At 51.3% G+C, this 60,606-nt stretch overlaps 2 protein-coding genes across 3 annotated transcripts; one reads left to right on the forward strand and one right to left on the reverse strand.

The window, feature by feature from the left end:
- Nucleotides 1–24,747: 24,747 nt before the first annotated feature.
- Nucleotides 24,748–40,803, forward strand: ROBO3 (roundabout guidance receptor 3). Its single transcript, XM_047752182.1, has 28 exons — nt 24,748–25,101; nt 28,111–28,437; nt 28,742–28,899; nt 29,344–29,464; nt 29,554–29,692; nt 29,982–30,109; nt 30,433–30,557; nt 32,247–32,418; nt 32,746–32,951; nt 33,167–33,248; nt 33,551–33,716; nt 33,899–34,065; nt 34,578–34,699; nt 34,890–35,115; nt 35,327–35,448; nt 35,715–35,886; nt 35,974–36,159; nt 36,839–36,862; nt 36,949–36,991; nt 37,200–37,339; nt 37,613–37,807; nt 37,975–38,113; nt 38,285–38,497; nt 38,883–39,034; nt 39,142–39,252; nt 39,435–39,602; nt 40,074–40,261; nt 40,547–40,803. The coding sequence occupies exons 1-28, from the start codon at nt 24,942–24,944 to the stop codon at nt 40,556–40,558; spliced, it is 4,164 nt and encodes a 1,387-aa protein (XP_047608138.1). The 5' UTR covers nt 24,748–24,941; the 3' UTR covers nt 40,559–40,803.
- A 2,098-nt stretch (nt 40,804–42,901) lies between these two features.
- On the reverse strand, nt 42,902–56,766 carry ROBO4 (roundabout guidance receptor 4). 2 transcript variants are annotated; one of them, XM_047752183.1, is made up of 18 exons: nt 56,623–56,766; nt 55,985–56,314; nt 55,627–55,784; nt 55,327–55,447; nt 54,933–55,060; nt 54,356–54,584; nt 54,014–54,126; nt 52,905–53,073; nt 52,574–52,759; nt 52,403–52,445; nt 50,103–50,239; nt 49,721–49,984; nt 45,982–46,089; nt 45,654–45,807; nt 45,257–45,502; nt 44,766–45,124; nt 43,700–43,906; nt 42,902–43,560 (listed from the first exon to the last, which is right to left on the reverse strand). In XM_047752183.1, exons 1-18 carry the CDS (start codon nt 56,690–56,692, stop codon nt 43,550–43,552), a joined length of 3,033 nt encoding a protein of 1,010 aa, XP_047608139.1. In that variant the 5' UTR covers nt 56,693–56,766; the 3' UTR covers nt 42,902–43,549. The 2 variants fall into 2 exon arrangements, with proteins under 2 accessions (XP_047608139.1, XP_047608140.1); XM_047752184.1 differs by lacking the exons at nt 42,902–43,560; nt 43,700–43,906 and having other exon boundaries at nt 44,851–45,124; nt 45,273–45,502.
- Nucleotides 56,767–60,606: the final 3,840 nt, after the last annotated feature.

A 60,606-nucleotide genomic window follows, 5' to 3' on the forward strand; every position in this document is an offset into this window, starting at 1 on the left:
AGGGGCTACAGCTCCGATTCGACCCCTAGCCTGGGAACCTCCATATGCCGCGAGAGCGGCCCAAGAAATAGCAAAAAAAAAAAAGGCAAAAAAAAGTGGGGGTGGGCAGGGATGGACTGGGGGTTTGGGATCAGCATATGCACACTCTGGTATATGGAATGACTGGCCAGTGGGGGACTGCTGTAATAGCACAGGGAATTCTACCCCATATTCCCAATACTCTGTGATAATCTATATGGGAAAAGAATCTAAAAAAGAATGGAGGAGTTCCCGTCGTGGCGCAGTGGTTAACGAATCCGACTAGGAACCATGAGGTTGCGGGTTCGGTCCCTGCCCTTGCTCAGTGGGTTAACGATCTGGCGTTGCCGTGAGCTGTGGTGTAGGTTGCAGACGCGGCTCGGATCCCGCGTTGCTGTGGCTCTGGCGTAGGCCGGTGGCTACAGCTCCAATTGGACCCCTAGCCTGGGAACCTCCAAATGCTGCGGGAGCGGCCCAAGAAATAGCAACAATAACAACAACAAAAGACAAAAAAAAAAAAAAGAACGGAGGTGTGTATATGTATAACTGAATCATTTGTTGTACAGCAGAAATTATCACAACACTGTGAATCAATTATACTTCAATAAACACTTTTAAAAAAGAAAAAAAAGTGTTGGGGGGGTATTTGAGCCTAGTTTCTTCACATGAGAGTCAAGACACTATGACATTCCATAAGTGTTATAGATGGGAACACAGTTCTATTTATTGATGGTCATTAATGGCCTATAACCAGGGCACAACCTTCCAGGTAAACATTTAACTTTGCAGCATTAGTAGATGATGATTCACTAACTTTTAAAATGATTTTTCCCTTATATCACTTTCCCATTAGGTTTGTAGCTTTTAAGACCACATACTCAGACATAGGCATGAATAAATTCTCATACATTATTTGAAGTATGTGACAGTTTACATAAGGGCTTCTTGGTACGAAGAGGGTTGGTTGTTAGTTTTGCACCTCAAATTAGTTCTTCCTAACCCAGCAACTAAAGCAAATTCCTTTGTGAAAAAAGTTTCCAAGCATGACCTGGTAATTGTTTTAATGGATTTTCAATGAAGGGTGAAGTACCATGCTATGTGCCCTGTGGGCATTCCATAAATATGGTTTGGCTGACTCTGTTAACGATCCACATAGAAAACCCCCTTAAATATGTACTATTTAAATTATCTTATTTTTTTCCCTATGGCCTTTAGCACAGATATCTATGAATATTCAAGGCGACCAAGGGAGGAGCTGCAGTTGCAGAGAACTGCCCAGTGAAGCCATCCGGCCTGTGAGTTTTACTTAGTCTAAGATGGTCAGTATTGCCTGGGATCCGCCCACCCTCAAATGAGGGAGGAGGCCCCAAGCTGATCAGCTGAGGGTAAAATATCCTGCCTGTGTCAGAAAATGTGACAATGGTATAGATAGTTTCCTGTTTTCCATGTAAGGCGTAGATCTGCTCTGACCCCAGCGCTGTGGTGAATATTACTCTATTCTCAGTATCTGTTGTACATACAACTGAGATAAGAAAGGTGCAGAAAGGAATTCCCTGGTGGCCCAGTGGTTAAGGATCTGGCAGTTGTCACTCCTGTGGCACAGGTTCGATCCCTGGCCCAGGAAATTCTGCATGCGGTGAGTGTGGCCAAAAAATTTGAATAAATAACAATTTAAAAAGCAAAAGGTGTATATAACAGAGTCTTCACCTGTTCTCTCACCTCACAAAACATTCAATGAGCCCTCCTGTAAGATATTATATATATATATATATATATTTTTTTTTTTTTCGCCCCACACACACCTGTATGTTCTTGCTGTGAGTCTGTAACTCTTGTTAAAGGTACTATATGGTTCTTTTTGAGTATCATCTGAGGGAGAGGCAGGACCATGTGAGGTGTATTAGAGACCATCTATGTGTCCACTAGATTGCAAACTAAAATTTAGTAAGAAGACCCCGGAGTGGACTCTAGTGTTAAAGCTTTCATTCTTAGTTTGGGGAAAATTCAGTATGAGCAACAGAACAAAGAAGTCTTGGGTGGTAGGAAAGAGAGGGTGACCGTCAGACTGGGGCTGGAAGAAAGAAGCCAAGTACTGGGCTTTAAAATGGGTCAGGGGTGCCACATGTGTCTGTGGCACCAGAAACCTCTGGTGTTAAGTTACATTCTTTGCATTTTTCTTAGTTAAGTAGCCCATTTTCTTACATCTACTTCTTTCCCAGAAGGAAAAGCTAGAATGTTTCAGGGAGCCCTTGAAGAAACTCAAGGGATCACTCAAGTACCTTGACAGCAGTTACAAAGGTATTTTTCAAATAATTTTTCTCTTTGCCTCTATTCCCAAGGCATTTAAGTAGAGAAACAGCCTTTTGTCTTGGCTCTGATTTGAAAAAAGTAGAGTTTAGGCCAGACCTCACATCCAGGGTTAATTCTCTTTAATGGGGTAAGGCCTGCCACCTGGTGGTAAGAAATAAAATGCCACCTGCTTTTCTAATCTGATCTCTCGCCATACAATTTTTATTATTTACTTATTTATTTATTATTTTTTTTGGTCTTTTGTAGGGCCGCACCTATGGCATATGGAGGTTCCCAGGCTAGGGGTCGAATCAGAGCCATAGCTGCTGGCCTACACCAGAACCATAGCAACGCCAGATCCGAGCCGCATCTGCGAGCTACATCACAGCTCCCCGCAACTCCGGGTCCTTAACCCACTCAGTAAGGCCAGGGATTGAACCTGCAACCTCACCGTTCCTGGTCGGATTCGTTTCCACTGCGCCATGAAGGGAACTCCTATTTTTATTTTTTTAAATGAAATTTTTACAAACACATCCTCAGCCTCTGACTTGGGCTTGCTTGCTTGTCACCAACCAAAGTCTCCTAACTGGTTATAATGATGCTTAACTTGTATTAAGGAGAATTTTTCAGCAAATGTCTGGACTTTAAATCACCTTCGAGTGTTTTCAAACAGCTAAGAGAAACAAAGATGAGGAGGAGGGAACTGGTAGGTTAGGGTTCTCCCAAAGAAGAAAGAAGGCATTCACTCATTCATTCACACATAATCCCTCATGGAGTCTGTACTGAGTATCAAAACCTATGCTATTCAATTTGCAAACAGAAATGTGTAAGAAAACATCCCTATGCTTTAGTGACAAAGAGATAAATGGATGATCAGGTTAGGTTGGAAAAATAGATGAGGGTAATCTTTGTTTCCATTAGAAGAGTGAGGGGAGTGTAGAATCATTTGAGTCCATTGGGGGGAGTGCTAGGTCTCCAGAAAAGAAACACACAGACACTGGGCCAACTCTGGAATATGCCCACGATTCCTTGGGGTTTAGAGAGTGAAGACAGCCCAGTACCCTGGGGAGCTTGAACTTGCAATAACCTTCTCCAGCACTGCACACACATCAGTCCTTTTTCTTTCAGCAGGCCTTACTTTTCCTTCCATTTAGGCCAGCGCTCTCAAATTGTGGTCCCAGGCATCAGCACCTCCATCATCTGGGAAACTTTTAGAAATGCAAATTCTCAGGCCCCAAGACTTCCCAATTGAAATGAATCAGAAATTCTGGAAGTGTTTTTAACAATCCCTCCAGGTGATTTTTGATGCATGCCAAAGTTTGAGAACCACGTCTAGAAAAACATGTAGGTATGGACTAAGGAGACTGGGGTGAGTGCAGGGTGAGGGAAGAAGAAATAGATCCTTCAAGCTAATCCGGTTAGCCCCACGGAGTGTTAGAGGAAGCAGAGACAGCTGTAACTGACACTGCACTGCAGGTTTTTTTTTGTTTTTTTTTTTTCCAACTCAGCTTGGAAACACTAACCCGCAAATTCACCCTAGGTCAGATCAGTGATAGTATCAAGATCTTCAGACTGGGAACATGGACTCATCTTCAACTTATGCCACTGCAGAGAAGTAGTCACCCAATGTCCAGATCAAGTAAAATAAATCAGGGCTGTGTCAACTACTACCGAAAATCAGTTCCAATTCACTACACTCCCTTCCAGATCCATGACAGACCCACCTCACCTCCTTGGCGGATGTACTGGAAAGCCCCCTCCAGCATCCTCCCACCCCTGGCCTCCCCCCACTTATGGTTGGGATACCTGGATTGAACACGAACTTCATCAAACACTTGGCGGCCCTCAGTACCTTGCCCCCTCCTCTTTTGGATGGAAAGAATATTTAACTGGGCCCTTGGAGTCCATGGGTTCTGTAACCACAGATTCCACCAGCTGTGCGTGGAATATTCAGAAAAAATATTTTAAAATATTTTAAAAATATTCAGAAAAAAATTTCCTAAAAGCAAAACTTGATTTAGCTGCAGGAAGGCAGCTGTGTACTTACATAGCATTTACGGTGTGTGGGGGTCTATAAGTAATCTAGAGATTATTTAAAGTATATGAGAGGATGTGCATAGGTTATATACAAATACTAGGACATTTTACATAAGGGACTTGAGTGTTCAATTTTTGGTATGGGGGTCCTGGAACCAGAGGATACCCAGGGAGGACTGACTTACTAAAGGGAAATGCTATTTAAATGTACAGTATCACAGAATCTATAATACCTACAGACATTATTCCTTAGTATTTTTCTACCACCCATTTTTCACTCTCCCCCCCACTTCATCTGCCTGTGCCTCCCTACCTTGCTTTTTTTTTTTTTTGTCTTTTTGCTATTTTTTGGGCCGCTCCATGGAGGTTCCCAGGCTAGGGGTCCAATCGGAGCTGTAGCCACTGGCCTACGCCAGAGCCACAGCAACGCGGAATCCGAGCCGCGTCTGCAACCTACACCACAGCTCACGGCAACGCCGGATCGTTAACCCACTGAGCAAGGGCAGGGACCGAACCCGCCACCTCATGGTTCCTAGTCGGATTCGTTAACCACTGCGCCACGACGGGAACTCCCCTACCTTGCATTTTGAGCACAAAATGGGCATTTGAATGGTGCAGAACAGACAACACAAGCATGCTTCTGTTATCTCCCAATTTTTTTCTCTAGCTGCTGCCAAAGAGAGTGGGCCCAGGCCAGGGGCTCAGATTTAGTCCCTTATAAAGTAACCACTCTTTAGTGGGGGGAAGCAATAAGCTTATTCAGGCACCTTTCTGCTTTCCATTCCTCTACCCCACACGTGGGCACACAAAGAACTGAAGCGGAGGTGGCAGTGGGGGGGATAGGCTCCGTATGTCCAAAGTCCCGGGTCACCTCGGCCTGGCGTCGGTCTAACTCAGCTGCAGATGAGAAGATGGGCGGGGAGCAGAGCCCTCCCCCAACATCCCTGGGCTGGGTGCCTGTCAGGCCGCATCTGCTCCAAATTTATAGCTCCTCCTCGGGCCGCCGCCGGCCTCTCCACGGCCTCTTTACCAAGTGCAGCCCCAGCTGAGACCCCTCCCGCGGGGAGAGGGAGGACACACCCGCGCCGGCCCCGGGCTGGGGGCGGGGAGCAGGTGTGAAGCGGGGGTCGCAGCAGCGCGCGCTGTCACCCTCCATCGCACCGCGGAGACCCAGCTTCACCCCAAGGTTCACACAAAGGGGCTGAGGCTAGGCCGAGGGCGGCTCATTACCCCGATTGGCCGGGGAGCGGGTGATGAAAGAGGGGCAGCGGGGGAGGGCCACTCGCCAAATCGCGGTGCGCAGACCCCCGGCAGGAGCGCGCGAGGGTGGAGGCGCGAGGCCTGCACAGTGGAGAGTGGTCCAGTTGCAGCCAAGATCCGAGCTTCTCCAAATCACCCAACCCGTTGCCAATCTGGGACCCCTTGGCCGGGCGGGAGGAGGAGCCAGGAAACAACAAGAGGCCCTTGGGGCCTGGGGAGGGGAAGCCGTGCCGGGGGAGCACACGCCCCGCGGGTGGGTTGATTGCCTATTGTCCGTGTCCCGCCCCCGCGCCCCGCGCCCGGCGCCGCGTTGCCGCCCCTAGCGCTCTGATGGCTGTACGCTTTCCTCCCGCCGGCATTGTCGGTTCGCGGTGAAAAGCTAGAGCCGCGGACGCTTGCGGGGGAAAGGGTCTTTCACAGAGGGAGAGGAGAGAAGAAAAGAGGCTGCACAGAAAAGCACTAGCCTGTCTCCAGCGTGGTCCCTCACTCGTGCCCGCGGTTCAGAGAACTTTCACGCACTCCCCTCCCAGGCCCCAAATGCTCCGTCTTCTCAGACTGACGACTCTCTTCTCTAGCCCGAACTGTTCCGAGAGAGATGCCCTGTTTTAATTTAATTTTATTTTCCTGGTCAGTGGATGCCTTTGTCTAGGCTCCGGAATGCCGAAGTAAAAGAACTGGCTAGAGAAGGGCGAAGGCAGGGAACTAAACGATGGCCCCTTAACACGCATCCACCTGCTCCCTAAGCCTGGGGTGTTTTCAGTCCCAGGAAATTCGCGCCGCTTTTTAGGGCTTTGTTTCATGCTCCTCTTTGTCATACTATCACATTCCCGGGGAGATGGGCACCCCTGGGAAAGGACCTGAAGAGGGACAAGAAAAAGTTTGGGCCAGCGAGGTCTAGTGATAAAGGGCCCCACCACTGAAAGTTGGGACCAAGGGAGGTTTAGAGGTGAGTGGAATCTGAAGCTCTTCAGGTCCAAAGGGCACAGTCTGGCAGCTCATGGACCAAATCGAGGCGACAGACACATTTTGGCCCATTAAGTATTTCTTAAACATTCTGTTATGGATAATAGCATATTTTGGATGATAAACATATATAAAATAGAATAAGCCCCCATGTACTCATCATCCAGCTTCAGCATTCGTTCATTCAAAGACCGTCTTCCTTTATCTATCCTCTCCTTTTTGCCCTCACGATTTTGAGGCAAGTGTCAGAAATCATATTTCTGATGTAAATACTTCAGTGTAGTCCTAAAAGATAAGGTCTCATTAAATAGCATAGTAACAGTAATAAAGCTGTCATGCCTAAAATACATCAAGTATATAATCAGTATTTTCAAACTTATCCAATTGTTTCAATTATTTTTCTTCATTGTTGTTCAAATTAGGATCCAAATGAATCTCTACAGTGCAATTCTCTTTTGACTGGATGTTCCCCTCCGTCTTTTTTTTCTTTGCAATTTATTTGTGGAAAAAACTGGGTCATTTGTTATGCAGAATTTGCCACAGTCTGAATTTTGTTGAATGTATCCCCATGGTGTCATTTAACATGTTCTTCTGCCCCTATATTTCCTGTAAATTGGTTGTTAGATATAGAGGCTTGATCGATTAATCCTTGATACTTTTTTTTGCAAGAATACTTCATAGGGGATATTATATAATTGTGTCAGGAGTAATGTCTGTTTATCTGTTTTGTTGTTGTTGTTATATTGGTATCTAGTAAAGGTCATTGCCCTGATCCACTATTTTGTTAGGGATTGCCAAATTGTGGCATTCTAATTCTGTGATTCCATCTTCATTTATTAGCTGGAATACTTCTCCATACTACCTGCCATCAACTGTGTGGTTATACTGAGATTTCTTTCCAAATAGAAAACGTACGTTAGTGCTTGATTATTTTCCTTTAGCTGTTATTTCTCAAAAACAATGAGCTAATTCCTTAGCATCCTCTAATGGTGAGCAATGATTTTTTGAAAAACCATTATAAACTCATGGATTTAAATATATTTGATATGTTTCACACCATGTTTATTTTAAAATTAGGAGATACTCCATTAAAAATACTGACCATGGCTTCTCCTATGGATCATCTGGCAATTCTGAGCCCTTTACCCTTTTCTAGACATGGTTAGAGCAGTCTGTGGGTGAAGTACACAGCCCTCTTTAGTGGGCATTTATTCTTGTCCTGGTCTGTTCAGATCTTTTCTGAAAACTTACACTGCAGGTGTGAGTTTCTAAACCAGATTCAATTCTCTTATTCATCTTATGGATAAGAGAATTGGTGAAGTAACTGACCTACCCGGGACTAGTAGGCAAGTCTCCTGGTTGCCTCTTCTGAGAGAACCAGTTGGACTCTGCCTTACCTTTATTTATTTATTTATTTTTCCATCTTTTGTCCTTTTAGGGCCACACCCGAGGCATATGGAGGTTCCCAGGCTAGGGGTCGAATTGGAGCTGTAGCTGCTGGCCTACACCAGAGCCACAGCAATGCCAGATCCGAGCTGTGTCTGCAACTTATACTACAGCTCACGACAACGCTGGATCCTTAACCCACTGATCGAGGCCATGGATCGAACCCGCAACCTCATGGTTCCTAGTTGGATTTGTTTCCGCTGCGCCACGATGGGAACTCCCAAGACTCTGCCTTTCCTTTAATTGGAGCTGAGTCAGAGGCCCTGAAACACCTCAGGACAACCTTCCTCCCAATTCCCAAAACACACTTTGCAGAGGAAACTTGGGACTATTCCAGACTCCTCTCTCTCTCTTGCCTCCCATGCCCAGTCACCTCACCTGCTAATTAGCCTCCCTGCCTCCATTCCTGTCCCCCTCCAATTCATTCTCCTCATCCAGAAGAGGTATTCTAAAACATAAGTCTAATCATGTCATTCTCTGGCTTAAAAATCTCTTGGTAACTTCTCATTACCTTTAGGTTAGATCGGGGAGTTCCCATTGTGGCTCAGCGGTAACGAACCCCACCAGTATCCATGAGGACGAGGACACAGGTTCTATCTCTGGCCTTGCTCAGTGGGTTAAGGATCCTACAGCTCTGATTCGATCCCAAGCCTGGGAACTTCCATATGCCATGGGTGCGGCCCTAAAAAAAAAAAGACACCCCCCAGAAAAACCCCCTTTAGGTTAGATCTAAGTCAGCCTTCTTTGCATATCATCCAAGGCTCCCTATGACCTGTATCTTACCTCATGCTGTCCCCTTGTCATGACCCCTTCCTCCAGCCAGACTGAATAACCCATAGGACTCTGCGCAGTGCTGTCCACATTTTGTCCTCTGCATTTTCTATTTGCTTCTTTAAGCACCCACTCCTTCCCCAGCTCACTGTCACTCACAGGCCCACTTCAAGCTTTGGTCTTCTTAGGAAGCCTGGTTTTGGCAGACTGGGGATGCATTTGCTGTCCTTCTCTGCACTTCTTCTGCCTCCTGTGTGGGATTTTGTTTTTGTATGAACTTTTTCAAGCTAAGTTGGTATTTTTATCTTTTTTTCACTCGTTTTCCACCTGGAGATGTGTGAGCTTCCTGAGGCCTGACAGGCTCTGTGGTGTGTCTCCAACACCTAGAGCCACAGTGTGCAGGAGGCTGGTCAGTGAGGATTTTGGTTAGTAAATGAAATTAGACCACAGAGATGAAGCTTTGTGGACTTTTTTGGACAGAAGTTCCCCCCTTCTCCTGCAGGGAGGGGACTCGATGCAAATGACACCACCACAGTAAACTCACTTGACAGAAGCCAAGTAAAAGCTAGGGCTGCCTGGGGCTGGGGCTGCATCCTGGGGACCCAGCAGCTGTCTGCTGCCCTGGCTGAGCCACAACCCCAGCCGGCTGGGGCTTGTCCATCTGAGAACCTGGTGTGTGTATGTGTGTGTGTACAAGTGTACACGCGTAGAGGCGCACACTTCGCCCACCCCGCATCCTCCCGCTGGGAGGATAATTAAAGCGCCAAACGGCGGAGCGGGCGGGCAGTGTTCCCGGGGGCGCATTTCATCGGGGCTGATTAATGAGGCCGGGGAGTTAATGAGGAGAAAGCTAAACGGATCGAGCTGAGCAGCGGAAGCCCTCTCGGGCGCTGGGGGCGGGGGGAGTAGGGGGTAGGGGGACCTCCGAAGGCATCTCCCGCCCCTTCTTTTCAGGAACGGCCCAGAGCGAGCCACGTGGTGCCCGGGCTCCTTTGGCTGCCTCCGGCGTGGGGAGTGGAGGGTCGCCGCAGCCTCACACTCGCTACGGCGGGGAACTGCCTGCTGCTTCTTCCGATTGTGCCTCAACTCGCTAAACAGAAAAAGAACGTGCCCCTCCCTTCCACAACCCAACAAAGAACCTCAGGAGACCGCCCTCTTCATTGGCTTTAAGGAACGTTGGGCAGGAGTCCTAGGCCACCTGCAGATTTCATTCCCGATCCAAATTAAGAACCAGCTCTGTCGTTACCAATCTAGTAACCTTAGGCAAGTTACTTAGTCCCTTGAGCCTCAGTTTCTGATTCTGTAAAATGGGGGTCATACTCCTTATCCCCCACCTCAAAATAGCTAAGGTTGATTGAGAACTTTGTGTGTATCAGACACTCCTGTAAGCATGTGGTGTGCAGTATATCCTTTATCGCTCCCCACAACTCCAGGAGGCAGGCTCTATTACTACCATCTTTAGTCCATAAAGAAGGACATTGGACCTGTGACACAACTTGCCGAAGGCCACCCAGCTACAAACTGGAGCTGGGAAGTGAACCTGCCCAATCACTCTGGAGCCTGTGTCCTTAGTATCAAGCGATGATGCTTGTTTGTGAGGTGGTTGTGAGCATCTAATCATCTAACAGGAGAAAAGGACTTTGCAAACTGTAAAATGCTAGGCAAATATGAGAAGAAGCCACTGATGTTATTATTTTCATTCTCACTTTTGAACCCAGGGTAGAGACAAAGCAGTGAGGGATAGGGCCTCTGAACAGTGAGGGAACAGACTTCTCCAAGAATCTGTAGCCCTGTGTCCTAACCATAAGTAGGGCAGAAAATGACCTGAGTCCCCATGCCCACCCCCTGGTCAGACTACAGACACGACAAATGGTCTCCGTGTTCTCACAAGCGGCATAGAGGTAATAGCCTCAATTTTAAAGGATAGAGGCATGGCATAAAGGGATGGGGCTGAGTTTGGACTCAGAAGAACCATGTTCCACTGTGAATCTGCCATTGACCAGCCACGTGGACTTGGATGAGCTGCTTGATGACTTGGAGCATCCTCTGCAGGTTGGGAATGATAAAGGTCATCATACCTGCTTCACAGGACTGCTGTAAATGGACAAGCATGATGCTCTGTGTGTGAAAAGCCATTGTAACTTTATGTCATGCTTTGTATCTGGAAATGGCTGGCTTGGGGGTCCGGTCACTGCCCTGGGGTATGTGAGAGGTTTCTAGCAGTGGGAACAGGGCCAGGTGCCCTAGCTGCCCATTCTAGTAATGGAAGTGATTACTAGATCTCCAGTCTAGATTGATTTGCGACCAGAAGCCTATCAGCTCCAACAAAGTCTTGATGAGTCGGAAATAAGCCAGTTTCCTCTGGATGCATTTCTTCTGCTGAACTAGGGAAATGGATGCTGCCCAGGCCAACTGAAAACAAATCAGTCTGCCTCTTCTTGTCAGACACGTTCACCCTCCCTGCCAACCGGACTCTGAAGCCCCCAGCCCTCACTAATGATTCACGCCACCTCCCTCACTGTGGGAGTCAGCCAGCACTGGCAAAAGAGGGAGCATCAATAATTTTCTCCAAAGGAGCTTGTGTCTAGAGAAACCAATATTTAACATCCCCATTTACATTGAAAGCGTGATTCTGATTATGAGATGGTAATGAAGGGATTAGCCAGAGGAGAGAGCCCCCCTGCCTGCCGTCCCCTCCCCTTCTTTCCTCCTTCACCCTGCAGGGTGGGCTTATTCCTAGAGGAGAGGTGTGGGGGAGGGTGCACTGCATTCCCACTGGGAGAGCATCAGAGATGCCAGAGCAGGGCAGGGGTCCACCAGGACCCCATCTGAGCACCCCTTATTCATGTGTGGAATCAATTAGCCTCCGGAGGGATGATGGGTGAGATGTGAGACACCCCACACTGAGAGTCCTTCCATGTCTTTCCTCTAGACTTGGCTGAGGCCCTCTGCTCTCGGAATCTGTCTGATATTTCAGATGGGCACGTACTGAAGTAAAAGTATCTGTTGGGAGAACTTTTGCTTGCCTCTGGCTTAACCCCAAACCCAGCCTCCCTCCTCTAAATCCCCTGCCTCTCTGGAATGGCATCCTTGCTCTCTCCAGGTCTCAGACTCTACCTTTTAACCAGGCAGCAGTTTATCTTTGCCTCTTCCTGTGGGGCGAAGGATGGGGGATGGAGAGAACCCAAGGGGGTCACCCATCCTGAGGCCCCGTTTGTTGGTGGACAATTGCGCTCAGACTGGATAATTCAGTGTGTGATTGTGGTCACGCCCCCCCTTTTGTGCCCCTTTCAGAGCCAATCTCCCAGGCCCAGATGGGTTAATCCATAATGCAGAAGAGCAAGTAATTGGCTGTCAGCCCGGCCCCCTGCACCCCCTCCCCTATTAGTGCCACTGCCCTAATGAAGCCCAGCTTGGAGAGCCCCCTTCTCAATGAGGCGCCAGCCCCAACCCAGCCAGGCACACATGTGTCTCCACTGCTCTGCCTGAAGCCTGGCTCCCTTTAGGGACCCTCAGCCCAGCCTCCCCGGGGTGACCCAGCTGCCAGGGCTGCGGCGGGCCCGGGGGGAGGCTGTGATGGATGGGAGGGAGTTAGTTAATAGAGCCCCAAACACATGGGCCCTGTCCCCACACTGACCCTCCCCCTTAAACACACACACACACACACATACACACATTTTTACAGCTTTGACAGCAGCCCCCTGGCCTTTCGAAATAGTCCCATGGAATATTCCCCACTTCCACCTAAACTGTGCTGAAATGGGTGCTATAAAGCTGCTTCTTTAGATGCTGGCACAAGTCATTGCTGCCTAGCTCATCCCCAACCTCTGCCAACCTAAGTCCCCATGTGGGTTTTGGGCATAGATGGCTCAAGGCAGCATTAAAGGATGAGCTTGACTCTCAGTCACCAGTGTCTCAACTAGTATTGAAATCCCACCAAGAGATTTTCTTTTTCTTAGTCCTTGGACTCCATCTCTGTTTTTTGATCCCACTTCTCTTCCTACCCAACCCATTCTTTAGCTAGAGGCAAAACAAGAACCAAGCCCTACAGATAAAGAGCTATCTACAGAGCACAGCTCTTTTCTCTGTTAGAGCCACCCCATCTTGTCTAGGCTCCCCATCAGGCTTTGAGCTCCCTGTCTCTGGAAGGATGAGAAGAAAAGTTTGGGGAGGATATTTGCAAAGGGACTTACCCTTCTCTCATTCCCTGCACTTGATTCTTATTTCTGCATCTCTCTTCCCTTCAATATAAAGAGCTGTGGCTTTGCTGAGTCTTTTTCCAAACCAGTGGAGGAAAGGAGAGGTTTCCTGCTGCCTGGTTTGGGTGCCCATTGAGGCAGGAACTCCTTTTTTTCTTTTTTGTCTTTTGTTGTTGTTATTGTTGTTGTTGTTGCTATTTCTTGGGCCGCTCCCACAGCATATGGAGGTTCCCAGGCTAGGGGTTGAATCGGAGCTGTAGCCACCGGCCTACACCAGAGCCACAGCAACGCGGGATCTGAGCCGCGTCTGCAACCTACACCACAGCTCACGGCAACGCCGGATCGTTAACCCACTGAGCAAGGGCAGGGACCGAACCCGCAACCTCATGGTTCCTAGTCGGATTCGTTAACCACTGCGCCACAACGGGAACTCCAGGAACTCTATTCTTGACGAGAGTCCTAGACCCATAAGCTACCTGCCCTCTTTTCTCTACATAAACCTTTAAAATGATAATTTTATATTTTCCATTGTTAATTAACAACATATTTTTAAAAGGAGGAAAGATGAAAAAATTTTCACATTCCCTCATACCTAACCAACCTTTGCTTATAAATTTTAGTTTGTTTTTCTTTCCATTTTTTCATATGCATAGAAATCACTCAGCACAACTCAGATATTTACTGTCTCCTATGTGCCGGGCACAGTGCTTATCATTCTTCTACCTGGATTTCACCTCCAGACCTGTTCCTATCTTTCCTTCTTCTCTTAATGCAAGGGTTATTGCCTAGGATAAGCAAAACTTCACATCATGGACTATTTGGAAATTCTCATGTTTAGAGATGGGGGTCTCAGTGCCTGTCCAAGGATGGACTGTGTAAGGGGCTCCAGGGACACAGTGGGCCATCCCTTTATGATTAAGACCTTGAAGAGGAATATAAGGCCCCCATGATGATAGTGTAAGGCTCAAGGGATGGAGGCAAGTGACCCTGAGTAAAGTCGAGCTCCATTTCTGATTAGATGGGGTAACAACACTGAGTAGTGAACTATCATTCAGAGGTTGCTTCCAGGAAATGTTGAATATTTATGAGCCTTGCAATCAGGACCTAAGAGGTAAGGCTTTAAAAATAAACAGGCAGTAGGATGGGGGTAGGGAAGACGGAAGGCAAGAGACAAACATGGCAGAAAAGCCATGGGAAAAGGAGAGGGCACATGAAAACAAGGAAACAGAGGAATAATAGGTTTCCATGACTTGTCAGACTAGTGACTTCTCTGAATGTATAGATGGGGAATGGAGTCACAATGATGTTGGCTTTTCCAGGTTGGACCATGGAAGCCCAGAAAGATCTTGGAGTCATCTTCACTCATAGGAACTGAGCTCTAGGATATGTTGGTGAAACAGAGCCCCTTATGGTATAGAAAACCAGCGATCAGTGTTGAGGGAGTGGAAGGAAAGACTCCAGGGCAGAGGGAATCCCTGAAGATGCTGGAGAAAGGCAGTATTCAAAGTGAATACCAATCAATCTGTGAACACACAGCAACCCAAGAAACACAGAGAATAAAGACTCAGGGATTTAAGGTGGAGAACCTTTCACACATGTATTTAATGCAAAAATATTTCCTCTGAGTGTAAATCATGAGACAAGGGAATATTCCTCTTTAATTGAAAAATGAGACATCCTCTCTTGGATGAAGGGGATTTGAAGATCTTAATTGGTCTCTTCCTTTGTGAATTTTATGCTCACATACAGAAAGCGGGTGGTGTGGGGGAGAGATTGAAATCGGGACAGACAGTGATAAAGAATAGAGTCCATTTCTGACTTCCCTGAAACTATAAAAGTTCCAGGAATTGTAGAAAGGAATACAAAAAGCAGCAGATTTAATACTGATAGGTACCAGGGACTAAGGGATTTGGGAACTAAAAACAAAATGGTAGAAAAAGATCTGGAGGTCATAGTGGATTATACTCAGCAATGTGATTGTAGAAGTCATTCTGTTACTGGAATTATACATAAGAGTAGAATGGTGGGGATGGGGAGCAGGGGAGTCTTCCTTCTGCTATCCTCAGACGCAGGTCTTTCATGGAGAGGTGGTATACCAAGCACACAGGTATTAGAATCAGCCTGAGTTTAAATCCTGGATCCTCCATTTAGTAACCAAGTAACTTTTGTCAAGTTATTTAACCATTCTGTGCCTACCTCTCTTTGTCTGTAAAATGAGGGTAATAGTACCTATTCACTGAGTTATTAGGAGAGTTAAATGAGTAAAGCACCTAGAACAGCAATAGTTAAATTCATAATAAGTGTTATGCTACGCATTATGTTAGGCACTCAAGGTACTAAGATGAGTAAGATATAGTTCCAGTTCTCTAACGGGAAGATAATCAGGTAAGCAAATAAACATCACGTGTTAAGTTACACAGTAGGGGGATATACCAAGTGGTCTGGGAGAATCAGGGAAGGCTTCACTAATCAGGTGACTAAAGCTGGATTGCCAGCATGAAGGGAATCCAGCAGATGGAGAATGGAGGCATTTTCGGAAGAGGAAATAGGGAATGGCAAGAGCAAAGGCATAGAAATAGAGAGATCAGGAGATCCCGTTGTGGCTCAGTGGTTAACGAATCTGACTAAGAATCATGAGGTGTCGGGTTCGATCCCTGGCCTTGCTCAGTGGGTTAAGGATCCGGCATTGCCGTGAGCTGTGGTGTAGGTTGCAGATGCAGCTTGGATCCCAAGTTGCTGTGGCTCTGGCGTTAGGCCAACAGCTACAGCTCCGATTCAACCCCTAGCCTGGGAACCTCCATATGCCGCGGAAGTGGCCCAAGAAACGGCAAAAAGACAAAAAGACAAAGAAAGGAAGGAAGGAAGGAAGGAAGAGAAATAGAGAGATCGGCATACATGAAAGAAAAAAGGTAGCTTGGTGGTGGGATGTAGATGGCCAGGCGGATGGGGTAATGGAGAAGATTTTGGAAGGCAGGCATTATCTGGACCACGGCAATACTTGTATGCCACTTTCTCTAGGAACTGAGAAGCCTCTATAATTTTTAAGTAGGCCAGTGACACGATCAGATTTGAACATCAGGGCCAAGCATGTAGCTCAGTGTCTGGCACTTGGCAGTTGCTTACTAAATGGGGGTTGAACAAATATATGACTGCTCCCCAAAGCAGCGGTGTTTGAGGATGGAGTCTCAGTGGGAGACTAAACTCAGAGAGTTAGTTTACAATAGAATGAAAAATGGAGAGAACCTAAGTTAAAGGCAGTGGTGCTGGAGAAGGGCAGGAGGAACACAGCTGATGAAACACCTCTCAGAGAGACGGGACTGGCAGCCTCAGGGTCTGGGTTTAAGGTGGGTAGAAGGAAATTAGAAAGAGTCTATTTTTTTTTTTCTTTTTAGGGTTGAACTTGAGGCATATGGAGGCTCCCAGGCTAGGGGTCGAATCCGAGCTGTAGCCACCAGCCTGTACCACAGCCGCAGCAACGTCAGATGTAAGTTGCATCTGCGACCTACACCACAGCTCACAGCAACGCTGGATCCTTTAACCCCTGAGCAAGGCCAGGGATCGAATCTGCATCCCCATGAATGCTAGATTCGTTTCTGCTGAGCCACGATGGGAACTCCTTTTTTTTCTGAATGTTAACATTGTTAAGGATGTAGACATGAAGCAGTTTCCCACCACAAACATGTATCATTGGCCCTAAAGGGGGACAGCAGTCTCCTTGCTCCTCACTGTTGAAAACTCCTCATCTTTGAGTCTAATATCATGAGACCCTATTACAGACCATCTCAGTACTACTCACTACCAATTCCTGGGTCATTCCACCCCTCTCCTTGCAGATCTGAGCTCCCAGCTCACTGTCTCTCACCTACTCTTCCCCTGCCCCAATTCTTAATGGTTCTAATGACCTCTCAGATGATCCATCCAATTTCCTTATTGCTCAATGTCTTGACCTCTCAATGTCTTCACCCAAAATCTTGTTGTCTTGGCCATTAATTTTTGTAGTCATACCCTAGCAGATCTTGTCATAGCCAGTAACTGAACTACTCCCTGATCTTAATTTCAAACATTCTTATTTCCAATCATCATCTCCTATTTGCTCCCACTTACTTCTGATAACTGCAATCCCAAGAAACCTTAGACCCCATCAGGATAATCCATTGATCTATTTTTTCCCATTGATCTCAATTCCTTTTCTTTTTCTTCTTTCTTTTTTTTTTTTTTTTTGCTTTTAGGGCCATACCCGAGGCATATGGAGATTCCCAGGCCAGGGTTAGTATCAGAGCTACAGCTGCTGGCCTATGCCACAGACACAGCAACATCAGATCCAAGCCATGTTTGCATCCTACACCACAGCTCACAGCCACGCCAGATCCTTAACCCACTGAGCAAGGCCAGGGATTGAACCTGAAACCTCATGGTTCCTAGTCGGAACCATTCCTGCTGTGCCACAATGGGAATTCCCTCAATTCCTTTTCACTGCTACTCCCTTAGTCTATAAATTCTTGACCCCACTTCCCTCCTTACTCAGATTAAATTCCCATGGTCAATCACTGGAATGAATTTCTTGCACACATTCTCAGTTTCCCTATCTGACCCTCACGTCTTTGAGCATGTTTGACTAGCCCACAAAATTGGACAGATCCATCTCTCCATCTCTTCTACAGTTGCACCCAAGCCACTGAAGGTACCTGGAGAGACATATAAACCCATGCACAGTGGTCTCACTTTTAATTCATGATCCACTAACCACAAGCTGGCCTCTAACACTGCCTGGCGATTACATTGCCATTTCTACAGTTGTTAACTATCTCCTATATGACTATGTCATACACACACCTCCCTCCTCAAACCGTCAACACCTCTTCCTTTATCCTAACTCTTAGGTGATAACTTTGCTTCCTGCTCCATGGAGAATAGAGAATAGAGAAGCAGCAGCAGAGCCAACTCCCATTGGCTCATACCACATCTTCCCACCTACTTGTATCTGTGTCCAGACACCTTATCCCTTGTCCTGTTATTGTGTCCTAAGTGAACCTGTTCACTTACACACCAGACCCCATCCTTTCTCCTACTCAAGGGCATTGCTCCAGTGACTCTCCCCTTCCTTCTCTGTATCCTGGATGTCCCTTCCCTATTAGATAGTTTCAGTCACAGAAGTGTGAGGTTCTTCCTCCCATTTTATTAAAAAGAGATGTCTGATCCCACTTCTCCCTATGAATCTTCCCATTTCAGCAAAACTCTTTCCTTTCTATTTTCTTATGAATCCACACCAGGCAAAATTTGCCTCCACTAGACCACTAAACTGCCTTTAACAAGGTCACAGTGACATCCACATGACTAAATTTGATGGTTAATCTCAGCTTTCATCCTGCTTGATCTCATTCCACTTACTATAGTTCCCTTCCTCCTCCTTCACTTGGTTTCCAGGATAACACACTCTCCCAGACTTCTTTTCATCTCTCTGCTCCCCACTCCTTTATGGCCATGCCCATGGCATGTAAACCTGGGCCAGGGATTGAACCCGAGCGGTGGATGTAACCAGAGCCACAGTGGTGACAAAATGCCAGATCCTTAACCCACTGAGGCACGAGGGAACTCACCCTTCTTAGTATTCTTTTTGCTTCCTCAACTCCCTAAATTCTAAATATTAAAGCAACTAAAGCTCCAGTCCTTGGACCTGTTTATTTCTTTTTCTTCCTTCGATATCTTATCTAGTTTTGTGGCTCTCAATAGCATTTATATACTGAAGACTCTCAAATGTATATCTCTAGTCTAGGCTGCTCCTCTGAACTTCAAGACTAGTTCATCCAAATGTCCATGTGATGACACCACCGAGATTTCCAACAGGCATCTCAAACTTAACATGCCCCAAACTAATTTCCTAAAATTACCCAGAAAATCTACATACCTTTAGTTTTCCCCATCCTCAGTAAAATCTTGTCAGATTTCTTTCCTTTTCTTTCTTTCTTTTTTTTTTTTTGTCTTTTCTAGGGCTGCACCCTCGATATATGGAGTTTCCCAGGCTAGGGGTCTAATTGGAGCTGTAGCCATCGGCCTTCGCCAGAGCCACAGCAACACGGGATCCCAGCCGCTTCTGCAACCTACACCACAGCTCATAGCAACGCCGGATCCTTAACCCACTGAGCAAGGCTAGGGATCGAACCCACAACCTCATGGTTCCTAGTCGGATTTAACCACTGAGCCACGATGGGAACTCCATTAGCTTTATTTTCAAAATATATCCAGCATCCGGCTCCTCATCATTATTGATACCACCCAAATCCTAATTGTTGTCATCATTTGCCTGTGTTATTGCAAAAGCTTTCTCTCTTTTCTTTTTAAGGATCCACCTGTGGTATTTGGAAATTCCCAAGCTAGGGGTCGAACTGGAGCTGGAAAAATAGAGCCCCTAGGAGAGTATCAGGAATAACAGAGGGGGGAAGGGAAGGAAGAAAAACAGAAAAAGGTGTATTGGGTTAAATGGCATCCCTCTGATTCACCTCCGCCCAGAATTTCAGAATGTAACCTTATTTGGAAATAAGATCTTTGCAGGTATAATTAGTTAAGAAGAGGTCATGCTGGGGGTTCAAATGTGTCTCAATGGGTTAAGGATCCGGCATTGTCACTGTTGTGACTCTGGTGGTTGCTGCTGTGACTCAGCTTCAATCCAAGCCCAGGAACTTCTGCATGTCATGGGTGTAGCCAAAAAAAAAAAAAAAAAGTTGGGCCCTAATACAATGACTAGTATCCTGATAAGACATACACACACAGAGGAGAAGGCCACATAAAGATATGTGATGAATGTGATGTATCTACAAGCCAAAGAATGCCAAGGACTGCAAGCAACCACCCAAGCTGGAAGAGACAAGAAAGAAATCTTCCTGGAGTTCCCGTCATGGCTCAGCGCTGAACGAATCCAACTGGGAACCATGAGGTTGCAGGTTCGATCCCTGGCCTCGCTCAGTGGGTTAGGGATCCGGCATTGCTGTGAGCTGTGGTGTAGGTTACAGACCTGGCTTGGATCCCGAATTGCTGTGGCTGTGGTGTGGGCCAGCAGCTACAGCTCTGATTGGATCCCTAGCCTGGGAACCTCCATATGCTGTGGGTGTGGCCCTATTTAAAAAAAGACAAAAAACAAAGAACAAAAAACCAACAAAAAACAAAAAGAAAGAAATCTTCCTGAGAGCCTTCAGAAAGAGCGTAGCTCTTGATTTCAGAGTTGCAGCCTGCAGAAGTGTGGGAAAGGCAATTTGTGTTGTTTTAGTCCCCTAGTTAGTGTTTTTTGTTATAGCAGCCCTAGGAAAATAATACGGAAGAGAGAGGGGGCATGAGAATGAAGGGGAGGCAGAGAGGCAGAGGAGGCTAGTGGGCTCTGAGGGGCAGTTGTTGTGAGGACTAACCATTAATTAGATATATTCACTAAAAGTCAATATTTATGGAGTGCTTGCTCTATACCAAATTTAATAAAAGGAACCAAGAAAGTTTTTGTTCTCCCTAGCCTTTATTTGGTTTGTACTTGGATGTGGACTTCTGCCCAGTTGCATCCAAATTTCTGGACTTGGTGATGTGTGTTGCAGAGTATCTCCCTTTAGCTGCTCCACTGGAACCTGGGGTGGGGGGCCATGAGGGGACACGCTTGTACAGGGAGCCTTGGTTTATTATTTCAGCAGCTACAGGGGTTGAGCCAACAGATCCTGGTTCCTGCCGGGGTGGGGGGACAGGCTCCTGCTGTCTGCTTTCCAGCTGGGGGCCTGTTCTTTGCTCTCTGATCCCCACCTCCTGTTTGGCCCTCTGGCCCCTGCTGGCTGGGTCACTGCCCCCTGGCATCATTGCTCTGAAGCCAGCAACCCTGCTGGCCTATTCAGAGGCATAACCTAGTAGGGGTAGGGGACAGATGTTAGTTCCTTGCTCCACCCCCTCCCAAGCAAAACACACGCATATGCTCAATGTGTATCAGTGTCCTGGGAAGGGGTCCAGGCAGAGAGAGTAATAGTAAGCTGCAGACTCTGGGGGGATGTAAATGAACTGTGTGAGTGTGTGTGTGTGTGTGTGTGTGTGTGTACTGGGGAGAGGCAGTGGCAGTAATCAGTGTCAGATAGGAGGGTTGTCTTCAGACTGCCCTCCTGGGCAATCACATGCCAGCAGCTTCATCCACTACCAGCTGGCATGCAGGCTTTGAACCACCAAGAAGCTTCCCATACAGCCCTCAGCTTGGTCACTGAAAATTCCTGCTACATTCTCTGGCCTACATGATGGCATTAGGCCAAGGAAGTTGGCCTGGACAGCTATTCTCTCCATAAAAACCCACAACCACACCCATCCACCCCCCAGACACACAATTCTTCCCACCAGATGTCGTAATTCTATTAGAAGAGACTTACCCTTTAGCTCCCAGACTCAACTCTCCCCATCTTCCCTGCCTCTTGCTAATCTGCCTTATTTTTGCCAACTCCCATCCCAAACCTCCTTTTCTCTTTCTTACTCTTTCTAGATGGCAGACTGTTTGCAGACTGTTATTGATAAAATCCTGAAAAGAAGTAGTCTCCTGAGGCAGGAGAAGGGAGGGGCCCAGAACCCAACTCATTTTCTCTCCAGCATATGGTGGAGACTTAGATGAGGACCCTCCAATTACAGTGCACATGCTGAGAGTGTTTTAGGTGCTGTTTCGGTGCCTGTTGGCTACAGGGTAGGACATGGACATAGATGCAGTGACTTACCTACTCTCTCTAAGTAAGAGGTAGAAGCCAGAGTTGTGTTGGTCATTTTCGGAGTTGAGGGGAGGGGGAGACAGACAGGCAGTGAGGAGACAAATAGGTGGCAAACTCCTTCCACAACTGCCTGTGGGAACAGGCTGGAGAAGCTGCACTTGAAAAGGAGCAGAGCCAGGGTCCAGGCTACCCATCTGACTTTAAGAAGGGGAGGGAAGGAGGGAGTTCCTGTTGTGGTGCAGTTGAAATGAATTCAACTTGTATCCATGAGGATGAGGGTTTGATCCCTGGCCTTCCTCAGTGGGTTAAAGGTCCAGCATTGCTGTGATCTGTGCTGTAGGTCGCAGACGCAGCTCGGATCCTCTGTTGCTGTGGCTGTGTGGCTGGGGTGTAAGCCAGCAGCTGAGGCTCCGATTTGACCCCTAACCTGGGAACTTCCATATGCTGCAGGTGCTGCCCTTAAAAGCAAAAGAAAGGGCAGGGGGAGAGAAGGAGAGGGATTCCATTGCCGCTGGGCCTTCTCTGCTCATTTTCTGCCCTACTTGCTACTAACTCCACGGCTCCAGGGACCCTTGGGTGGGGTGGGTGCTGGGAATTAGACTGTGCTTGGGAGATATTTGTTCTCCGGTACACCCCAGATGAGTGCTGCACCCTCTTTTGGTGTTTAGCCTCAGTTGGTTCAAAGGGAGAGTGTTCTAGACATAGAGAGTAGTACAAAAAAGAAAAGAGCAAAGAGAAACAAGAATGAAAAGTGGGAGAGAGGGAAAAGAGTATTGAGAAGGAGTAAGGTGTAGAAGATGACAGCAGATTCAGGCCAGAAGTGTCTCGGAAAGGAAGAGAGTGGCCACTATTTGTCCTGCCTCCAAACCCAGGATGCCAGGGATTAGAAAGCAGCCTTGCCCATGGGCTGAGTCCCAGCCTCCGCTCAGGGAACCCTGAGCAAATAGCCCTGATCCCCACATAAAGGGCCAATTAACTGCGCTGTCTCCAGGAACAAATCCGCTAACAGGGTGACAAGCCCCTAGACGCTGGCAGGCCCTGTGTTTGCTGAGAGGCCGACTGGGAGCAAATCAGGGGATTAGGATGGGGCAGGAGCCACATGGTGGGATGCGGTTTCCTGTCTGCTGCAGCCCTCCCCGCCCCAGAGCAGGACTGGTGCCAGGACACTGAATTTCTGCCTCTGGTGTGATGGAACCTAGGTGACCTGGGTAGGTCAGCAGGAGCAGGAACAGAGGACTCCTGAATTGGGAATCTGAAGTGTCAGAGCAGAACAAGGAGTCCAATTTCTCCTTAACAGACCAGCAAACAGGTCCAGGGTATGACGTTTCATTGGCAAATAACAGAATTTGGACTCACTTCTGAGTTTGCCATTCTTGAAAAGATTGATTTCTGGTGGGGAAATCTCTTACCACCGTCTGAAGGCAACCTTGCCCTGGAGCAAGGGTCAGACATCAAATCCTGTCTCTTAGTATCCACCTCCCCCAACTCAAGGTCGCCCCAATTCAAGTTGTCTCCAGGGCCCCATAGCCCTCACCCAGCAAGGACAGAGGAGGTGCTGAAAGAACAGCTCCAGGGCACAGCCTCTTTTGGAGTGGTCCTGGTGCCCCAGCTCCCCCATACTTTATGCTCTAGCTTTGGGAAGTCACACACAGAGCTGAGGTAAGGGGCTAGGAAGACATCTAAACTCATTAATTTGAGGCCTTCAAGGGCTGCCCTGAGGATTGAGCCAGGAGATTTGGAGCAAGCCCCCAGCTTGATTAAATTTCCTAGTTCACTTGAACGCTGCCTGCCTAAAATATTCAACTCTTGACTTAGCTTACTTTGGGGTCTGTGTCTCTGTAGCTTCCACTCCTCTATATCTTGACTGTTCACTTGCCTCCTTCCAGTTCAGAAGTAGCCATCTCTGAGGCAGGTCTTATCACACTGAGCCCTCTGGCCAAACAAGAATCCCAACACTCACCCATCAGCAGGGCCCTACCTCAGATATGAAGGCCTGAGTCTCTCTTACCCCTGACGCCCCAACACGATACCCAGCCCAGGAAAGTATGTGTTTGTGTGTGTGTGTTGGATGGGGAGATCTTCAGGTATAAAGAACTCAGAAGCAGGCTGGGACTGGGTAGGAGTGTGTGAGTAAGTGAGTGAGAGAGAGAGAGAGAGGGAGAGATTGTGTGTATGTGTGTGTGTGTGTGTGTGTGAGAGAGAGAGAGAGAGAGAGAGAGAGATGTCCCTCCATCCAAAGGACTATGGTTACCAAGTTTGAACAGACTTGCAGGAGTTTCGCATCAACCCCACCTCTTTTCTTGCCTTTTCAGAAACACTATTATTCTCTTTGTCTTAGTCCCAGATTCTCTGGTTCCCTTTCAGTCTCCTCCAAAAGGTGAAACAATTCAGTAAAATATGTCAGAGCAGAGTAATGCAAAAGCATGCAAATAGATGCAAGATGCCTGGGTCCCCCTCCAGTTTTATCCCTGTGGAGTACCCCGCAAGAATTACTACATTAGGGCATCTGGGGCCCTAGGTAAAGACGCGCCATCTCATTCCCCCGTCTGTCGGTGGAAACCAGGCCACTGCGGTGCAAGTGTTGGACGCGCCGGTTAATTATTCTCCCCCACCCCCAATTTCCGCGCCAAACAGCTGCAGCAGCTTGCATTCCCGCCACTGAGCCCGTGGACCTGGGAGCAAGTTGGAAGCCTGGACTTGGAGAGGAGCAATCTGGCGCTTTGCCTCAGTTTCCTAAGGGCCAGGAAAAGGAAGGAGGGATTCCTCGCTTGAAGTCCGGCAGAAAGGCAAAGTCCAACAAAGCCTCATCTCTATCTTGGGTGCTTTGGGAAAGGAGGGAAACTCTCCTGCGGTGTCCACAAGCGACGCGCGACTCGGGGCACGGGGCGGGGACTCCAACTCGCTCGCTAGACGACTTTAGTCTCTGGCCCTCCTAGTAGCCTTCCGGGTCGGGGTGGGAGGGTGGAGGGAGGCGGATTAATCCCTTAATTACGCGGTGATCGGCGTGGCACCTGCTTTCCGCCTGCCCAGCTCCCGGGGGACCCCGGCACTGGGGGGGTGGAGAGAGAAGGACGAGGGAAGGAGGAGGGCACGCGGAGGCACGCGCGGTACCCAGGCGCGCCGGGAGGAGAGCGGCACCGTGGCTGGGGCAGCGCGCAGAGGCTGTGGAGGGGCTTACGGCTCCCGGCCCGCGGGTCTCAGACCCAGGGGCTGGGTTCCGAGCCCCCCGCCCCGCTATCAGTCGGGTCGCGCCATGCTGCGCTACCTGCTCAAAACGCTGCTGCAGATGAACCTGTTCGCGGACTCCCTGGCTGGGGACATCTCCAACTCCAGCGACCTGTTCTTCGGCTTCAACTCCTCGGCGACGGCGCTCAACCAAAGCCTGCTGCCCCCGGGCGATCCTTCCGTCAATGGTAAGACCCTGCCCCACGGGATCCAGGGATAGGGGTAAGGTTGGAGGACGGCGTGGACGAGTAGTCCAAAGCGCTCCTACCCCAAAGTCCGGGACCAAGCGTCCCCCACCTCCACCCCCGCCCCAGTGCCTCCCGGACGGTGGGGACCAATGGAAAGTTCGCGGATTAGAGCACCTGAGTGGGGATATCCTGTGGGAGGTCGACGGCTTGGGAGGAGATGGTTGCTGAGTCCAACACCCCTCACCTCCCCAACCAACGCCCACGGCCACCCTGGGTGAGAAGAAACCGAGTAAGAGAGGAGGCCCGGACTTGCTGGGAGGGTAGATAAGGGGCCGCCGTCGCCAGAGGGCCTGGGCCAAGCTGGGCTACTCAGTGACCCAACCAGGTAACAGGTTTTCCTTCAGGATCCTAAGTTTTCCAAGAACTCTCTCAGGACAAGGGTGATGAAGCCAAAATATTAAATGTGTTTGCTACAGAGGGCGACAGGAACAGCGACCAATTCAGAGAAACTTATAAGTTTGCCCCTCAGAGCTGAGGCTGGCGGACAGCGCGGGCGGCGAGGTCATTACCGCTAATTACGGTGATTAATAAATGACTGAGACAGCGCGCTTTCCCCTAACGCAGCGGGAAGGCGGCGAGAGCTGTTGTCTCAAGCCTGGGGAGAGGCACGAGTGCGCCCCCTGCCGGCCGTGTTGGGACCTCCTTTCCCCAAAGGCTTTTGCCTTTGATTCCCCGTTGGGGGGCCACAGCCTCCCTCCCTCCGTCTTCACCCACTCGGATCTATCAGCCTAGTGCTGGAGACTCCTTGGTGGCAAAAAAGGAGACCAGGGCTATGTGTGTGTGTTTGTGAGTGAGGTACTCCAGGTGCTGGGGGAGGCGCCCCAGAGCCCTATTAGCATGGCCATTAGCTATTCATTAGCTGCTGTCGAAGCATCTCCTGAGACCCGGGATGACAGGGAAGAAATTCCAGGGAAAGAGAGCCTACAGCTGTGTCTACAGGAATTAGTGGGGAAGAGCCGTCGAGAAGGATGTGGCATGTATGGAGAGAGCAAGGAGGAAGAAGATAAGGATTCTCGTGATGAGTTGGGATTTTCCAATCTCCTGACCCTCCTAGATTCACTGGCAGTTAAGCACAGGCACCTCAGACATGCCTCTGCTCCCTCAGCGTTATTACAGAGTGTTTTCACCATACACTGTCTCACTTAAACTCGAAAACTTAAAGAGATGTGTACGGAAGGCCTTGATGGTCACATTTTGCCACCGAGGAAACAAACTCAGGATAATAGTATCCCTGTGGTCACAAAAGCAAAGTAAAGTCTGGCAATAACAAACCGATTTCCATTATACCCAAAGGTTATGTGGAGGAGGGAGGGGGAATATTGGGGCCTGGAAGAATCTGATTCAGGTGGTGACTGTAGAGGCCACGATAAAGTAAGGTGGGCTGAGGAGGAAGAGCTCTTAACTAATGGTAGAATAGCCAAATTCATGGAGCCTTCTCTCAAGAGCGTTACATATATTACCCTCTTATGACACCTCTATCACTGCCCCCACATTACAAAGAAACTTCAACTCAGAGAAATTCAATAATTTGCCCTAATTCTTACAGCTAAGGAAGTGTCAGTGTCTGAGATTGCAGCCTGGGTGGTTCCACCACCTCCCTTGAGCTCTTAACCACCTCAGGGTTGCTCAAGTGGGGTCTGATCTGCCTAAACAAAGACTGGGATGGGATGGAGGAGAAGAGATGCGTGAGAGGCAGAGATTTCCATCTGGAAGGGAGGAAATAGAGAAAAATTCCTTCCTTCCCTAAGTGGGAAGGCCTATCTTCATTTCCCCAACCAATTAAATAAGCTCTCCCCAGAACAGCACCAGCACTGGGCAAACAGTGCAGCTTTGGCTCCATTAGAACGTCTAACACTCGGGGCTGGGAGATGAAACGCAATTCCCCACAGAGGCTGGAAGCAAGAGGTCCCAAAGCATTTTGGAACAGGGTGGGAGGGGCGGGGGAAGGGAGGTAGCGCGGGATGGTCCCTGGTTGTTTAAGGACACCAGGTTACACGAGGCGACAGCGACACCTACTGGTCATTGCGGGTTACAAATCCACTTTTGAGGAAGCCGGTGGGTCTGAGCAGGCACAAACAGCTCCAGTATCTTGGATCCCAAACTGACTCCAGATGAAGCAAGCAGAAGTCTGTAGGCCAAGTGATGGGCAGGAGTAGACATGGCTGGTGAACGGGTCTGCGTGACCAAGGAAAGGAGAGGAATTCCCCTCTCAATGATTCTTAACTTTTCTTGGCTACATCAACCTGTAAATAATGTTGAAAATTATGTCCACCCAGAAAAGTAAGATTACTCACTTTTCCACCCCCATTTGCGTTCAAGTCCTGTTACTTCACAGAACCCTGAAACCTGAGTATCTGGGGTGTCAGTAAGAAGGGCACTGTGCCCATTCATGGACTCCAGGTTAAGAACCCCTTTTAGTCCCATGTCCCAGACCATTCACTTCTCTGTCCTAAGGGAATTCCACCCCCACCCCACCCCCACCCACCCCCACCCCCGCCCCAGGCTGGGGCACAGTCTTCATTTTGCTGGTCCCGGGCAGAGGCCTTGCAGAGGCATAGACCCAGGTGTGGCTCTGGTGCACCACTTACGACTGTTCACAGATCAAGGACTATCTGTGAATGTGAACCAGCGCGTAGAGAAACGGAAAACCAGTCGTCTAGAGGCGCCAACTACTTGCCAAGCCGTGACCCAGTCACTCTGCGCTCCAACTTGGCAGGAGAGGAGGCTATGTCTTTAGCAGGCCCAGGAGTTTGTGTCCCAGTTCCTCAACTGATCTGCCTGTCCCTAGGCATCTCCTTTCCAGCCTGAGAACGTCCGGGGCTCTGCCTAGGAGATACACGACCTTACACAGAGAGAGGGTGGGCAGGCGAGGTTCTTTTTCTCTCTGGAACTTCGATATCTTCCCCAATTTCCGGGACTGAGTGCTCTGCGCCTCCCGCTTACCTTTAGGGTCAAGGGTCGGGCCGGAGGACGCGATGCCGCGCATCGTGGAGCAGCCGCCAGATCTGCTGGTCTCGCGAGGAGAGCCGGCCACGCTGCCCTGCCGCGCCGAGGGCCGGCCGCGGCCCAACATCGAGTGGTACAAGAACGGGGCGCGCGTAGCCACTGCGCGCGAGGACCCGCGCGCGCACCGCCTGTTGCTGCCCAGCGGCGCCCTCTTCTTCCCGCGCATCGTGCACGGGCGCCGCGCGCGGCCGGACGAGGGTGTCTACACATGCGTGGCGCGCAACTACTTGGGGGCAGCGGCTAGTAGAAACGCCTCTCTAGAAGTGGCAGGTAGGAGTCTCCTGGTTGCTTGCCGGGCCTGAGGGAGGCGGGAGGGCACCGGGTATTCCTCTCCAGAGCCAGTTCCAATCTCAACCTTTTCAGCAGCTTCCTTTGGGACCAAGATCTTTGGTCTCTAATGCCCACGCGCTGGCCAGAGGAGAACGTGGGCCTGGTATTGCTGCAGCTGGAGAGGAGTTCCGGTCTGCGATAGTCCACTTCTCCCCAAGACATGCTCCTGTGTCCTCACCCAGTTATATCGACCCACACTCTGTATTCCTCTTCTTTCTCCCTCTCTTTTTCTCTCTTTCTCCAGTCCTCCGTGACGACTTCCGGCAGTCTCCAGGGAACCTGGTGGTGGCAGTGGGGGAGCCAGCAGTAATGGAATGCGTACCCCCCCGCGGCCACCCGGAACCTTCGGTGTCCTGGAAGAAGGACGGTGCTAGACTCAAAGAGGAGGAGGGAAGAATCACGGTGAGGGGTGGGGCCATGGCTGGGGATAGGCCTGGGAGCCAGGGTCAAGGCCAGGGACCTAGGCTATGGGTCTGGGACACGCCTCAAGGAGGAAGACCTGAATCTAAAGGTCTTAGAAGGGCAAGGGAAAATGTCCTGGAAGTGATAAGACAGGAGACTTAAAACTGGAGCATTAGCTGACCAGAGGCTGAGAGTCGACTAGTGAATGGGGATAAGTCAGCAGGAGTAGGATGGAGTTGGTGCAGGAAGGTGGGGAACATGATGCTGTGGGAACAGGGTGGAGGTGGTTTGGGCTGTGGGAGAAGAAATGCACCTGAGCCCCCACCTTGGGCAAATCCCTCAAGGATTTCTGATCTCATAAGTGGGTCTTCTTCATTGGCTGGGTATGAGGATCCAATAAACAGATATGCTTTGATGGCTATAAAGGAGCAAAGTTTCCTGCAGATCCGTGGAGGGAAGCTGATGATGTCACTCACGCTCAAGAGCGATGCAGGGATGTACGTGTGTGTGGCCTCCAATATGGCAGGAGAACGGGAGAGTGGAGCAGCCAAACTTGTGGTCCTGGGTAGGCACACGGAGTTTTGGATTTCTGGTAGCCTGGGGAGTCAGTAGGTGTGCAGGCCCCCTGACTATCCACTCACTCCCTCTCCACAGAGCGTCCCTCGTTCCTGCGTAGACCAGTGAATCAGGTGGTCTTGGCTGATGCCCCTGTGGATTTCCCATGTGAGGTGAAGGGAGATCCCCCACCTCGACTAAGCTGGCGCAAGGAGGATGGGGAACTACCCACAGGCAGGTGAGAAGCCCCCTCCTACTGCCTATAAGGACACCCAACCAACTTAAGAACATACCAACCCCTAGAAAACTGGGGGGGTGGCATCTCTCACTTGACACAGAGAACTCTGTTCCCCACAGCCAGTGGCCCCCGCCCTCAGCAGTCCCCACCTCCATTCATGGGTCCACGGGTACCAGTATCTGTCTCTGCCAAGGTCTTTTATGTACCCTGATCCTGTTGTTTGTCCTGGGGGAGCAAGAAGGGGTCTGTAGCTGTGGCCAACCCAGCCTGGGGGTGGGGAGTGGAGCAGGTATGAGATCCGGAGCGACCACAGCCTTTGGATCAGCCGTGTAAGTGCTGAAGATGAGGGGACGTACACCTGTGTGGCGGAGAACAGCGTGGGCCGTGCGGAAGCTTCCAGCTCCCTCAGTGTTCACGGTGAGGGCCCCACAGTGAGATAAGGGAAGATGGAGTTTGGGGCGAAGTGGAGAATGCAGAAAAAGGATGGAGTGGAAGATACGGGTGGGTCACCAGGGACATGGGACCACCTGCAGCACGGATGAGATAGGGAAGCTGGAGGATGTGCTGAAGTGGAGAGTGAAGCAAAAGGATGGAGTGGGAGAGATGGGTGGGTCACCCAAGACTTCTGGAAAGAAATGAAGGAGGAGAAAGCCAAGCTTGAGCTTCTCTCTACGGTTCCCTCCCCCTCGCTGCTTAGTACTTCTGACTCTCTGTTCCTTTATCTCCCCTCCCCTTCCCAGTCCCGCCCCAGCTGGTGACCCAGCCCCAGGACCAGATGGTGGCTCCTGGAGAGAGTGTGGCTTTCCAGTGTGAGACCAAAGGAAACCCCCCACCTGCTATCTTCTGGCAGAAGGAGGGAAGCCAGGTAGGTGGCCAGCTCCAGGGCCTTCCCACCTGCTTCTCCTCTGGGTCTTAGCCTCCCTCTCCCCACATTCTGCAGACCTCGCTCTGGAACTCTGTCTTACCTTTGGTCCTCCCAGAAACCCTGGCAGGTTATTTGGAAAAATTAAACAGGATAATAAATATAAAAGGTCTGGAACATATGGTAATAATATGTTTAGGAGGCAGGGAACAGTCTCCTATGGTAATGACCTGGAGAATCTCTCTGTGTTGGGCAAGGCTGTCCTGAGGATGTAGCAGATCCAATTAGATCCCTTCTTCAGACACCTGGGACCTGGGCTTCAACATTCTGCTGTGGGAGTTCCCACTGTGGCTCAGCAGTAATGAGCCTGACTAGTATACATGAGGACACAGGTTTGATCTCTGGTCCCTCTCAGTGGTTTAACGATCCAGCATTGCTGCGAGCTGAGGTATAGTTCGCAGACTCCACTTGGATCTGGTGTTGCTGTGACTGTGGAGCAGGCCGGCAGCTATAGCTCCAATCAGACCCCTAGCCTGGGAACTTCTATATGCTGTAGGTTCAGCCTTTAAAAAATGAAAAAAACAAAAAACCACTACCACCCACAAAACATTCTGCTCTGGAAAGCCGGTACTATACCAGAGCTCTTCAGGGTAGAATAATCACTTGCTCTTCTACTTACAAAGGACTTCCACCCGAGGGAGCTCACAGTCACCCCTTCAACCTTAGCACAGAATATACTACTGGAATAACCAAGAACTGAAGTTACAACATAAGTAATGCCCTGGAAGGGAAGGGTGGGAAAGTCTGATTAACCCCATCTCTCTGGGAAACCAAGCAACTCACCACCCACTACATCATTCCAAATCCATAGGCACAATTTTCCAGCATCTTTTCTAGCACTGGTGACTGCTGCATTTTAATTAGATTATTAAATGAATGAAATGCTGATGGTAGTGGAGTGTGAGAGTAAGTTTCAGTCAGGGGCTCAGCATGTTGCCATTTATCCTGGAACTATTATCCTGAAACCCAAACCTGCTTCCCTAGGTTCCCTGTATCTGATGTAAAACATTAAAGGGGGTGGTACTTAACATTTATCATTCAATGTACTGAAAGAGTTTCAGCTAATTACTTGACTTAATTCTCAAAAACTATACTCTAACAGTCAAGTTTGGGTTGGAGTTCCCGTCGTGGCTCAGTGGTTAATGAATCCGACTAGGAACCATGAGGTTGCAGGTTCGATCCCTGGCCTTGCTCAGTGGGTTAAGGACACAGCATTGCCATGAGTTGTGGTGTAGGTTGCAGACGTGGCTCGGATCCCGCGTTGCTGTGGCTCTGGTGTCCCCTAGCCTGGGAACCTCCATATGCCTCGGGAGCGGCCCTAGAAAAGCAAAAAGACAAAAAAAAAAAAAGTCAAGTTTGGGGAAATTGGGGCTCAGGAACGTTAAATAGCTTGTTCACAGTTTTCCAACTAGTAGAGCTGGGTTGTGTACCTTAAAATCATCTAATAAAATCCCCTTATTCTTGTGAATAGGTTTAACTAGTTTTCCCAAGGTCACAGAACTAGCTGGAGACCGAGTATGAACTAGAACCCTGGGAATCTCTGGATTCTGGGGTTGATGAGAATGGGAGTTCTCCCTGCCAGATGCCAGCCCATTTTTTCATTCCCACTTCCATTCCTTGCTCTGTCCCCAGGCCCTGCTATTCCCCAGTCAGTCACTTCAGCCCACGGGGCGCTTCTCAGTCTCTCCCAGAGGCCAGCTCAATATCACTGAAGTGCAGAGTGGGGATGCTGGCTACTATGTGTGCCAGGCTGTCAGTGTGGCCGGCAGCATCCTGGCCAAGGCTCTGCTGGAGGTAAAAGGAGGTACGTGCCTGGGGAATAGGTCTGGAAGGCTCTGGAAGGAAATGGCCTTCCAGGCCTGGAAGGAAATAATGGTTTAAAGAGAGCTGTTTTTCTTGGAGTCTATGTTATTACGTCTGCGTTGGGAGAGATGTGTTCCTGAGACATGTCCTTGAAATTTGGAAATCAGGCACAGAAGCCACTAACAGATGGCTGGTCCCAGGCAGAGTCAACAGATGGTTATGGAAGCCCCTCTGATATCTGGGTGAGGGGATGTGAAGGAGAGGACAAGGGGCTGGTTGCCTGAACCCAGGATCCTCCCCTGAGATGCCCAATTTCTTCCTCTCTCAGCCTCCCTGGATGGGCTGCCTCCCATCATCCTCCAGGGACCAGCCAATCAGACACTGGCACTTGGCTCCTCTGTGTGGCTGCCATGCAGAGTGACTGGAAACCCTCAACCTAGTGTCCAATGGCAGAAGGATGGGCAGTGGCTGCAGGGGGATGATGTCCAGCTCAACCTAATGGCCAATGGTACCCTGTACATCACCAATGTTCAGGTGAGTCTTGCACCTGGGGCCCAATAACTGAGAATGGCCACGTGGTCCACATGTCCAGCTCTAGTACCTGCTGTGACTTGAACTCCATCTCTGCCCTTCTGCTCTCAGGCCACCTAGAATGACAGCACCCTCTCCATCCTCCTGTGTACCCATGACCACCCCTCGTCCTCCCTTGCTCCACTCCCGGTCTGCCAGTCTGCTACCCTCTCCTACAGGAAACGCACATGGGATTCTACAGCTGTGTGGCCAAGAGTCCCACGGGAGAGGCCACCTGGAGTGGCTGGCTTAGGAGGCAGGGTGAGTTCTTCCTTTGTTCCCTTGTTTGGCCAGCAGCCTTTTCCAAACCTGCTTCAAAGGTAGTCAGTACCTCCTCAAACCCAGGACTGATTTTAGCTTCCAAATGCCATGATCATGGTGGCAGGGAGGAGGAGGACAGAAGTGTTGCTCTTGTGAGGCAGACAGGAGCAGGGGTTAGCCCCTACATCCCCTCTTCTCCCTCACCACTGTCACAGCTCCATGGCTCCTCTGGGAAGGAGGCAGGCTACACTGGGGCCATCTTTTTCCCATCCTTCTACTTAAAGATTATCTCCTCACTGCAGAAGACTGGGGAGGATCACCAGACCCCCCTACAGAACCCAGTAGCCCTCCGGGGCCTCCCTCTCAGCCGGTGGTCACAGAGATCTCCAAGAACAGCATCACTCTGGCCTGGAAGCCCAACCCACAAGCTGGGGCCGCAGTCACCTCTTATGTGATAGAGGCCTTCAGGTATAGAGAAAGTTTCGCATGTAAACCTGGAAAGTTACAAGAGAGGGCTCCTATGTTCTTAAATAGTCGTTGCTATTGTGGGAGAGGTCTTCTTGTTCCATCTCCAAGGGTGAGGAGGTCATAGGGAATGACAGAGAATGGATGTAATGGCTCAGACAGCTGTCACCCCATTCTTGCGGTAGCCAAGCTGCTGGCAACACCTGGCGGACAGTGGCAGATGGCGTGCAGCTGGAGACCCACACCGTCAGCGGTCTGCAGCCCAATACCATCTACCTGTTCCTGGTGCGGGCTGTGGGAGCTTGGGGCCTCAGCGAGCCCAGCCCCGTCTCTGAGCCCGTCCGCACCCTAGGTGAGTAAGGTCAGGGTCCCTGGCTTGTGGGTGTGCAACACTGCAGGTTGCCCCTTCCCCCCAAACCATGGCACCTGTCTGGTTCTGGGTCTGCCGTGGTGGCCTGGCCTGAAACAGGAGGCTATGCTTCCCTCTCATTGAGGAAACAAGAGAGAGAAAGAGAGGGAGATCGATTCAGTCATCTTGATAGCTCCTCACTTCTGAGCCTTTTACCCAGAGATAATACAGATTATAAGGACTAGAAGGAACCTTGAAGGACCACCATATAAGAGATGGGGGGAAAGCCCTTTAAATGGTGCATATGTAGTTATACAGAAAGAATACTCCTGTTAGCTGGACACCCTGGCTCACCTCTGGAAGCTCTTCTCCTGGCCAGTCTGCTCCTGACCTTGGGTTGTGCTCTGGAGTACTAAGTGGTCTGTGGGGCAGGACAGAGGTGGGACATATGCTCACTTTCAGTCCTGCCTCCCTGTCCCTGGTGGCGCCTGCTGAGTGGGCTTTTTGATCAATAGACAGCAACCCATCCAGGCCAGTGGAGGACCCATGGAGAGGCCAGCGGGGCCTGGCTGAAGTGGCTGTGCGGATGCAGGAGCCCATAGTCCTTGGGCCCCGGACCCTGAAGGTGTCCTGGACTGTGAGTGTAGTGTAGGGATGAGGTTAGGGGTGGAGATGATGATGGAGACTTAGAGGCCTCCATGAATGGCTATGGGAGAGTGGGAGGATGAGTGGCTGGAGAAGATGGGCTGAGGGGAGGAGAGGCTGGACTGGAGGACTTGTGTGGCTCCACCCTCTGGCTCTAATATGCTTGGTCCTGTCTCCTGCAGGTAGATGGCCCAGTCCAGCCGGTGCAAGGTTTCCGAGTGTCTTGGAGGGTAGCAGGTCCTGATGGGGGAAGCTGGACAGTGCTGGATCTACAGTCCCCAAGCCAGCAAAGTACTGTGCTAAGAGGACTCCCCCCAGGGACCCAAATTCAGATCAAGGTGCAAGCTCAAGGCCAGGAGGGGCTGGGGGCTGAAAGCCCCTTTGTGACCAGGAGCATTCCTGAGGAGGGTAAGGGGGTGGGGCCCAGAGCTGTTGGAGGAACAAGAGGGAGGAGGGAGTGGGGAGGAGGAAGCCTCACCCAGAAAGCAAGGAGGGGGTGGGAAGGAGGTATGCTTTTCAGTTCGCCAAGATGTTAGAACTGGAGGGGAAAGGCTGGGGCATGAGGGGCAGCTTGCAATGACTGTCTGTGTCCTTCTCACCATGCTCCACCCTGGCCCAGTCCCCAGTGGTCCCCCCCAGGGAGTGGCAGTGGCCTTGGGGGGTGAAGGCAACAGCAGTATCACTGTGTCCTGGCAACCTCCGCTCCCCTCCCAGCAAAATGGGGTCATCAAGGAATACCAGGTGCAGGGGTTGAGAAGGGACCAGGTGGGCTGGCTGGGGAGTGGGAGGGAGAGGGGGACGGAGGGGCTAGGATTAAGGAAGAGAGAGCTTTGGGACTCTGGCTTTGGGACTGGGCACGAACTTGGGGGAAAGAGAGAAGTTTCGGAGTGTTCCCTCCAGGCTGAATTACGCCTGTCTAAGCCCCTGCTACCATGCAGAGCTCCAAGTTTACTCGTGAGGCCAGAATCCGTTTCTGACCCTCTAAACCCGGGTCTCGGCCTCTCCAGATCTGGTGCCTGGGCAATGAGAGCCGCTTCCACCTCAACCGGTCCGCGGCAGGCTGGGCGCGCTCGGCGGTGCTCCGGGGGCTGCTGCCCGGTCTCCTCTACCGGACCCAGGTCGCCGCTGCCACTAGCGCGGGCGTGGGCGTAGCCAGTGACCCGGTGTCGGTGCTGTTGCGTGAGTCCGGGAGGGCGGGGCCGGGATTTAAGGGGGATCCTGAGGGTAGCGGTGCCTCTACTCCCCTCACCTATCTGACCCCCACAGCGTCCCCGCCAGAACTGGAGCCTGGGCTCGAGGTGGGCCCGGGGCTGGCGGAGCGGCTGGCGCGGGTGCTTCGGGAGCCAGCCTTCCTCGCGGGCAGCGGCGCCGCCTGCGGGGCGCTGCTACTCGGGCTCTGCGCCGCCCTCTACCGGCGCCGGAGGCAGCGCAAGGAGCTCAGTCACTATACCGGTGAGAGCCGGGACCGGGGACTTCTGGGGACCTAAAGGAGGGCCTCGGAGTGGGTGGAGCCTGGAGATCCCGCCCCCCAGGGAGGGGGAGACGGGAAGGAGAGAAAGAGGGAGGGGATGGGGCTCGACCTCTCAGGGAGTAGGAGTGGAGTCAGGAGGAGCGGTCCGCACAGGAGCTCAACCCCCAGGACGGGGTCGAGCTGCCCACGGCGGAATCTGGAGCTGTCTAGGGCGGGAGGGGGGACGGGGGAGGGGCGGGCCCGAAGGGGGCTGGGCGGGACCTGAGAAGGCTTTGCTGCCAGCCTTCCCTTCCTGGGGCCTGGAGACTAGGGGCTGGCGGGAGGGGTAGGGCGAAGATCCCTAGCGTTAAATTGTGAGGTGGCGTCTGGATGGAAAGGAGGCGATTGGAGTTCCGCTTCTCCCTGGGAAGGGCGTGTCTGAAGGGATCTAAGGTCTCCTAGATCAGTGGTTCCCAATCTTCATTTTGCACAGAAATCACTTGGGGGGCTTTAGAAAAATATGGATGCCTGAGCCACACACCTAGGAATTTTGATGGTATTGGTCCAGGGTACAGCCTGAGTGGTGGAATTGGGACCAGGGCCAAGGAGTGGACAAGAATATGGATATTCTGACTTTTCCCCCCATTTCCCTTCTTTCTCCCACGGGTTTCATTTCGGAAGCCTCCTTTGCCTACACACCTGCAGGTGAGCCATCTCTGCCCCCCACCCCTGGGAGGGGGTATTCAGACGCCCAGTAGGGGCGCTTCTCACAGTCTCCCCCACCCCCCCAGTGTCCTTCCCACACTCAGAGGGCCTGTCAGCAACCAGTTCCAGGTAATTCTCTTAACTCATCTCCCAAAGATAATCCCCTCCCTGGAGAGACCACTCCCTTACCCCCTAGGCCTCACTGCCTCCTGGTGCTGGCTCTCCCTCCTCCCACCCCCACACTCACCATCACTGTCCCACAGCTCCCATTACCCCAGCCTCCCTACTTCGCTGGCCTCTTCAGGCTCTCTCCCAACGTCCACCTGCTGTTCTTCAGGCCACCAATCGGCCTTGGCCCTGCTCCTTATCCATGGCTGGCAGACTCGTGGCCCCACCCATCTCGGAGCCCCTCAGCGCAGGAACCCAGGGGAAGCTGTTTTCCCAGCAATCCTGACCCTGACGACAGATATTACAATGGTGAGGAGTTCTGATTCCCTCAGGGGCATTCCTGGAGGCCCCACACCTTCTCCTCTGGACCTACTGGGGCAAACTGAAGCAGGCCAAGCCTTCCTGAGGCTGGCGGGTCCTTGGGAGGCTGTGAGCTGATGGAGCCTCTCTCATGCCTAACCTTTTTCCTGGGTTGGGACTTGGGAAGAAGGGACATCTCCTTTGCCTTCCATTCTCCTGTTGTCCTCTATTTTTCTGTCTCTGCCTGTCTCCTCCCCTGGGCCTCTTCTTTCTCCCCCTCAGAAGCAGGGATCTCCCTTTACCTGGCTCAGACGGCCCGGGGCACGGCCGCCCCTGTGGAGGGTCCTGTCTACAGCACCATTGACCCAGCGGGAGAGGAGCTGCAGACCTTCCACGGGGGCTTCCCCCCACATCCCTCAGGGGAGCCAGGCACCTGGAGCCAGTATGCTCCTCCAGAATGGAGCGAGGGGGACAGCGGTATGACTGCAGTTCCTAACTTCTATTTTGGCCCTGAGCAGTGTCTCCCCAAAGAGTATCCTCCACCCTGCCCCTCGGGGACCTAGCCCAGCACTTCCTTCTGACATGTCTCACCTCTGCCTGTTTTCTGCCTACCTCTTGATGTGTCCCCACCCTGCTCTCCTCAGGAGCCAGGGGAGGCAAAGTAAAGCTTCTGGGAAAACCTGTACAGATGCCCTCCCTCAACTGGCCAGAAGCCCTGCCACCCCCACCCCCTTCCTGTGAGCTGGGCTGCCTAGAGGGGCCCGAGGAGGAGCTGGAGGGCGGGTAAGGATGCACCCTGCCTGCAGATGCCCTGTATATGTGGGACCAGCCTAGGGGTCCAGGATCAGGGGCAAGGTGGAGATGTCGGGAGAAGAAGGGAGGAAGGCAACAGAAGGCCAGAGGGATGTGTGAAGCTACTCAGTCATCACTACCCTGCTGCCTCTTTGCCTCCAGCTCAGGGCCAGAGGAGTGGTGCCCACCAGTGCCTGAGAGGAGCCACGTGGCAGAACCCAGCTCCAGCGGGGGCTGCTTAGTCCCTCTGTCCCGAGCGGAAACCCCCTCTCCCACACCTTCCTATGGACAGCAGTCCACAGCCACTCTCACCCCCTCACCTCCTGACCCTCCCCGGCCCCCCACTGACATTCCCCATCTCCACCAGATGCCCAGGTAGGGAGGTATACAGTACCTTGCATGTTCCAGGCCTTCTGTACCTATCTATTCAGTGGATGAATATATGGGCAGATGAATGGATGAATGGATGAATCTGGGGTATGGAGATCTCGGCTGTACTGGGGAGAAGTGTGATTTGGGGAGAAATGTGAGGCTGACGGTCTCTTGCTCCCTTCAGACTGTTTCTCCATTTGAGTGACTGCATGCTTCCTGGGGCATTTCAAAGATGACTTTCCTTGTGTTCCACTAGCCTGGGAGCCTTGTGAGGGGTTGGATGTATTTTATTCATCTAATATTAGGTCAATTGTCTTGCACAGTGCCTAGCACACAGTAGGCACTTAATGTTTGTTGAGTGAACAAACGAGGCCTCATGTCATTGCAGGAGGGTGCCCCTTGGGCCAAGTTCCCCTCTCAGTGTATCCCAGCCCACTCTGGGTAGCCATGAGGGGAGGCCTGCTGGCCCAGGTGCTGGCCACACAGCGCCCCATCACCTCATCCCCAGCCCTGTCCCTGGTATAGCCAGCAGTGCTCCAGGTGAGTCTGTGGAGACCTCAATTTACCCCTCGTCCCCCCAAAGCTTGTTTCCCCTTCATCCCCAAACCTTTTTCCGGACCCTCTTTTTTTCTTACTCCTCTCCTCAGGGAGAGCCCTGCAGGTGCCTGGGGAGATGACTCCTCCACTTCACGGACCTCATGCCCGGATCCGGAAGAAACCCAAGGCTATTCCCTACAGACGGGAGCACAGCCCGGGTGGTGAGGGGCCCATGAGCCTGGGAAATGGTGACAGTAAGGGGGACAGGCAAGGGTGAGCTCAGCAGGCTGGAGGAGGGAGCAAGTGAACCCAAGTCTTGGGCACTTCGTTGGCAGCCTCTTGGTGCCAGGGAGAGGCACTGGGAGAAAGCAGAAGACTCTGCTGAAAACAGGTCTCTCCCCAGACTTGCCGCCACCACCCTTGCCACCACCAGAGGAAGAGGCAAGCTGGGCTGTGGGGCTTCGAGCAGCAGGCAGCATGTCCTCCTTGGAACGGGAGCGGGAGCAGAGTGGAGAAAGGAGGATGGTACAGGCTGGGCCCCTGGGGGCCCAGAGGGGCCCCCACCTGGATGGTAAGGAGGGGCATTGCTACACAAAGAAGCTGGGCTTTGGGACTGGAGCCTAGTAGTACAATACAGATGGTGCCACTGACGCAGTAATTTTCAATTCAGCTCACGCCAGACCTCCAGCTGTATTCATGCCTTAGATCCTCATCAAAGATACTTGTCTCTGTAGCTCCCTCTGAGCAAAATCCCCTCAAGTTCCCACACTGTATCCTTTCCCAGGAGTGAAGCCCAGATGAGAAAAGAGTCAGAGCTGGGCTCTCTGCCCAGTTTTCCCAAGGCTCTCTCTGCATGGGAGTTCCTTATGGGTTTCTGAGCATGTGCTAGGTCAAGGCCATGGGCTGGCACTCTGCTTCTTGTCAGGATGGTCTGCCTTTAGCTCTTCTTCCAGGTGGGACTGGTGTTTGGGGTGGCACAGGAGCCAAGCAGTGAAGTTTGTTTCCTGCCTGGGCCCGACTGCCCTTCTCTCTTGTGCTGCAGAGGAGGCTTGGCTCCCCTACAGCCGACCCAGCTTCTTGTCCCGGGGCCAGGGCACCAGCACCTGTTCCACAGCTGGCAGCAACTCTTCCAGGGGCTCTGGCAGCTCTCGGGGCTCCCGGGGCCCTGGACGGAGTAGGAGTCGGAGCCGAAGCCAGAGCCAAAGGCCAGGAGGACAGAAACGTGGAAAGGTGGGGGCTGGGGAGGGTGGGCCAAGGGATGATTAAAAACAGGGAGGTAGAGGGGGCTTGTGGAGGAAATGTCAGATGCAGGAGACCCAGTGAGTAAGAAGGGAGGACTCCTGGAGAACAAGTGACAAAGGGTGAAGATGCAATGACATGACGGAGGGGCCTGAGCTCTATAGGAGAGCTGGATCAGGAGAGAGGCTGCTGAGAAAAGAGGAAGATCCCCACTGCGGCCTGTCTGCCCTGGTCAAGGCCTTGCAAACCAGCCTCTCGCCCTCTCTCTCTCTCTAGGAACCGAGATGACCTTTGATGAAATACCAGAAGTTCCATGGGGAAGGGCTTGTCCCTGGGCCAGGAGCCTGGACGGGAACCTATCCCCCTGGTGAAAGAGGGGGTGAGCAGAGAGGAGCAGGGAGTGGTCTCTTCCCTCTCGGCAATGATGCGTGGGGCTCCCTGAGGAACTGACTTAGAAGCCAGAGAGCCAGCTCTTCCCTTGCTATCTGAGTCCCATTCATAAAGAAAGACAATTAAAAAGAGTCTGATCAGAATCCTGGGCCCTGTTTGTCTGGTTCTGGGCAGGTCGGTGGGGAGAAAGGGGGCTGTGAATGTGTGTATATCATTTGAATTTCTTCTGTCAAAAGCAGTAGGTGAGAAATCTAAAAAAAAAGGAGGGGGATACAAATGAACTTATTTGCAGAACAGAAACAAGACTCACAGGTTTTGAAAAACTTACAGTTACTGAAGGGGACGGGGTGGGGGGTGGAGGTTGGGGTGGGGCGGGGAGGGATGGGCTGGGTGTTTAGGATTGGCACATGCACATGGAGGTATATGGAATGATTGGCCAATGGGGACCTGCTGTACAGCACAGAGAATTCTACCCAATATTTTGTGATAATCTATGTGGGAAAAGAATGCGAGAGAGAATGGATATGTGTACATAGATAACTGAATCACTTTGTTGTATAGCAGAAATGATCACAACATTGTAAATCAACTGTACCAAGCAGTAGGCGAGGGCAGGGCTAAGAGAAGCCACCTGTCCCACCTCTAGAAGAAGCTGAAGCCACTGTCTCCCCAGTTACAACCAGGGGGACTTTGCCAATAACCAAGAGCAAGGACCTTGTTCTTCCTTCTGAGCAGAGCCAGACCATTCCTGGGTGCCCTCCCACTCCTCTCTAAGCAAGCACGCCCCTTCACCGCAATGATTTTAAAAAACTCAAAGAAAGGAAGAGCTGTAGTTCCTATCATGGCTCAGCGGGTTAAAAACCCAACTAGCATCCATGAGGATTCAGGTTTGATTCCTGGTCTTGCTCAGTGAGTTAAATGATCCAGTGTTGCTCTGGCTGTGGTGTAGGCCAGCAGCTGCAGCTCCATTCAAGATTCAACCCCTAGCCCGGGAACTTCCATATGCCCTAAAAAGAAGGAAAAAAAAACAAAGAAAGAAAGATATAAAGAAAGGAAGGGAGGGAGGGAGAGAAAGGAAAGAAAGCAAAAGAAAAAGAAGGAAGGAAAAGAAAAGAAAGAAAGAAAAGAAAAAAAAGAAAAGATGGATGGAAGGAAGGGGCTGGCCATTAAGGGAAAGCTGTCTTTTTCAGATCCCCGGCCCCTCACAGACAGCGTATGTAGATGGGCACCTCTTGGGCAGGTTAGGCTCAGATGTAATTGGTTAGGCTGGCAGAAATATCTTAAAAATTTGGCCATGAATGTCATAGTCCCCATCACCGGTGTCCACGCCACTCACTGGGCATCTGAGGTCTATTTCCTTCTCACTTGCTCAGCAACTGCCTCAGGCTCTCAGGAAATGGCCACTGACCCCTGGTCCCAGGCTCTGGCCGCTCCTGCCACTTTGACCTACGTGTGTACAAATCCCGTTTGCTCATTCAGTCTGGCAAATGGGATTGGCATGTTTTCAAAAGGAATTTTACCAGGAAGTTAAAAGAAAAACAAAATCCAAAAAAGGAAAAGCAAATGGAGAGGAATGGATGTGTATCTGGGCTCCGGTTTCCCATCCTGAGGTCACACCATCCAGCCAGCCAGGCCTGGTGAGGCAGCAGGACCCCCACCCAGCCTGCCTCCCTCAGCTGCTGGGGTTTGGAGGATTCTCACCCTCTTTCAGGGCTTGCTTCCCAATCGGCCCTCCCCGAGGGTATCTTCCCTTGGCCCTGGCCAGGCTCAGGAGCATCCACCCCACGTCTGGGCTCTGCCCTGAACATCCCTCCAAGTCAGATGGATGCAGCCCTGCTTGTCCTCCAGTGGTTTTCTGTGGTTCAGGCTCTGGAAGTTCTGCTCCTCAATTTCTTAGTCCTGTTTTCTGTCTGAAGTGTGCTCGCTAGCCAGTCGTGTAAGTGGTTCTACCTCTTGTGGAACTTGGCTACTTTGACTCTTTTAAGAAACCATCTGGGACTGGTCTTTTGGAGAGGGGCAGGGACCACAGAAAGTAGGTGTCTTCACAGGACAAACTGCCAAAACCAGCAGACCCTGAAAATCCCCCTCCTCCCTTTTCTGGATTCTGCTTAAAATCTGAGTGATGCAGTTAATTCCTCCCTTCATAACAGAACAGAAAGGAGGAACACTCTCAAGCGTCAAGGAATGCTTAATCCCTGTCTAACCCAGAAGCCCTCCCCAAAATGGCATGATCCACAGAACTCAAGTCACTGTAGCTTTATGGTTCCAATTCCTTAAGCTTATAGTGACAACAGTATGAAGAGGGTTGGTCATTTGTCCCACATTTTCACGCTTCCTCCTTAGACTCATCTTGAACCCTTTGCCTTGGTACTGAGGTAGGGCCTGCCTCAGTGGAGTCCCTCTTTGTTTCCCTTCATGGTGTGGTTGGGGAGAGAGTTGAGCTTGCTTCTAGAGGAATGGTCCAGAAATAGCTGAGAGAGGAGGCCCTGAGGCGCTCCTTCCTCCACAGCCCTCTCCCATGAGCTGCTGTTGTCCTCCAGGAAGACCTCTGTCTCCCCTACTTCTGTGATCCAAGCAGATGGGGAGTTCGGGAGACAGGGCTGCTTCCCCCTGGCCAAAGAGACTCGGTCGTGGGAGTGGATGGAACAGAAGAAAGAGCGAGCGCTAGGAGTCAGGCAAAGATGCCTTTTTGCTCCTGAGGGCTTCAGGTCGGCTTTGTTCTTAATTTCGTTTTGCTTTCGTTTCTTCTCACCATCAGCAGGGAGAATGCTCCTGCAGCCTGGGCAAGATGGACCCCAAATGCAGAGAAGCACAGGCCAAGACCACAGCCCAGGCTGGTGGCCGACAGGAGGGGGGTTTGGAGTCTCTTCTTGTCAGTCTTGGGGCTCATCAGGAGGAGTCTGTAGGAGAAGTTGAAGGAGGGTGGAGTTCTGCCCCTGGTCTCTTAGCTCTCCTGCCAGACCCCAGGCTCCCTCTTGGCTCCCCTCCAGAACCCATCTAGACCAGATGACAGCATCAGCCAGCCAGCCAGCCACTTACCTCCAGCCTTGGGTGCAGGACAGCTGAGCCGACTTCTCTGGGAAGAGATCCGAGAGTCGGAGGGCCGGGAAGGCAGCTCCCTGCCAAACAGCTGGGCATGGTTTTTCTCTACATCCTCCAACCAGTCTGACCTCCACTCCCACGAGGGCAGGGAGAAGGTGGAGGTCAGGAAGAGGTCATCCCGGGGGGAGGGAGGTGACGAAGCATCTGTCCGGGAGGGTAGAGGTATCTGTGGAGGGTTGGCCTTCACCCCCAGGGACCAGTTTATGGCAGCAAGCTTGGGCCTGCTTAAGGCAGACACACAACCCTAGCCCCCTCAATCCAGCAGTCCCAGCAGCCACATCCCGGGGGCCTCTTCACAGAGAACAGCTTCAACTCTTTCCTCTCAGCCCAGCCCTGGCCTTCGGTCCCAGGTAATCCTTGCTCTTGAATTTGCCACAAGCCTGACCACTTTAGAGGTGGCAAAAGGTAGAGTTAGGGTTCCTAAGATGGGGCTAAGGGATCTCATAGAATGTTTGAGGAAGGAACCCCAAAGGAACACAGGGAGCCCTGTCACTCCTCACCTGGCCACACACTGGGCAAGAGGAAGGCCTTGAAGGCACAGAGGATGTAAGAGAGAAAACAGAACCTCTCACAGAGAGGACGGATCTGGATTGCTTGGTGGAGGAGCAGCCCCTCCTGGGAACCCACGGCTGGTAAGATGGGGGTCCGGGAGGTAGCGGAATGGACCGTATAATTGGCTGCCTCTGGGCTTTGGATTTGAACAATTTGTCCTTGTTCCGGTGGGTGACCTTGGACAAGTTAATAAATCTGTTGGACTCACAGTTTCTTCATTTGAAAAAAAAAAAAATGATAAGGAATATTCCTCACAGAGTTGCTGTTAATGCTGGATGTATGTAAAGCACTTCTCATACTGCCTGGGAGGTCGTAATCCCTCAATAAAAAACTAGCTGTTTTAAGGACAAGGACCACAAAAACAGTAGTTAGGATGCTTTCCCTCTTGGTTGGGGGAGCTGTGTCCACTCCAAGGGTTGGGGGTGAGAAGCAAGACAGTGACCCCACGTACCTGTGAAGACGCAGTCGGCCTCCCTGGGCTCCAGACCAAAGCCAAAGCTGTCCACAGCCATGGCCAGGGCCTGGGCGAAGTGGGCGTCGGCGAGGAAGGAGCCGTCAGAGGAGCTGACCAGGCTGGCTCTGGCGCTGGGGGCGTTGTCCTCAGAAGCTGAGCCCCAGCCATTGGCCAAGGAGCCCTCGCTGGGGGTGGGCGTGGGGCAGGGCCGAGGTGGGCACAACAAGCCTCTCACCTCGGACCCCACCCCTCCCCCAGCCCTGCCCATGTCTGCCAGTTCCGAGGCTGTGGGGACGCTGATGTAGCCGTAGGTGATAGGGGGTGAGGGCGCTCTTGGCATAGGAGAAACACTGTTCCTGGGAAGAGGCCAGAGGGGAGACAAGACGAAGTTGAGGCAGGACAGGGCGTGGAGCAGCAGCAACAGTGGGTGGTGGCAGCAGGTGGAGGTAAGCAGCCATCGTCCTTTGGTTTCCCCTCAGGCTACTCACCTGGGGGTCTCCTCACCCTCACTGAGCTCCAGGCACAGGGCCACCTCCTCAGGGGTCAGCACACTGTCCTGATCCTCCCCCAGCGATGACAGTGACGAGCTGGACAGGCGACTGGAGGCTGGGCTGGGACCGGAGAGGGAGGAGGCCTGGGGGCTGGAGGGGCTGGGGGGACCAGAGGGGCTAAGGACTGGGACGGGGGCTGCTGGCAGGGCAGGGCAGGAGGGAGCTGGGGGTTCCACCGAGTGCCTGATTGGGGTAAGACAGCAGTGGCAGGATGGTTAGTGCTGTTCTTCTGGTAGCTGCCACCCCTCCTCCAACCCCATCCACACTCAGCAAGCATTCCCCCCGCCCCCAGACCCCATGCCCAGCCTGGCTTCCTGACCCCATGCTTTCTTACTGGGTCTGTTGTCTCTGAGTGGGGGGTCCACGAGGGGAGAGGGGTGCTGGGGGGAGAGGGCGAGTCACCAGCTCATTGGAGGAGCGGAGGAGCTGTGGTCCCAGGGCCCGCCAGGCAACCAGAGCCCGAGGCGAAGCTCCTGGGGAGCCATAGCCTGAGCAGGAGATAGTAGAACTCCCATCAGCCCCAGGCCACTTGCCTGGAAGCTTCCTGCCCCACACCCAACCCACCTGCAGCCTCCTCAGAAACACGAAGCCAGAGGTAGGAGTGGGTGGGCCTCATGCTCTGACTAATCACCCCCACTTGCCTCCCAGGGCCCTCCTCTTACCTGAGCTTTGGGAAAGGTTCTTGGAGCCTCTGTTGCCCAATTCGCAGGCCCAGAGCTCCGAAGGATGGCTGGCCTGGAGCAGCGGGGAGCTGTTGGCCTGGTGCAGCTCTGCAAAGGAAAGGGTAGGTGGTTGGGGCACAAGCGTGGGTGGGCCTTTCAGACCTGTGAGCGCTGTCATCCAATTAAGCTTTGCGGTTCCTGAACCAAGAGAAAAGAGGGAAGAGCCTCCCTCCAACCTCTCCACCCCCAGCCTCCATCCAGGCACCTGTGACAGAGTGGATGGAGCACTGGGCTTGGAGTCACAAGGCCTGCACAGCCACCTTTGAGCTGTGTGACCTCAGGTAAATCCATTAACTTTTCTGAGCCAGTTTCATTTGTAAACAACCACGTCAAAGGATGGTTTTGCCAATTAATTTAAAAACAGATTGGAAAGTTCCTGGCACTTAATAGATACTTTTAAAAACAACATTCTTTCTCTTTAGTGTATACATTCCAATTCCAATCTCTATACCCTCACCTTGCTACCTACTCTCTTGAATTTTGGCTCTTCTCTGTGAAGGAAAATGTTCCTTCTGTTCTTGGCGAGAATCTCTTAATTTCCATTTCTTCTTTTCTTGGAGAGAATTTGTTAATTTGCCAATATCTCAAATTGGTTGGTCCTGCCTGATAAACCTGAGGGTCTCTCACTTGGGGAGGTGGGCAGGACGGTCATGTTGAGCTGAGTGGATGAGATAAAACCAGGGAGCCCCAAAACATGCCAGGTGTGGTGGAAGAGTCCATCTGGTGGGACTTAGGAAGAGGAACTTCAGAATAGGAAGATGTGTTGGTCTCACCCGGGGAGGAAATGCCCTGTCTGTGGATATTCGATATGTATTGAATGAATGAGCGAATGGATGCATGATTTCAGAGATGCAGGTGTAAACACAAGGTCAGAAGGATCATGCACAAGATGGCAGATGTCATCTGGTCCACATGGCCGCTTAAGAGACAGGATTCTGAGTGAACTGTGATAATACAGAAGACCCAGCTGTGTGCTATGAGGCAGTCAGGCCAAAACCAAAACCAAAATGGATCTAAGTTTAAACCAGAGAGGAACAGAGTGATAGAGGGAAGAGATCTTTCCCAAGACCAGGAACAGGAGAACATAAAGCAAAGGAGAAAAGAAACAACCTTCAGATTAATATCACATGATTAGAAGTCCAGTTAGGAAAGAGGATCAGAGACCAGTCAGGGCCCTGGAAAATGAACTGTCTAGTCAGTCTGATCTCAAAGACCTAGGGGCCACGATGGGCAGTTTCAGGGCAGGGACAAGGTGTTCATCAAGAATCGATCTTGTGGAGTTCCCTTGCGGCTCAGTGGATGAAGGATCCAGTGTAGTCATTGCTGCGACTCAGGTCACTGCTATGGTGCAGGTTCGATCCCTAGCCTGGGAAATTCCACGTGCCACAGGCATGGCACAACGAAAAAAGGATGGGGAGAGAATTGATCTGGGCCTAGGAATCCCTGTACAGTAGCCAGACCTTCGGAACCCCTGGGATGAAAACCCACACAATGGCTAGACTTCCTCCATCAAAGTTTACTTTTGTACTTTGGGTTTTACTCATTTCCTTTAATTGTCGTATGACCCAGGGAGTCCTGGAAGCCGACTTTAGGTGCTCCAACCCTGCTGTCATCTCCTTTTTTTTGGTCTTGTGCCTGGTTTCTTGATTAAGCTCAGAAATGGGGGCACAGGCTGGTTATGTTGGCTTGTGGGGAACAGGAAGGGGAAAGACCAGTCCTGGAAAAGGAGCTACATTTCTCCCAGCTCATTTCATTTTCTCTAAAGGACAACAAAAATCCTCCTTATACTTTGCTTGGAATTGCTTGGATTTAGTTTCAATATTATTTGAAAGAACTTAACTGACTAGAAAATTGTTCACTTGGGAGACCCCGTTGTGGCTCTGCCGTAACAAACTCAACTAATATCTATGAGGATGCAGGTTCGATCCCTGGCCTTGCTCAGTGGGTTAAGGATCTGGCATTGCCATGAGCTGTGGTAGGCCAGCAGCTGCAGCTCCAATTTGACTCCTAGCCTGGGAACTTCCATATGCCAGGAGTGTGGCCCTAAAAAGCCAAAAAAAAAAAAAAGAGAGAGAAAGAAAGAGAGAAAATTACTTTTTTTCCAGTAGTATTAATTTTCTCAGACAGAGTATACCTTATATAGTCACCATAGTTCTCCATAAGAAAAGATAAATTTATTATTATTATTTTTTTGGCCGCACCCACAGCATGTGGAAGTTCCTGGACCAGAAATCAAACCTGTGCCACAGCAGTGACCCAAACCGCAGCAGTGACGATTCTGGAACCTTAACTGCTAGGCCACCAGGGAACTCCAAAAAGCTAGTTTTTATTTTTTTACTTTTTGCCTTTTTCTAGGACTGCATTGGCGGCATGTGGAGGTTCCCAGGCTAGGGGTCTAATTGGAGCTGTAGCCGCCAGCCTATGCCACAGCCACAGCAACGCGGGATCCGAGCCGCGTCTCCGACCTGCATCACAGCTCATGGCAATGCTTGATCCTTAACCCACTGAGTGGTGCCGGGGATTGAACCCGCAACCTCATGGTTCCTAGTCGGATTTGTTAACCACTGCGCCACAATGGGAACTCCCAAAAAGCTAGTTTTTAAATGAGACTTACACAGCTTCTTTTTAGCTGGTATTTCATTACCAGGGAGGATTTCTATCGCAATAGCTTCAAGGCAAACCTGAAAGACTGCTAGCTTTGATAATTTCCAGAACCATAAGATTCTGGATATTGGACAAGCTCTTAATTACTCTGAATCTATCTTGGTCTTATGAAAAGTTGGATTATATCCACTTTAAAAAAATTGGCTGAACATTTGTAAATCTTACTACTCAGTACAGAAAGCTCATGGAGACGGCAGAGAGAGCACAGGCAACGTTCAAAAACAGTAGAAAAGAGTCAATGATTTCCCAAGGGTGCTTCCAGAGAGAACAGAGTAGCCCTTGGAAGCAGACCATCTGGCTTCAGATCTGACATCTGCTGTTACTGACGTGGGGTTTTGAACAAGTTACCTAATTCTGACCCTCTTTACCTATTTGGAAACTTAGAGAAATAACACTGAGCCAACATGTTTTGAGGATTAAATGAAATAAATACAAGCAAAGCACCTAACATATAATAGTTGCCAAAGAAACAGAGACAGACTGTCATGATTTCCCTCTGGAAAGTCAAACCAGGCAGGTGGAACTTGGGAGAGAAATCTGGTCAGAGAGGAAATACTTATTCTCCTCTGGGAAGCGAGTTGGGGGCCAGTATCCAGGCAGACATGTACGCAGTGTATGTATACAACACAGAGTTCACGAGTGCCTGAGGCCTCATGCCAGCACTGGTCACATTCCTTCAGGTTCCAGAATCACTGTGTGCCGGTCACTTTCCTTAGATGTTGAGCTTGTAGAGAGTAAGGACCATGTCTGGTGTCTGTGTTCCCCTGTCTGGCATACAGTGGTGCTTATTAAATGTTTGCTGAATTGAGCCGGCTGCAGAAACAGGGCTCACTGCTAGCATGATGTAAAGGAAAGCAGAGGCCAGCACACTCCTGGCTGGGTGCTTGGTGACAGGCCCCCATCAGGACAGGAGAGTGGGTGGGATGCAGCCCACGCCCAGCATCCAGGTCACCACATGCCCACTCCTGGCACTCCCACCACCCACTTCAGGGGGTGTCCATCCTCCTGGCCTTACCCTGCTTCTTTTTGGCCTTCCAAGCCTCTGCAGGGGCCAGAGACAAGCGTGGAGAAGAGAGGCCCCTGCGGCCGCAGAGGCTGTCTGAACTGGGCCATGGGCTGGAGAGCCGGGCCAGCTGGGGGGTGAGCCGCCTGACAGCTGGGGCCTGGGGGCTTGGCCGGGCTGGGGGGCTGGAGGGCAGCTCAGCGATGAGGGAGCCATAAAAAGTGCTGGTGTCGGGGAGCAGGGGCACACCGGGGCTTCGGGGATCCCAGGAGATCACTGCGATGATAAAAATGCCAGGAGGAGTTACGGTGAATGCACCAGGCCCATGTCCCCCTTCTCCAGCCCCCAGACCCCTGTTCCACTGCTGCCACCCCCACCCCCCCCACATGCTTACAGGAGCGACGACTGTCTAGTGGGTCCCGGGGGTCCACTCCCAGCCGGCTGCTGAGACTGCTGCTACTACTGATGTCCCGGGAGCCGGAGGTGGAGCGCCAAGTGTCTGCCAGCCATGGGGAGTCACTGTGATCCGTTCTGGGTGGTGGAGGGCGGGGTGGGCAGAGGAGAGGGCAGAGGGAGAACATGATTGGCCAAGACCTGGGTAGCAGGAGGGGTGGGCTAGTCGGTGGTATCAGCCTTATTCTCACTACTTTTCAGCCCTTCACAGACTTCTTAAGATCTCTGATCTGTTGTCCCAAACTCAGCATCCCTTTCTTATTCTGGGGGCCAGGGCAAGTCCAAGTTGCCCAGAGCTAGGAGGTATTTATGAGAGACTATGTTCTGAGACAACAAGAACAAAGAAGTGAGCCGGACAAATCTGGTTTGAGGATCCCCATCAGCCATATCTTAGCGGAGTAACCCTGGGTAACCCAGTCTATTTAGCCTCTTTAAGCTCCAGTTTCTCCATCTGTAAAATGGCAACAGTCAGCCCTTCCATACAAGCCTGATGCTATGAGTTGAGGAAATGGGAGCTCACTCAGCTGGCAGAGCTGTTAGTTTGCTATACGGACGTTGCGTTATATATAAGTCTGGTTCCCTTTGAACAGGGCACCATGCTGGCTGCTTAAGTGATTTTTCAAGAACAGGGATGGGATCAAAGCACGTTTGTCTGCCTATAACCTTCAATGGCTCCCCACTTACCAAGATAGAGTCCAGCTGCCTAGCATGGCTAGCAGGGCCCTCACTGGTCTGGCTTGCAGCTCTTCAGCCTTATCCTTTGCTCTGACCCATCCCATACCCTAAACCCCAGCCAGACCAAAAGGCTTGTCTTTCTCTATGAATACAGCAGGCATTTCTTGCTGCTCCCTCTGCCCTTCCCCTTCTTACTGTCAGGGTGCATGTGAACTCTTCCTCCTGTCGTTTCCTAGCCAACCCCCACATGTACTCATACACGTTTCATTACATATATGCTAGTGTGGTTGTCTCTGCCAGACCGAGAGTTTCTGGCAGACAGAGAGTTTTACAGGAGTGAATGAACAAAGTGATCAGAATGGAATCTCCCTCAAGGACAAGGAATGAAGTTCCAGGGGAGCCAGAGAAAGCTCAGAGCAGAGCAGACTAAGCCCAGGAGGTAAGTGGAAGAGAAAGTTCAGTGAGCACAGAACAATGCAGAAACACAGCACCAGCAGACTTCGAACCTTGCTCTGGGCTGAGAAACTGACGTAAAAATGGTAGCTCAAGGGAGTTCTCATTGTGGCTCAGCAGAAACGAATCTGACTAGTATCCATGAGAATGCAGGTTCGATTCCTGGCCTCTCTCAGTGGGCTAAGAATCTGGTGCTGCTGTGAGCTGTGGTATAGGTCACAGACAAGGCTTGGATCTGGTGTTGCTGTGGCTGTGGTGTAGGCCAGCAGCTACAACTCCAATTTCACCCCTAGTCTGGGAACCTCCATATGTCACGTGTGTGGCCTTAAAAAAAAAAAAAAAAGAGGTAGTTCAAGAGCTGGACTCCTCTGGCACCTAGTTGGTGCTTGATAAACTGTTGAAAGATGCAGACCTGGAATGTGAAATCTCCCAGAGGAAATCTACAGATAAAGAGCAGATGAAATGGTTATTTAGTATTTCATTAGTATTCAGCCAATAGGAGAAAAAAGATGCTTTCTTTCTTAGTGTCTTGTCTCATAACCGGAGACTTGCACAGGCAGCCAAAACGCAATTGGAGCAGATACACCTGCAGGAGGTTCTAGTTACTGAGGAGTGGGAATCTATCATGTGGGACAGACTGCCCTCTGCTGGAAATGTGGGTGAATTTGTGTGAAGGAAAGATGCGTTAATGGGGTAGGTGATTTCTTGGCTGCAAAGTCACCAGTAGGTAGATGCTGGTTGTACAGAGAAAGTTAAAAACCAGACTGGTCCTCTTGTGCTAGTTATTCTTCACCTGGTAGAACGTGTCAGCAGGTGAGTGCAGTAAGTATTGATGACAGGTCAGTGATGAGAGCACCTGGATTAGGAGTTCAGAAGGCAGCTACTAGCTATGTAGCTTTGAGCAGTCACTCGAGTTATGCATCTTAGTTTACTCACCTGTCGAATGTGTAATAGGAACATGAATGAATAAATTATTACTTGAAGTTCAGGGAAGATTCAGGTACTAGGATGCCAAACTGCCTGGTAGTAGGGGAGCCTGGCAATTCTCTGTCCCTGCTCCACTGTACCTTGGCCACTCTGCCCTCCCTCAGTTCAGGCCCTTTCATCTCTCACCTGTGTTTTAGGATGGCATCCTCACTGGTATATCTGTACAGACCTGGAAGAGGACAGGAGGAAAGCTTAATCCAGAGTCTCAGCACCAGGCTAGAGGTCTAAGCCCCTGTAACGTTCTGACTGGACCCAGGGAAGGCCTGACCAACCTGTGAGTCCATTTCACCTTCTCACCTGGGCCCAGGTGCACGCCAGCCCGGCGCCGGCGGTGGATGCACACGGCGGTGCCCATCAGCAGCAGCCAGAGCACAACACCCCCACTGGCAATGACCTCTGGCTGCTTCAAAGCTGCCCTCAGCTGCTCCAGGGTCCATGGACCATGCCTACTGGGTTCTTGGGCAGCTTGCTCCATGGCCTGCTCTGTATGGGAATTTGAGCTCAGGAAGAGGGGGGCGGGTGAGGCAACCAGGGCAGACAAGGGGGAGGAGCTTAAAGTGTGAGCGGGGAGAAAGGTGGGAACTGGGGCTGAGAGGATATGGGAGGGGCCAGTGGCCACTGTCCTCACCTAACAGGAGGCAGACAGGGCTGCTGGGCTGCCCAGCCCCAGCCCCAGTGACTGCAGCCACTTGTACGCAGTAGGAACCTGGCATGTGGGTGGCGATCTCCAGCTGGGTCTGCTCACCCACCACGGTCCAGTTGGCTGGGGGCAGTGAGGTGTTGCCCAGGCTCCAGACCTGAGGCACAAACAGAGGTGAGTTCCCACGCCCAGTACCATCCCAGCAGTTGAGCCCATCATCTGCAGACTGGACTCTAGGCATGTGGTCACCGTGCCCTGCCATTCATCTGGGGACACCCTCCCCCATGCACCCACACTTCCTATCCCCTTCTCCCCTACAAAGTGGGAGAGACTTCTCTCTAGATGGATAGATGAGGGACAAAGGTAGTCAGATGGAACAGACATTAGACCAGTGGTTCTCAAACACTCCAGTGTGCTTCCAGATCATTTGGTGAATTTGTTAAAATCCAAATTGCCAGGTCCATGACTGACTTTCTGATTCATGAAGCCCGGGAAAGGACCTAGGAAATTGACGTGCTTTTCCCACTTTTTTGGCCACAGCCTTGGCATCATATAGAGGTTCTCAGGCCAGGGGTCGAATCCGAGCCCCAGCTGTGACCTATACTATAGCTGCAGCAGCGCTGGATGCTTAACGCATTGTGCCAGGCCGGAGATGGAACCAGCACCTCCACAGAGACAAAGTGGATCATTAACTCACTGTGCCACAGTAGGAACCCCAGAATTCACATTCTAACAAATTCTGATATTGCTGGTCCTGAAACCACCCTCTGACACCACAGCCTTAGAAGCTGAGGGTCAGACACAGCCTGGTTTGATTCCTGTGCTCTTTCCTACACCCGTGACCTTAGCCTCACTTTCCATGTCTGTAAATTGGGGATAATAACCCAGGTTGGACTAGGAGATGAAATGAGATCCTGTAGGTAAGTGCTTAGCAGTGTCTGGCAGACAGTGTGGTCCTTGCTCAATAACAGCAGGTTTCCCTTGCTTCTCTGCACAGGTACTGTTTCTTAGTGCCCAGAACAAGGGCCTACAGGATGCCAGGGAAGAAGGATGTCCTGGCATCACTGGGAAGGGTGTGCCATCTTGGGGGCAGTTACCTGGTAGCCACGGATGATGCCATTGTGGTTTTCAGCAGGTGGTGGCACCCAGCTCACAAGGACACTGCCATTGCCAGGTCTTAGAGTCACCTCCTGGGGAGGGGCGCTGGGCACTGTGGGGGGAGGGGTGGGGAGAGGCTTTAAGGGATGCTGAGGGAGAGGACTCTAGGGAAAAGAGCTGGAATAGGAACATGATGAGAATAAGAGGTTTTCAGGGCAGGAGGGGGTCCAGGGGTTGGACTTCACCACCATCCTCCCTGACTAGAGTGGGACAGACCAGGGACCTCCAGATAAGAAGGAGCCAGGGGTATCTTGTTGGGGTTCGGGGACATCTTCCCTGACCTTGTTCAGGTAGCCTCAGGAGCAGCACATTGCTGTCGGGACCTTGAGCCCGGCCGGAGGATGGTCTCACTTTGAACTCATAGTCTTGGCCCCAGTGGAGGCCCCCGAGCTCTGCACTCTGCCAGCCAGCCAGCAGGGCCTCTGTCCACGGAGCTCCCTGGCTTCCAGGAGCAGCCTGGGCCCTGAACAGAGCTGTGTAGGACTGAGCAGGTGCAGCAGGGCCGCTCACCTGGGAAAGGGGAGGAGGGCTCAGGGATCTCACAATTTTTTGTTTGTTTGTTTTTACTTGGCTTTTTATAGCCACACTTGCCTCATATGGAAGTTCCCAGGCTAGGGGTAGAATTGGAGTTGCAGCTGCCAGCTTACACCACAGCCATAACAACACCAGATCCAAGCCACATCTTCGACCTACACTGCAGCTTGCAGCAATGCCAGATCCTTAACCCACTAAGTGAGGTCAGAGATTGAACCCTCATGGATACTAGTTGGGTTCATAACCTGCTGAGCCACAACGGGAACTCCCAACTGGCCCTCTCTTGAGCAGTGACTGGCCCCACCCCAGGGTCCTGGGCCTCACCTTCCAGCTGAGCCATACAGTAGGCCCAGGCTTGGTGTCCTTTGCAGGGTCCGGGTTCAGCAGGGTCACGTTTTCCAGCTGAATGCGCACGGCCAGAAGCTCCAGGGGCTCCTTGTAGTCCTGGGGCTCTGTGGGGAGCACAGGGCTGGGGTGGGGCCCACAGGCCAGATCCAAGGAATGAAACATGCCTCAGCCACGGGGGACTCCAAACTCCAGATTGCCCAGGTCTAGGGCAATTGCCCAATTTCTACTCTAGGACAGGGGAACCTTCCCTACATGGGGTCCCCACATACCCTGATCCCACATACCCTAACAGCCCAAACTGGACCACACCACCCTAACTGAGCGCGCCCCCCCCCCCAGCCCTGACTTTAGCTGACCACCCTCCCCTTACCCTGGACAGACACCCTGGCTGCCCGGCTTTCCCGTTTTCCTGCGCTGTTGGTGGCCACACACATGTAAGTCCCTGCATCGCTCTTCTCTGCTCTTGCCATCAGCAGGGACCCTCTGGACACCTGTCAAGGTCAAGTGTGTTGTGAAGTCTCCCATGTGGGAGGGAGGCCTAAGGCCTCACTGTCTCTCCTTCCTCCAGTTCTGTAGGGGACATGGGGTGGCAGGAAGGGGCAGCCCCCCCGGTGTGCATTTCTGTGGCCAGGACAGGATGAAGTATGTGACGACATGGGGCTATACTTACTGAGTGCCGCCCTGGCTGCAGGACCAGGGGTTTCCCATCTTTCCACCATGAGACTGTGGGCTCTGGGTGGCCCCAAGGAGGCCCACACTCCAGAATCACCTGCTCGCCCGCCGTGGCCACCGTATCCCGAGGCTGAATCAGGAAATCCTCCCGGAGGACTGCAGGGAGGGCGGAGGGTCGGCAGGGAACTGTACCCCGTCTTCCCACCCAGGTCTTTTCTCAGCATCTCCAACCGTTCTGTGTTACCTACCTTTTCGCTGCCTTATGCTCACTCTTCAGAGGCCCACCTCCCAGGTCTCCCATGTAGGGCCACCCCCACCCAGGCTTCCCCTCCCAAGTCTTCCAGCCCAGGCCTCACCAGCCACAGACAGCCGAGCGCCCCGGCTGACCGCTGTGCCCAGCCGGTTGCTGGCCTCACACGCGTAGATGCCCAGGTCTGTGGATAGGGCCTGGTCATCGTGGGCACGTCCCCGGGGAGGGGGCCGCAGCAGCAGGAGGGTTCCATCAGGTAAGAGGTAGTGAATGTCGGGGGGAACCATGCTCAGGGGCTGCCCATTCAGCAGCCAGCGGATGGTGGGTGGTGGCTGGCCTGAGGCCCGGCAGCTCATCCTGGCTGGGCCTGGGCCCTGGAGCAGCTGGTCCTCAGGGTGGACTAGGATCTGGGGTGGGGAGTCCTGAGCCAGGCCTCCTGGGAGAGAAAAGGAGGTAGAGCCCGATAAGGCCTCCAGATCTCTGCACTCCTCGAATGCCCTCTCTTGTCTGAAGACCTGCTCCCAGATAGCATGCTAGCTGGGAGGAGAGAGGGCCAACACGCGCCGGCATCCAGGGGAGGGCCAGGGGGCTCTCTGTCTGCACTCGGTCTCACCACCGCCTTCATCATCATCTCTGGTACCCCTACTGGAACGGGGAAGCAAAGGAGCCAGGAGCCTCCTCCCCACCTTGGCCAGACCTTGGATGAAGGGAGCCTGGGCTAGGACTGGGGAGGGCCGCACTCACCCGTCAGGAGCAGAAGCAGGAGAGGCAGAGGCCAATGGGCCGCAAGCAGGCCAGTTCCTCCAGAGCCCATGGCTGCTCTCAGGCCTCCGTCCTTGTCCAAAGCACTTTGTCCTACTGTTCTGAGCTCAGAGCGGAGGGAAGGAGGGGCGGGGCGGGTGGCGGTGGTTGTTTGTGACGGAGACTCTGCCCCAGGAGGGAAGCGGCTTTGAGGAAACCGATGCTTCCTGCCTGGCTCTCAGTGCCTTGGAGAACCGGGAGGAGACCAGAGGAGAAAAACTCTCTGACCTTGACCCTTAGAAGTAACCTCTGACTCCAGCTCCAGCCCTGGGGTTTACCTTGTGATCTGGTCTCCATTTCGTAGAGGTAATCCTCACACTAGAACCAGAACTCCAAATACAAATTTGGTCTTTACCTTAAGCCTCCATTGAACCCTTGAATCCTAGTCCCAATCCCTGTGCTTCTAGGCAACCCCATGCTAGAGGGGAACAGAGACCCCGAGCTGGAACCGCTGAGGGTGGAGGAAAGCGGCCATGGAAGCCAGGTGCAGGGAGCAGGAGCTTTTTGTCCTGGTTGAACCATTTCCCAGGGACAGGTGGCGGTGGTAGGACAGAAGATAGATCAGAAGCCCTGGCATCTGGGAGATGCCCACAGTGTGTTCCTAGGTCAGCTCAGAGACAGGTAAGATAAACTTCTGGGAGTCCTTGGGCAAGTGACTTCATTCCCAAAAGTCAGTTTCCATATTTTTAAAGTGGGAACAATAATAATAATAATAATAGTTACTACCTTGAGCTGGAGTAAGAGTGAGAGAAGATAAAGCATAAAATCACCTTGTTCAGTGCCTAATGCATTGTAAGCAATCTATAAAGCTTAGCCAGTATTGTGATTTATTTATTTTTATGCACATTCAAGCATCGTTGGCAGGGAGATTTTTCAGGCCCTGGAATGGTGGCTGGACTAAATGACCTTTAAGAGTCTTTCAGCCCTGGAGTTCCCTTTGTGGCTCAGCAGTTAATGAGCACAACTAGGATCCATGAGGATGCAGGTTTGATCCCTGGCCTTGCTCAGTGGGTTAGGGATCTGGCGTTGCTGTGAGCTGTGGTGTAGGTCGCAGATGTGGCTTGGATCCTGAGTTGCTGTGGCTGTGGTATAGGCTGGCAGCTGTAGCTCAGATTCGACTCCTAGCCTGGGAACCTCCATATGCCACGGATGTGACCCTAAATTGCAAAAAAAAAAAAAAAAAGAAGGAGTCTTTCCAGCCCTGAAATCTTGTGTCTACAGCAGAGAGGCCTGTAGCTTCTGAGCCTGTAATGTTGGTGCTCACCCGGCTGCCCCTTGCCCCCTTACTAGGGAGATGCTTCTTTCACCTCTTGGAGCCCAGCTCCTGTTTACAGGTCTCTTCTTTCCAAATCTGGAATCTCAGACATTTCCTGGAGCTGTTCCCGGAAGGCCAAGGCCAGGCTCTGGGGGCTCAGCGGAAGAATGTCCAGCCTTTGTTCCTCATTGTTCCTGGTCAGCTCCTTTGTGGGGCCCCGAATCCAGCTGACTCCCTCCCTTCCTCCCCCTTCTCAGCCTGGCCTTGGTGCCAGCCACAGCCTTTGCTCTCTTCCTCCTTCCTCTCAAATGCAGACCAAGACTGATTAAGACAATTAGAGCAGGGGTACACTGTGGTGCCCCAAAACTGGGCATTTCCAAGGGGTTAAAGAATAGACAGGGTGAAGGTACCAGAGTGACAGAGCTGAAAGAATCAAAACTGGGGTCAGAGGATAGAGTTTGGTTTCAAAAGATGAGGAGCTAAGGGCAGTGACAGACTCCATGGCATGTGCCTGGGGGTATGTGTGCCAGGCTGAGCAGAGTAGAATTTTGGGGGTCAAGGACCTGTAGAACCTGATCGATGCAGGAGCTATTTGAGATCTCCCAGGTCCAGAGCCTGCAAGACTTTGGCCCCCTGACAGCCTGCTCTCCAAGAATGTTGCTGTTAGCAATCCTTCTTTACTCTCATCTGCTTATACATTGGACTTGGGGAGACTAACCAAGTTCTCTGCTAATGATTTAATGGTAGCTTGATTTGACTCAAATCTCTACAATCCAGAAAGAGGGTATCAATTTCCCTCAGGGAAAAGAGGACAAGTCTCAAAGGATCCATGACTAGCCTTGTCCTTAGCTGAGTGGGAATGGATGGGTGACTCAGTGAGGAGAGATGCCAGTGCTGTCCTGTTGGAACAGAGCCCCAGAGGGGCCCCACTGTCACATGCCTCATCCCTGGATATCGATGTCTGTATAGCCTCTCCACATTCTCAGACTCTGGCGCTAAGGAACTGATGGAGATTGGAAGCACCCATCACTCTGAGGACATGACCTCTCTCCTCCCTCAGTCCAAGCATCCAGGGTACTCAGAGCTCCATGGATGGATGGCCAAGGGGACTTCCCAACAGTGAGGTAGGTTTGGATGGCTCTCAGAGACCACAGGGCTCATTTCCAGAAACCTGGCCCATCAGCATCCTGATTGTCTCATTTCCACACGTTAAGGAAGAGCCAGCTGCGTGAGTCATGGGGATGACGTGAGTTGATGGGAGCCGCCTCCAGTTATTTCAAGGAAGCTTTACTCTGGGACCCTGGTGATGTGCTGGGCCAGTGACCATTTTCGATGAGTATCTTCCTTTACCTCCTGGTTTTAGAGTTTTGTGTTTTTCGTGAATAACTGTTCCATGGCTTGTAAAAGGGAAGAGAGAGGAGAGAGATAAGGTGTCCTTCTTAAGGACTCTCCAGAGGACATTTTTTCCTACCTCTGGCTCCTGGCTTCTCTGGAATTTTATTCTGTGTTCTCTAAAAATGTAGCTGGGGACTCCTGCTGGCCAAGCTGGTAGGGTAAACAGTACTAATTCCAGTGGGATTTGATGTTAGTTATTCTTAGGTTATAGTCCTGGTTCTACTTCTTACTGGCAGGAGACCTTGAATAAGTCACATAACTTCTCTAAGTCCCACTTTCTTCATTTATAAAATGTCTGGGAGTTCTTGTCATGGCTCAGTGGAATTGAACTAGTATCCATGAGGATGTGGTTTCGATCCCTGGCCTTACTCAGTGGGTTGGGGATCCGGGGTTGCTATGAGCTGTGGTGTAGGTTGCAGAATGGCTTGGATCCCCATTTGCTGTGGCTGTGGTAGGCCAGCAGCTGTGGCTCTGATTTGACCCCTAGCCTGGGAACTTCCATATGCCACTGGTGCAGCCCTAAAATTAAATAAATAAATAGATAGATAGATAGATAGATAGATAGATAAAAGTCTGTATGAGGTTTGTGGATAGTGGATATGGAAGTGCTCTGAAAACACTAGGTATGCATGAATTAGCCCTTGAGTGTTCTGGGAAGGACACACCCCCTCCCTGACTAACACAGTCACAGCCCCCATCACCCAGGGCACTGTTTTTGGCCTTGAGATCCTGCCTTTTATGTCTTCTTGTTTTTGTTTTGTTGTATTTCCCTCTTTGCTTGAGTCTCTTTGGTCCAACCTCCAAATTCTCCTCTTTGTTCCAAGATGCTAATAGCTGAAGGGAAATTGAGTCAAGAGACTCAATGATCTCCTTTTAGTTGAAGGCAAAATTTGCCCTGAGGCCGCGTCACTGGCTCTGCTTCTGTTCCCTCATTTCTGGTCCATTTCAGGGTCCCAGAGTTTCTTGGCTTTCTCAAAACCAATGTCTATGGATCACATATAGACCAAACATTGGAGATTCCAAAGGCTGTTGGCATCAATATTTAACTGTCTGCTCAAATGTCCAAGAAGAAAAAGAGATCAGATACTGTACTTTGCATTCAGCCTATCTATGCCCTCCAGCCAAAGACTACCAAGAACACAGGGGTTGTTGAATATGTTGGGTTTACTAGTCTTTGTAGCTAAGGGGAGGGCACATCATGGGGAAATGTGGGGTGTCTCAATAAGAAGGTTTTAGAAAGAACCTATTGTAAGATTTGGGCTTTGATTGGGTGATAC

Source organism: Phacochoerus africanus, chromosome 11 (genome assembly GCF_016906955.1).
Source record: "Phacochoerus africanus isolate WHEZ1 chromosome 11, ROS_Pafr_v1, whole genome shotgun sequence".
NCBI lineage: Eukaryota > Metazoa > Chordata > Mammalia > Artiodactyla > Suidae > Phacochoerus > Phacochoerus africanus.

Excerpts from the sequence above, each read along its gene's own strand:
- ROBO3 (XM_047752182.1), top strand. The coding sequence starts at position 24,942 with ATGCTGCGCTACCTGCTCAAAACGCTGCTGCAGATGAACCTGTTCGCG. Across the intron at positions 37,340-37,612 it reads TGACGACAGATATTACAATG|AAGCAGGGATCTCCCTTTAC; the intron begins GTGAGGAGTTCT and ends TCTCCCCCTCAG. Across the intron at positions 39,603-40,073 it reads GAGGGGCCCCCACCTGGATG|AGGAGGCTTGGCTCCCCTAC; the intron begins GTAAGGAGGGGC and ends CTTGTGCTGCAG.
- ROBO4 (XM_047752183.1), bottom strand. The coding sequence starts at position 56,692 with ATGGGCTCTGGAGGAACTGGCCTGCTTGCGGCCCATTGGCCTCTGCCT. Across the intron at positions 52,760-52,904 it reads CCCTGTCTGCCTCCTGTTAG|AGCAGGCCATGGAGCAAGCT; the intron begins GTGAGGACAGTG and ends ATTCCCATACAG. Across the intron at positions 43,907-44,765 it reads GGCCGACTGCGTCTTCACAG|ATGCTTCGTCACCTCCCTCC; the intron begins GTACGTGGGGTC and ends CCTCCCGGACAG.